This window comes from Heteronotia binoei, chromosome 10, assembly GCF_032191835.1.
Source record: "Heteronotia binoei isolate CCM8104 ecotype False Entrance Well chromosome 10, APGP_CSIRO_Hbin_v1, whole genome shotgun sequence".
Lineage (NCBI taxonomy): Eukaryota > Metazoa > Chordata > Lepidosauria > Squamata > Gekkonidae > Heteronotia > Heteronotia binoei.
In genome coordinates, this window is record NC_083232.1 from 29,082,026 (window position 1) to 29,154,114 (window position 72,089).

Here is a 72,089-nt window from a genome sequence, read left to right on the forward strand (position 1 = left end):
TCCCATGCAAAATGCATATGCACTTAATTTTGTATTGCAAATATTTCCATATGTCTTATCAATTGAGCTAATTCTGATGCATTAATTAATTAATCCTGATGCCTTTGTGCAATGTTGGTGTCTGGACACAAAGTGTTCTTGCTTGGTTAAAAGTCATTATCTTCCCTCACTCTTTAGCTGAAGCTGAAATCTGTATGTAAAAAGGCAAATGCTTGTTCATAACTCTTGTATGGTCCAGTTATTAAATAAATTGCATATAACCTTTCCCAAGGATTGCTGCACCAGTTTGTAATTTGTTCGGATTGTGTATACTGACTATTATAGAAGCAATTCACAAGGCGAGATGTTATACCAATGCTGAAGGGCTTTACCTCAAATTTGCACATAACATTATGATCAGGACATGGCAACCAAAGCTGTGCACAGTATTCCAAATGAGGCAGCAACATACCTCTATACAGGAGCATTACAATTTTAGTTGTTATATATTCAGTACCTGTCTGAATAACTCCAGCACAGAGTTTGCCTTTTTTCACTGCTGCTGCACATTGAGTCATTGTTTTCAGTTAGCTACTGGTTGCAAACATGCACGGAAATGTCTTGCACATTCAGGGAGTCCAGAGACACACAGCCCAGTCTCTTCTCTGCTCCAACTTGCAAAGAGGTTCACAAACCCCACCCTGATTTGTAGCACAATTTGTCAAAACCAAAATGTGGATCTGGAAGAAGTTACAAACTTTGCTAGGGGCAGGTGGGAGAAACGGCAGCATTCAAGAAGTGTGCACAATACAACATAGAACCCTCTTTGGCATGCAAAATGCTGAGCAACAGCAACCAAACGAAACCACATTCCCACATTTGAACCAAAGAATCCATCACAGATTTTACCTGCCAGGATCACTTTGCCCAGATGGGTCAGTTTCACTTTGCTTGCTGGACCAGCAGTGGCTAAGCAGTGAGGTCTGAAGAAAGGGTTAAGGTAAGAAAGGGACGCTGAATTCACAGCTGCAAAGAAAAAAGCCACACAAAGAGAGAGCACCTACTCCAGAGAGCAGAGAAGAAATGGGGCTCCAGCTCCCAGCCCCACCTCAACCCAAACTTGCCCACCATTGAGCGCCTAGCACAATTTGTGCAGGGAGACTCCACTTAAAGGGGCGGAGTGCCTGACTGCCATTTCAGGTAGCAATGCAACTTGGTTCTCCTGCATGCTGCGTATGTTTACAAGACACACACAGTCAGTAGTGCCTGCCCACAGGTGCCAGCTGAGCAAGAGGACAGGGTACCCGTAAGGAAGCACCCCTGCATTCAGGATGAAATGCTGTGCATCTAGGGGAAGAAATCCATGTGTGTTTACTCACAAACTCACATTAGAGGGAACTATGGCCAAAATATTCTTAAATATGACAGAATAAATGAAGGTTAGAGAACAAATGACAAAGAGGAAAAATTCTCTTTTTTTCATTATAAAGCACAAATTTTCTACTGAAGCTTTTTCTTAAAGTCTAATAACATCGCACAACATATTGGATCTCAAATCATCTTATTTATTGAGCAGCAAGACCCGACATCCTTGTTTTGGTTTTATTTCACTCCTCGTGGAAGTATGGAAACCATTCTTCAGAGATTTTCAGGAATTCTTTTAAGACCTAAAGAGTAAGCCGGGATTAATTTTAATAGGCTTTCTCTCAGTGGACAACAATTATTTATATTTTCTATAAACTGTGTTAAAATTAGGGGAAAATTGAATGCACACTTAGCATATGTAACAGCCTGTTTCCTCTCTGCATTTCTGCATATGTAACAGCCTCAGTTTCCTCTCTCAATTTTTCTTAGATGTTTTAGAAAAACCTTCACTGTGGCCAGAGAACATTCAGCTCCCTCTTCTATATGCTAGTCCATGATGTCATTGTCCCCCCTGCTAAATCAGCTATACATCTGCTTTTACTGTTCAGTTCTATAAAACAACAGAAATCTAAGTTCATCTCTGGGCACACTGGCCTGGTTGATGTGCACTGTTAGACCTCAGAACACTCTTAAAAGCAATATCCACTGAGAACATGTCTGCCCTATTCTGTTGTCCCTTCTGCATAAATTCATATATAAAGATATTTAAAGAGCACCCATCATTTCAGTTTTATCTAAACCCTATCTCAAATCCAGCACACTTCAAACTAGAATACCACTATACAAAAAGCTGTGGAACATGCATGATAGAACCAGAAGTCTTCTCAAAGAACCCTCATTAACAGACCATTAACTTCCCTTTTTTTCTTTTCATGGCCTACATGTTGCACATTTCAATAAAGTATTTACAAAATACTTTCCTCCATTTTAGTATGTAGAGCATGTGGGGGGAAACTCTCTTTGTTTAATTAGACATTTTAGTAAATTTGTACAAAACAGTACACGTTTCCTGCTGACATCTTTTACTGTGTAACAGCCTGCTTAGCTACCTGTATACAATACTGGCTATTTAAACACAAGAAAATCAACATTCTAAAAGCAATTTGGTCTGGTAGAAATGGCAAAATTCACTAAGGGAAATGTGAAAGTGAAACTGTCACTAGGTAGCAGATCAAGAAGAATAAAGAACTGTGCTTGTTTCTGAAAGATTATGCTACAGGGGTGGTCAAACCTGGCACATTTGGCCAAAAAGTCACATAGAATAAATGTCAGATATTTGAGAGCCACAAGATATAAACATCAGATGTTTGAAAGCCACAAGAAAGGAAGGAAGGAAAATAGGGGGAGGCAGGAGGGAGGGGTAGAAAGAATGCAACTTTAACTGTAAATGCGTTTCCCAAACTGCTAGCTGGCTTGGCTTGGAGAAGTGATTTAAAGAGACAAATGCCTTCTCCAAGCCAGCTCAGGCCAGTGAGGGCTTCAAGAGTCACACAATATGTGTGAAAGAGTCACATGTGACTCCCGAGCCATAGTTTGGCCATTCAAACAAGCACTCTTTCAACAAAATTCTAAAAGAGAATAACATCAAGATTTGTGTAATACAATATGTAGTACAAATAACATCAGAAACCAGTAAGCAAATTTCAAGATTATACTATACAATATCAATAATGTATCCTGGCCACTAATACCATACAACAATCCAAGAGCAGCAGCCGACATAGGCAACAAAAGTCTCAAAAGCTGTAATGAATTCACAGCAAAAATCAATCTAGAAATCAAAAATACCAAGCGTAAGAGCAATATTAACATAGGACCAGTATTGAATAGTGTTCTTATCTCAAACACAAGACTAATTATGAGCAGTCTTATAACCTCTACAGTGGTTCATATGTAATTCCTCTACATCATTTTGGATAAACTCAAAGAGATATGATTTGGTCTTCAAGAACTTCTACTAATAATCATGGTGGTACAATAACCATTGGACCAAATATTAATAGAAACCATTATCAAGGACAGAATGAGTAGGCACATTGATGAACACGGGTTATTGAGGAAGACTCAGCATGGGATTCTGCAAGGGAAGATCTTGCCTCACTAACCTGTTACATTTCTTTGAGGGGGTGAACAAACATGTGGACAAAGGGGACCCAATAGATGTTGTTTACCTTGACTTCCAGAAAGCTTTTGATAAAGTTCCTCATCAAAGGCTCCTTAGAAAGCTCGAGAGTCATGAAGTAAAAGGACAGGTCCTCTTGAGGATCAAAAACTGGCTGAGTAATAGGAAGCAGAGAGTGAGTATAAATGGGCAGTCTTCGCAGTGGAGGACGGTAAGCAGTGGGGGTGCCGCAGGGCTCAGTACTGGGTCCCATGCTCGTTAACTTGTTCATAAATGATTTAGAGTTGGGAGTGAGTAGTGAAGTGGCCAAGTTTGCTGATGACACTAAATTGTTCAGGGTGGTGAGAACCAGAGAGGATTGTGAGGAACTCCATAGGGATCTGTTGAGGCTGGGTGAGTGGGCGTCAACGTGGCAGATGCAGTTCAATGTGGCCAAGTGCAAAGTAATGCACATTGGGGCCAAGAATCCCAGCTACAAATACAAGTTGATGGGGTGTGAACTGGCAGAGATTGACCAAGAGAGAGATCTTGGGGTCGTGGTAGATAACTCACTGAAAATGTCAAGACAGTGTGCATTTGCAATAAAAAAGGCCAACGCCATGCTGGGAATTATTAGGAAGGGAATTGAAAACAAATCAGCCAGTATCATAATGCCCCTGTATAAATCGATGGTGCGGTCTCATTTGGAGTACTGTGTGCAGTTCTGGTCGCCGCACCTCAAAAAGGATATTATAGCATTGGAGAAAGTCCAGAAAAAGGCAACTAGAATGATTAAAGGGCTGGAGCACTTTCGCTATGAAGAAAGGTTGAAACGCTTGGGACTCTTTAGCTTGGAGAAACGTCGACTGCAGGGTGACATGATAGAGGTTTACAAAATAATGCATGGGATGGAGAAAGTAGAGAAAGAAGTACTTTTCTCCCTTTCTCACAATACAAGAACTCGTGGGCATTCGATGAAATTGCTGAGCAGACAAGTTAAAACAGATAAAAGGAAGTACTTCTTCACCCAAAGGGTGATTAACATGTGGAATTCACTGCCACAGGAGGTGGTGGCGGCCACAAGTATAGCCACCTTCAAGTGGGGTTTAGATAAAAATATGGAGCACAGGTCCATCAGTGGCTATTAGCCACAGTGTGTGTGTATATATAAATTTTTTTGCCACTGTGTGACACAGAGTGTTGGACTGGATGGGCCGTTGGCCTGATCCAACATGGCTTCTCTTATGTTCTTATGTTCTTAATAGAGTGGAGTCCAAAAGCCTTGGAAAATTTGGAGCCCAAAAGCCTCTGGAAAATTGTGTGGAGCCCAAAAGCCTCTGGAAAATTTACAAACCAATGCAGAACAGTACATCAGGCGTAATGTGAGTTGTGAAGATTTGAATTTGCATCACTTGCTTCACACTAAAACTTCTTCCTCATTGTTTCTCTTGTGTCCAACCTGCTGATTGAGTTCCACAATGAATTTGAATGGGGGCAAAGTTGCCTCTCGTCATGCAGCATGTCTGTGACATGACCTATTTCACCCCCTCACAGCCATTTGGGGTCATCAATCATACATGCTGACCCTGCCTACCACCCTCCGTCTGTCTCATTTAGAAGCTGCATATTTTTGCTGCATTTTTTCCATCATTTACTTAGCTTGTGCTTCTCTGTGTGTGTTTGTGTGTGTGCACGAGCATGCTTCAAACACAGAACATCTGCCATGGTATTGTTAAAAAAATCCAAAACATTGAAGATATGAGATTATTTCTTCAGGGTTCTGAGGCATAGGCATAGACTTGTAGGAGTTAACTAGTCTGAGAATATACTCTATCTCTGCAAGGGACACAAAATGTTGCAGGTATGATACAAAAAGAATCTCAGCCATAAGTTTAGTCAAGGTACAGGCTTAGAAAAGGCAATGGAGCACACTGATTTCCTTGGATTCCAAAGAACCAGATAATGCTCTGGACTTGATGAGTGGGTCAGAATACTCTCCCCAAGAGTTTTGTTGGCCTCTCAATATTATTATCCCTGGAATCAGCCCAGAGTCAGACAAGTTACATAGTAAGCAAAAGTTCCATCCATGGCTCTTTCTTCAATGTGTAGAGGAATGCCTTGGAACTCAGGGAGAACAGGTGTGCTGCTGCAATTGTCATTGGAAGGGAAGAATCTGAGGGGACCAAGCAGCCCCTTTCAGCTGGGGCTGCCTGAAAAACAATTGAAGAGGAACTAGGAGTTATGCCTCTATAAAAACTTAGAGACTCAAAGAATGAATACTAACACCTTATCCTTTGGCAAGTGATATTGTTCCACTATACTGCAATGAGACTTCCTCAGTCTCTTGGAATTGTTTAGATCATGCCCTACTATCAGTGGTTGTGTTTTTAATAATAATAATAATAATAATACCTTTTATTTATATCCCGCCCTCCCCGCCGAGGCAGGCTCAGGGCGGCTATTTTACTTCATTAGTGGTCTCTAACTTTTCTCCATAATTCTCTTAGATTTTTTGGCCATGGACTTAGGAGATCCCATCTTGATATGCATGGAGAAGAAAATGTCACTAGAGTTAACGTGTGGCCCATCTTAGCTGACCTAGAATTCCAGGTAGCTGAAGAAAAAAAGAACAGAAAGAGGTTGTACAATAAGAAGTAGCTTTCACCCTCCTTCCCTACTATGTGACAAGAAGGCTGCATTTGGATCCCTTTCAACTGAGCCTTGGGGCTTTGTAAGTCCATTAAAGCAGGTCTAAGTTTCTCATTATAGACCTATCAAACAGGCACTGATTAGATCCAATGGGGTTGGTATCAGCATACCCTAAGGTGAGGCAGCTGCTAGGGTCCAAAGCTTCTGCCAGGGCCCACTGACTTCCACCTCCACATTCTTCCCCTGCCATCCTGCCACATGCCCTTCTCCCCCTCCTTTCACAAGCTGTCCTCCAGTGGCATCTGTGTTCCTGCCTGAATATGCTGCCTTGTGCCTCTAGGATAGGTAGTATACCGTGGTGGGAGCATTTTGCCAGTGGGGAAGAACAGGTGGGGAGAAACACTGTAGGTGGAGAAGTACAGGCCTGGTGAGCATGCAAATTAGTAGGCAGGAAGAGAAGTGTAAGCAGAGAGCCTGAAGGCAGGCAAAGGAGGACTCCCCAAATGATCTCTGCCCAGGCCCCCCAAAGCCTGGAAATCGCCCTGAGATCCAAGTGTGCAGAGACAAAAAGAGAGTGACTGCTGAGCCAAGAGACTATTCCCCAGTAACCAATTAGGTAATCTATGGAGGAAAAGCCTGCAAAAAACTCCAGCAATCCTAACCCACCCCTCACCAGAAGCTCAGAGAAGAGAACAATGATCCAGATAACAAAGGGGAAGGACCAGAAACAGAGCAGATCCACCCACATGCCTTTCACTTTGCACATGATTAGCTATTCATCAATACTCAGTGATTAGCTATTCACCAATAATTCCTGCACTGGCTGGAAGATACTACTACTGCTTAGCAACTACAAGGGCACTGAGCAATGCATACAAAGGACTATCCTGACCATGATCCATACAACCATAAGATAGATGGGTCAGAGAAAAGGAGCTCTAGTGAAGATTGCAAGGCTGTCCCAAGCTCTAGAGTTGTAAGCTACAGAAGCAGGAGAGGAATGAAAGAAAAAAAAAAGCAATTGAGATGTGCACTGCCAAATGCTCTTTACCACATATGAACAAACCATTCAGTGCTTCCAAAGCATCTCCACCACCCAACCCTATCCCTTCACTGAAAAGCAGATAACTATGGCAAAAGGGAGACAAACAGTAGATGAGAGATACAGGAAGTTCAAGCATAGGATCCAACGCAAATGACTCAGGAACATACAAAAGCAACACAGATGCACAACAACTGTATGAACACACTAAATGCTAGTTCCAGCAGCCATCAAAACCGGGCAGAACCAGAACTGACTCTCCATATGATGAGGTGCTTTCAAATATAATAGCCAGTGCCACTGCAAAGAAAAATGTATTTGGAAATAACTGGGAGCCTATAACACTGGGATCAACTCTCAATCTAGTCAAACTATAGCTTGCTGAAAGTCATTACATATTTGTACCATAACGCTACTGGAAAAAAACAGATGTATTGAGTGCTCTGTCTTTCATGTAGACCCATTATGAACCATAATAAAGTGGTTTAAGAATAGAATATAGATTTATCCTCAGCATACACTGCTTTGAAAAGATTTGACCATGTACACACTTCCATTTATTAGGTGATTCAAAACTTTAAAGCATCCATTTATCCTATGTTAAAGAACTCCTTATGCTAGTCAAGCAGAAAAGAAGTTTAATGCTGTTGCAAAAGAGAAAGCGTATTTACAGGCAAAGTTTTACAGAATCAGAGTCTGAAGAAAATATGATATACCTACATGAACTCTCCTGCAGGCATAATATGTGCCTAAATCTAAAATACAGCCGCATTATATATGTATTTCTTGAAAACTACTGGTGGATATTCTATTAAGAGGCAAATTGTTTCACTGCTAAATTATCTTACAAGCAAAATATTAATGCTTAACCTACATCTACTATCCTGCAATGCTTTTTTTCTGAGTTCTAGATTCTATAAAATTTTCATATTTTAAAAAAACATAGGAAGACATGTGTTAGTTTTTGGGTACAGTTCAAATCCTGCTCAATTCAGCAAACGTCATCCTATCCATTTAAAAGGCTTTCAATCAGATCCTGAACAGCAGGGTGTTTACAGAAAGTAATCATTAAATATATCTTAGATATACCCTTATATACCCTTCCTTTTACCTGCTGGCATGCATCATCCTCACAATGTGACTCAGGGAGGGGAGGTATTTAAATACCACCCCTCACCCTCAAGTTGCACTGCAATAGCAGAATGCCCCAGTATTTAAAGAGACATATGCTGATGCATGCCACCTCTGCAGCACAACTTATGGAGGGAAGGGTAGGTATTCAAGCATAATTAGATTACTACCACTAAACAAACTCAGTAATCTGATTAGTGGTAATCTAATTAAGACCACTGTTCCCAGTGTTTGCTGAAAATTTTCTGGCTATGGGGGATTTATATCTACATACCACACTATATAAAGAACTGATAAACATTAAGGATACTGCAAATTCAGCAGCAAATAAAAACTATGAGTACATTTACGAATGTCCAAATCCTCAGATAAATTATAGTTAGGCCACTTATCAGTAACCATGCAATTCTGCTATAGCAAGCAAATGACAAACTAAACATGCAACTGCTCTTAGAATTTTCTGTTCTATTTTTTCAGTGGCCTGTAGTCACAGCTCTGCCATGTTCTATTCCATTTTGGCCAATTTTCACCCAGCCATTTGCACTGTATTGCTTCACCTGTGGCTACTACACTAAAGATTCATGTAGCAGATGCCATCAATTGTTTTAGTAATGGTTAGGTTATGTTTATACTGGAATTTTATATTACAAATTATTATATTTACATTTTAATTATGTTTTATATTTCAACTATATATTATTTTAATTGTGTTGTAACCCACCCTGCCTGAGCCTGCTTGAGGGAAGGGCAGGCTAAAAAAATTGGACAAATATAATAAATAAATGAATAAATAGGCATTAGGAGTGTGCAAAAAAAAACCCTGTCTTTTTTCGGTTCAGGTCGATTGGGCTAAAAAAAGGTATTTCCAAAAACTCCCAAGTCTCAATACCAGTATGGTAATATGAATCTGGGATTTTTTGAAAATCCCAATTTTTTTCAGGTCCAATAGACCTGAGAAGAAAAATACCAATTTCAAAGAAGCCAGTCCACCCCTGGGACTCGCTTGGCTTCTCCTGAGGCACTGGCTTGGCTTTTCCCCACTGCATGCAGATGTGGCTGGGAGGGCTTCTCCTGCAGACCGCACTTTAAACCATGCTGGAGAAGCTGACCCCAGGATCTGCATGCAGCAGGGAGATCTCTCCCTAGTGCATGCAGACCTGGCTGGGAGGGCTTTTCCTGCAGCACAGTTTAAACTGCACCACAGAAGTTAGACCCAGGATCTGTGTGCAGAGAGGAGGCAAGAGAGGATCAGCTGGGACAGTGGGAGCTGAGAGCTCCATGCCAGCTTGGCTGGGGCTGGTTCCTGTTGCCAAGCTGCAAGAGGAGTCTGCTCCAGCTGAGGTGGTGTAGAGCTTTCAGTTCCTGCTGCACCAGCCAATTCTGGATTGGCTCCTCTTGCAGCTTGGTTTAAACTGACCTGCAAGAAGAGCCTACTAGTCATTCAATATAGCTGAATATATCCAAATAAAAGCCAGAAAAAATTGCTTTATTCAGACTCAGATATACTGGCAGCCAATCAGATTGTCTAATCTGCATTTGGGTTAAATAATACCCAGAAAATACCAGTAAAGTATTTTTTTCAGGAATTTTTTGGCTCAGTTTATGCCGAATGTACACTACTAGTAGATATGCATCTCTCTGGTACATTTTTATCCTGCCTTTTCTTCATGGAACTCAGAAGAACTATACATTGTTCTCACTTGCCCTTCTGAGGTTGGTTAGGCTGAAAGTGAGTGACTGGTTCAAAGTCACTCATGAATGAGTCACATGGCGGTATAGGTGGATTTGAATCCAAGTCTCCCAGATCCTAATCCAATACATTTACTCCACATCAGCAGAGTTTCCCATACTTCTAACAATACTATTTGTGTATCACTCCCATATTAACAATATTCATAAGTGATGGTTGACATTTTACCTACATAAAAATATGAATAGCATTACAATGTAGCATAAATTTTGAAATTTACTTACCCTTTCACCACTGAACGTTGTTTTTTCAATTCTGCAGACTCTTTGGGTTTTATAACACCTTTGGCATCAGTCTTTGAGGGCTGCAGGAATAATATAATACAATTACACAGAAAAGTAAGACAGAATAAATAATAGGAAAAAAATATTCTATTTATTCCATGTATCACACCCTCTTTCATACAAGGCACCCATATTCTTTAGCAATATTTCTCAACTGATAGATGTTATTTCAGAAAACTATTTGCAAGTTGAAGGAATGCATCTACATTCTAGTAAAAACTGTTTCTTCACCACTCCCTTTGCAGAATATGATGCTTAAAAGCTCATAAATATGTGCTGAGATCATGGCCCTACTTGTTCATTTGTGGCTGTTCTGTTGTCACTTAGATTGTGACTCCCTGCAGAAAGCCTGAAAGGCTGAAAGAAAGTAATAGACTTCCTTGAGTTCTAAGATGTTGATGTTTTAAATCAGGGATTCTATGGGAGTCTAAAGACCACTGGATGTTTGATGCATGCAGTGATCCCATCATCCCATGAAGGAGACATTTATTGTTACTACAAGATCTGTGAACAAGATCCCAAAAGGAGTTCCTTCTAGTAAATAGAAGCAGATAGAAAATGGCATTTGATACGTTTGAGAATGAATGGCTTGTAACTAATGGATGGAAGAATGCCAATCTGGCAACATTTGTGATTTGAGCCATAGATAACAAGGTATCCAATGTCACACCCAAACTTGCTCCATCAAGAGCTGGAAGTTGGACCCCCTCTTCCACCACCCCCTGAGTCCTGGCATAGGACCTCCAACTTTGATGTATTTAGTTTCAGCCAACTCTGTTTCAACCACCCAACCACAGCCTCTAGAGTCATATATCTGGGACAGCCATCCATTAGCTAAGTGTCATTAGCATATTGATGGTAACTCAGCCTAAAGCTTTGTACCAACTGGGAAGAATCGCCCCTTGTGGGACACCACATACCAAAGGGTAATGAGGTGAGACTCTTTCCCCAAGTGCCACCCTCTGCCCCCAACAGTGGAAAAAACAGAAAAGCCACTGTAAGACTGTCCTATGAATCCCCACCAGTGAAGCAGTGGTCATAAAATCGTAATCAACCATCTCAAATTCTGCTAACAAATCAAGTAATAACAGTAGTGCTAATCCACCTCCAGTGCCTCCAGAGGTCATCTGTAAGGACAAACAATGCCATCTCTGTCCCATAGCCAGGGCAGAAGCCAGAATGAAATGGATCCAGGATCAAAGAGTCATTCAGGAAAGCCTGGAGCTGTTCAGCTACTGCTCTTTCAACTACCTTACCCAGAATAGATAGGTTCAGAACTGGGCGGCAGTTAATGGGATCAATGGGATCCAATGATGGTTGCTTTTAAGAGTGGTCTCACCACACCATCCATTAAGGCTCTTGGGAAAGTCTGTGATCACAGGGACATGTTGATAATATCTACCATCTTCCCAAGTAAGTATTGTCACCACCACCCCACCTTGTCCTTTCAACCTGGACTGGTGGAGGACCAAGAACCCCAAGCGAGCCAGTACTTTCAGGGCAACCATCTCACCCTCTCTCACACAGGACTCAGCCATGTATGCTGGGTCCATGTTCTGTGTTGCAAAATAATTTTGCAAAGTTGAAGTCTTATTTTTAATAGATCTGGTGTTACACAGCATCAGTGCAGAAAAAATGTATGTTTTCCTAGCCCCACTACTAAGCATATCACAGGATGGGACAAAGGTTGGAATGGGATCAAGCATAACTGTATCTCCACCTTCTTCCATTATAATGCCTTGTCCTATCACCATACCTCCTATGTTCCCATATTACTGGGATTCCCGACTATAGTGGCATCTCTCCAATCAGCTTCACCCACTGCACCATACACACAAACACCAATCCACTAACCCACTAGATCTAGCCAAAACAACTGCCTAACACAACTAATTAATTAACAATACCTATTCTACCTATTAATCACTGGCTTGGTCCAGAATGGTTGACTCAATGGCTTCTTCCCTCCCACTCCCCTTGCCCCGTCCTCTGTTTCAGCTGCCTGCCTGCTGCATGTATTTTCAGCAGTTAACTACCCAGCTTCAAAAGAAAAGATGAGTGAAATTATCTAGGGAAAAACTATGACTATAGATAGCAAAGTTTCAAATGTTGCTTTCTAAAAAGTAACCTATATTTAATATTTAAAATAATAATAAAGATTTCTTACGGTCTCTGATTTTCCAGGTTGTTTTGGAAGTTTTTCTGAACCAGTAGAGGGTATTTTATGAACAGAGGTACGTTCAATTTCAGACAAATCTGTCCCTATTTTCTTGCCTTTACCGTCTTTTGCTTGCAGTGCTGCGGAAATTTCTTGACTTTTTCCAGGTAATGTTTCACTTGCTTTTACAGTGTCAAGCTTCGATACTTTCTGAACTGTTCCATCAATAACAGATACTTTGCCTTTAAGCTTTGTTCCTTTCTTGCTTTTCTTAGGTAACTCTTTTTCAGTTTCTTCAAGAGCTTTATAAGTGAACTCCCAATCTGGAATATCTGGGGGTATTTCAGTAAATTGACCCCTAGCTATATTAGCTTCCTATTTTAAAAAAGTTAAACACAAAAGGTACTTTAATTTGTAATTTACAACTACGTACAGCAACCACATCTGATTTCAAAGTCTTTAACTTCTTGCCATATAAGAGCAGATGTCTAAAGTTTTGTGAATGTCAGTATTTTCCTTTAAATGTTGACAAAAACACATTTTGTTATTCTCAAAATACCACTATTCAGTCATGTAAATGTAACTGTTAATATACGGGTATGTCTGAAAAGCAGAGAAATTAATTTAAATAGAGATATTCATCTTACTTTGGATATTGAGTTGGATCCAATTGAGGGGGTTGCTGGTGAAAAATGGAGGGGTGTGTGTGTTTCTTTGACTACCAAAAGGCTATATTAGGGGTGGCCAAACTTGCTTAATGTAAGAGCCACATAGAATACACATCAGATGTCTGAGAGCTGCAAGACAGGGAGGGAGGGAGGGAAGAAAGCAAATAGATGGGGAAGGGAAAGGTGGAAAGAAAGCAACTTTAACTTTAAATGCATTCTCCAAGCCACCAACTGGCTTGGCTTGGAGAAGGATTTTAAAGAGAGAAATACCTTCTCCAAACTGGCTGACAGGATGGTGGGGGCTTTGAGAGCCACACAATATGTGTGAAAGAGCCGCATGTGGCTCCTGAGCCACAGTTTGGCCACCTTTGAGCTATATGCAGGATAATGGAATCCATATTAACAAAACCCATGTGCGACAGGAGTTGTAATTAGAAGGGGAATGGACCAAGACCAAGTGCCCGAGTGTGGCAGTGACTAAGTGTAACAATGTGTCCTGTACTGAGGTGTGTATGGGACCTGCAAAATCCCATACATATGGTATACAAGCATATTTTGGGGACAGAACCAAGTTTGAAATAAAATGCAACAAAGCGGAGGAAGGACACATTAGTGGATGAAATCTTACAGATGCTCCAAAATGATGTGTCAGTTCCCACAATGTCAACTGTTACACAGAAAAGGAGGAACATATATTCCTTCTATAAACTCAGCCAGGACCATGGCTTACAAACAACCAAACACAGACCAATACCAATGAGAACTGGTGGCCCGAAGAGGAGGGATTTGGATTACACGGATAAAGTACATGTTCTAGTCTCCATAGACACCAGAAAAAAATGAGAAAAGAACAAACATGAATCCTCTCTAAACTGCTTATCAGAGTCTCCTCAATAGGATTTTGCTCTGAAGAGCAATATGAGGGGGAGGGGAAACAATCATGAAATCCAGCATAATATGATTTTGCAATTATCACTCGCTCCTCGGTCTGAAGTCTAGGGCCTCACAGGGGAACTCTGAAAGTTGTAGAATCTATTCTCAGTGCAGTCCTATAACTTGGCATCCTGTGGAAGCAAAAAGGAGCCAAGAAGCAGTAAGACATGTAGATGAAATTCAAATTAATGATTTGCACTACCATTCAAATTCTTTGGATACAGATTTCTAATAATAATAACTTCACATTTTTTAACACCGTCCTAAAGGTATCAAAAACTGCTGGGAGCAATACCTCTAAAACTTTCTTAAGTTTCTCTTCAAGCATTTTCTTCTCTCTTTCAAGAGACTGAATATTTGCCTACAATATAAAAAAAAATGATTAAATATTTCAATATATATTTAAGCTTTTTTTATAGCCAATATGCCATGCTCAACAAATGTACTTTCCACTCATCCCAAAGAAGTACACCAATGCATTCAGCTTTCCCATTCTAAGTCAGAAAATGTACTCCAACTGAAATTTATTGCAACCACTTAATTGGCCTTTTAAAAAGGAAGGTGCTAAAGAATGAAATAAAATGAAGTGGGATGTTTCTGTTTACATGGGGAAATGGAGACTAACAAGCATAGTTTCAGTGTGAACAAACAAAGAAATCTGCCTTGCTTGGTCATGCAACCCTGTATGATAAAGAAAGAATAACACCATCATAACAGAATAATGAGTGCTTCATACTCTATTTGGTATAAAATGATGCAGACAATGTTAAAGGACGAAGCCCTATGAGGAAAGGATGAGGGCCTTGGGAATGTTCAGTCTGGAGAAGAGCGGGTTGAGGGGGAACATGATTGCGGTATTTGAAGGACTGTCACTTGTCAAGAGATGTCTAAGCTGATCCTGCATTGAGCAAGGGGTTGGACTAGATGGCCTATATGGCCCCTTCCAATTCTGATTCTGTGATTCTATAAATGTACACATAATTAACAGTGCAATCTTAAACAGACTTATATCCTTCTAAGCCCATTGACCTCAATTAACTGAGAAAGGTATGACTCTGCATAAGGCTGCACTTCAAGTCCTCCCTGTTTTTATTCATAAATCTTTCTTTATCACTCTCTGTCAGTTCCCCCTATTTCCCAGTCTTAAATGTTATACTGCTTTCCTCCCCTCCCAACTTTAAAATCATAGATTTAGTCATTCTACCCTTGAAAAACTACTGAGAATGATCAGAACTTTAAAAACCTATTAAAATGTTTAACTCACAAATCAATACCAAGGTGGGTAAAACTTTGGAAATCTACACTCAGGTCAGGGGCATTCAGAGCAGAGGTTTTTTAAAAAAGGAAAAAAGCAACTGGAGGAAGCCTATTTAAAACAGGAAAAAGGTGCAGGAGAGGAAGGGTTCAACCTCCAGCATCAGGGTCCCAATCCAAACTGGGGATACCACAGCTACTGTTTATAAAAGTTTAATAAAATAGGAGATCCAGTATGTCTTCTCCAATGCAGGAAATAAAAGGGGAGGTGACATTTGAAGGGAAGAAAGTGGTATGCAGACAGCGAAAGATTGAGGGACTGAAATGTTATTTGGCAATAAAAACATACTGGAGATCAATTTATAATGTTTAAGTGTTTCCTCTAGTTTATTCCTAACACTATCTGGAACACTGACATATATCAAGTTCAGCTATAGCATTACAACCTTGAAATCTCCAGAATATTTGAAATCCCAGCTTCAATTCTGAAATTATACAGTGAAGAGGGACCCCTGAATAATTAATGAATACACCTATAATAAATGAAATATGCTCTTGCCTTTAAAAGCAAAAAGAATGACTGATGCAACATTTAGAGTGACTGCTGGAGGCCACATAGCCCAAAATGGGTGTGAATTCAAGGTTGTAAAAATAGATAAGAGAGGCCCTAAGAAGCTTCTGCTAAACTGATAAGGCATGGAGACAGCGGAGTGGAAAATACTAGAAATTACAGGAAGGAGGGACATGTTAAGTAGATAAGGGGGGAGGCTTGCCTGCTTGTTTCGGGGTTGAATAAAAATGGCTTGCATGAGGAAAATTTAACTTAGTCATTTTGGGGGCTATGCCCGACTAAATTCTGCTTTGATGTCAAATTAAATCGTTTCATACCAAGCAATGTGTGGGTCTCCGTTATTTACCTGCTACAACAGCACATACCACTGACAATGCTCTACATATAATATAGGCTTATTATAGCTCTGGAGCACCTTTAAAATTAGCAACTTTTTGACATTTACAACTATATACATTGTATCTAATCCTCAAACCTCTGTGCAGACATGGAAGAAGTTAAGAGATCTGTCCTGTTAAAGTAAATATTCATCCTTGCCAACCCTTTTTCTGGAGAAAGCTTATATTTTAAAAGCTCAGTCAAATACAGCTGCAGGACACTTTGTCTTTTCAGGAATCTCTCTGATCTTATGCATTTATTACCTGTGCTATAGCTAAATCTTCTTTCACTTTCACAGCTTCAGAGTCTTTTACCTTCTGAGGCTTTTTCCCCCTGTAATTTGGAACATATAGAATAACAAATTAACAATTAGGTCAAGAAGTTATGCAAAACATTTGGATTATGAAACTGGCCTTCCCAATCAGCAGATATAAACACCAACTCTTTGTTCCTCTGGACAGACATGTCAGAAAATATAATGCTAACTAGCACAGTAACTAACCTAAAAAATGAGCAACCAGTTATACAGTAAATCAGTAAAGAGAAAAATGTTTTTAAATTACTCTGTTGCCATATTTGGTGAGTGTGATCTAAAATTAAGTAGATTATGTATGTAATATTTTTTCTATAGCTGGACCTTACTTTTCTCCCTGTGCACTAGTTCTCTCTTCAATTTTTGCTTTCTCCTTTTCCAGTCTCGCTAATAATTTTTTCCTGGTATCTGCTGATCCTTTTTCTTGCTGCAATAGAGGATATAAATTTGCTTTATCTGTCAATCTGCACAGTCATATATTTGAAAGTGTGTACAAGCAGGCAAGAGCACACACAGATCATTTGAAAGAGCTCTGACAGAACAAGGGACTGAGATCCACTATGTGGAATCAATTCTCTGTTGTTCAATGAACAGAAAAATTCTATATTACAAAAGTTCAGATGGCTAAATGCCCCACCGCCACTTCTGAACAGCTCATGCAGAACTGCCTGGAGAACCATATTGCAGAGCACTTTCTAGTACTAGAAGCTTTTGAGAGAGGTGGGTACACCCATGTCAATAATACTTTAGATATCAGAACTCCTAACAGAAGATTGGAACACCGTTTTGAAACCTTCCTTTCCAGTAAAGTCTATTTTCCATATTTTGTTCTCAAAACATTCAATTATTACGCTCACAATTATATCTGAAGCTTTCATCTTTTGAAGTTCATCCTCCATTATCTGTTTCTCTTCTGCTAGCTTTCGGAAGTCCTGTTGTATCTTCTGTAATTTCTAAATACACACCAAGAAAAGTTTGAGAGGAATTAATAGTGTTGTGTGTGTGTCCCCAAACACTTTTTTTTTTTGGCTTGCAGCCATTTTAGCCTAATAGCAGGGCATCTACTGTTAGGTTTTGGCAGCCATTTCAATGGTCCCTGCTTCCAAGAAGTGGAAGTGAAACTTCTGAAAAGGCTTCCAGCTATTTAAACCTAATTTTGCTGGAATTCTAAACATAAAAGATCATCTCTTTGCTTGACTCCAATAATGGAAAACATGCTTAAGGTCTGGGATAAGTTACGGTTGAAATTATTATTGGACATCTCTGCACATGCCACTTTTCTTAACCAATGTTCGTTTAAACCTGGACAGGATCCTGGGATTTACTTGATTTGGAGATCAGTTAATCTGACTAGATTGAGTCCAGAAAGATAAACTGTTATCTAAAGATCAAACTGAAGCACAAATAAACTGTGCTATCTCATGGTTTAAATATTATCAACTATATTATTTATTGACCTCCACACCAATAAAAGCAGCATTGTCATGCACATTATAACTATTTGAACAAACCCATAAAGCACAATCTGGTTCATTAACAGGTCTTCTGCCTCATATATATCATTTATTCAATTCAATTCCAACACTTTCCCCTGCTTCTTCCCACATGCAAAATAAATGGACTCAAGATTGTCAATCTAGATTGAATCCAGATGATTGGCCTAGTGCTTGGAGGGCTCCTAGTAATTTATCTCCTATTTTCTCTATACATTATCAATATTTTAAATTGGCTCATAGATGGTACTTATCATTGCGTCTTCTTCAGAAAATATATAAAACTAGTTCTGATAAATGTAGTTATGTCGATGTTCTTCTGACTTTTTGCATAATTGGCGGGTGTGTTCTAAAATTTATGCTTTTTGGGACCTACTTATTTCCCAAATAGAACAGAATTCAGGGGTGCATCAAGATAATATACCTGAAATGGGTTTTTTTTTAGAATATTGGCCTGCCCTACAACTAGATAAAATAGATTCTGAAAAGCTGGCACTACCTGGCTCTCTATTATTTTATCCATAGGGGGGTGTCTCTTTACATTGTATATATTGACCACTGAGGAAGCCACTAGGGACTGAAACACATATGGTCCTTGTGTTGATTGTAAATCATCAAATGTATATGAGTAACTATGGTTTACATATTTTATGCAGTCTGACATTCAAACAATGTTTTAAAATTCATTTGTGGTATGTAATTTTATATTAAATGTTATTCATTTTATGAATGGTATATAGGCAGAATGACCTTCTTTTCCACTGTTTAGATTTGGGTTGAGTTTTTTTCCCCTTCCCTCTTTCTTTGTTCTTTGTTAAATGGCTGCAAGCCATTTCAGTGGTCCATTTCATTTGCTCCTTGACTCCAAGCAGGGGAAAGCAAACCCACCACTGAACATAAGAGAAGCCATCTTGGATCAGGCCAATGGCCCATGCAGTCCAACACTCTGTGTCACACAGTGGCCTATATACACACACACACACACATATTGTGGCTAATAGCCACTGATAGACCTCCCCTATTGAAGCTGTCTATGCTTGTAGCCACCACCACCTCCTGTGGCAGTGAATTCCACATGTTAATCACCCTTTGAGTGAAGAAGTACTTCCTTTTATCCGTTTTAACCTGACTGCTCAGCAATTTCATTGAATGCCCACGAGTTCTTATATTGTGAGAAAGGGAGAAAAGGACTTCTTTCTCTACTTTCTCCATCCCATGCATTATCTTGTAAACCTCTATCATGTCACCCCACAGTCGACGTTTCTCCAAGCTAAAGAGCCCCAAGCGTTTTAACCTTTCTTCATAGGGAAAGTTTTCCAACCCTTTAATCATTCTAGTTGCCCTTTTCTGGACTTTTTCGAATGCTATAATATCCTTTTTGAGGTGCGGTGACTAGAATTGCACACAGTATTCCAAATGAGACCGCACCATCAATTTATACAGGGGCATTATGATACTGGCTGATTTGTTTTCAATTCCCTTCCTAATAATTCCCAGCATGGCGTTGGCCTTTTTTATCGCAATCGCACACTGTCTTGACATTTTCAGTGAGTTATTTACCACAACCCCAAGATCTCTTTCTCTTGGTAAGTCTCTGCCAGTTCACACCCCATCAACTTGTATTTGTAGCTGGGATTCTTGGCCCCAATGTGCATTACTTTGCACTCGACCACACTGAACCTCATCTGCCACGCTGACGCCCACTCACCCAGCCTCAACAGATCCCTTTGGAGTTGCCTCACAATCCTCTCTGGTTCTCACCACCCTGAACAATTTAGAGTCATCTGCAAACTTGGCCACTTCACTGCTCACTCCCAACTCCAAATCATTTATGAATAAGTTAAAGAGCATGAGACCCAGTACTGAGCCCTGCGGCACCCCCCCTGCTTACCGTCCTCCACTGCAAAGACTGCCCATTTATACTCACTCTTTGCTTCCTATTAATTAGCCAGTTTTTGATCCACAAGAGGACCTGTCCTTTTACTTCATGACTCTCGAGCTTTCTAAGGAGCCTTTGATGAGGAACTTTATCAAAAGCTTTCTGGAAGTCAAGGTAAACAACATCTATTGGGTCCCCTTTGTCCACATGTTTGTTCACCCCCTCAAAGAAATGTAACTGGTTAGTGAGGCAAGATCTTCCCTTACAGAACCCATGCTGAGTCTTCCTCAATAACCCGTGTTCATCAATGTGCCTACTCATTCTGTCCTTGATAATGGTTTCTACCAACTTTCCCGGTATTGAAGTCAGACTGACTGGCCTGTAATTTCCCGGATCTCCTCTGGAACCCTTTTTAAAGATGGGGGCGACATTTGCTACTTTCCAGTCCTCAGGAACGAAGGCAGATTTCAATAAAAGATTACATATTTTTGTCAGAAGAGCAACAAGTTCAACTTTGAGTTCTTTCGGAACTCTTGGATGTATGCCATCCGGACCTGGTGACTTATTAATTTTTAATTTGTCTATCAGTTGTAGGACCTCCTCTCTTGTCACCTCAATCTGACTCAGGTCATTCAACACCCCTTCCAAAATTAGTGGTTCTGGAGCAGGCAAACACTTCTCATCTTCCACAGTGAAGACGGAGGCAAAAAATGCATTCAGCTTCTCAGCCATTTTCCTGTCCTCCTTCAGTAATCCTTTTACCCCTTGGTCATCCAAGGGCCCCACTGCCTCCCTGGCTGGTTTCCTGCTTCTAATATATTTGAAGAAATGGCTTGCAGCCATTTCAGCCTAACAGCAGGGCAGATGCAACCATCAGCTGCTATGTTTAAATGGCTGCAAGCCATTTCAGTGATCTGTTTCACTTCCTCCTCCATGGCTTGCAGTCTTCTCACTCTAACAGTGGGCCAGGTGCACCCACCCACTGTTAGGTTTATCACTTGCATGATATAATACCCTGTTGGAATGCAGCACGCACACACAGTGCAAAGATCCTTAATGCACTGTGCTATGGATAGGGCTTCATAGGTCAGTGTTCACCATGGCCCACACATGTGCTCATGCGTACACCATTCCAAAGTTTGTTCTGAATTTTTATTTGGACTTTGGGGGAATACCTAGAATGCCATTCAGAGCAGAGCAAGGAGTAGCAATAGTGGGAGAAACAAATCAGCATCCCTACTGAATGCATAGAAGTGCTTTCCACACATGACCAAGGCTTGAAAGAGAGTCTGTGGCTCATGCGCTTTGCATGTAAAAGCTTCCCTCCATCTCCAGTTAAAAGAATCATATAGTAAGTTATATGAAAACCCTTTTCTTTTGAGATCCTAGATAGCCACTGCCATTGAATACGCCTGAACCTGATAGATCAATCAATCTGGTTCAGTAGAAGGCAGCTTCATGTGTGTTAATGTAATTTTCAAAAACCACCCCTGCATAGAAAGCATAATTCCAACAGTGGACTTATACAATTATTTGGTCTTATACAAGCAGACCAAATTACATGCAAGGGTATGCTGCATTCGCTGAGGCTAACAGTGTAAACAGTCAATGATTAACAAAACATATCTCAATACCCAGGGCCAGCACACCCAGTAGGTGACCTTAGGCCGTTACCTACGGCGGCAGCCTGCGGAGGTGCCAAATTGGGCATCTCCACGTGACTTGTGGCGGTGAGGGCAGGGTAGTACAGCACCACCCAGCCCCATTTGGCTCCCTCACTGGCATGGCAGCAGCAGCCAAGGGAGGAGGCTCCAGGAGCCACCACACAGGAGGAGGGGGCAGCAGCAGCAAGGCCTCAGCCTGACTTTGCCCATGGGTGGGGGGGGGGAGGAAGGAAGGAAGGAAATCGGGGTGGGGGGCTGTCAGCAAAGGGGGAGGCTGATGGGGTGGGGGGGCCTTGCTTAAGGCACCAAAAAGCCTGGCACTGGCCCTGTCAATACCATAAAGCAGATCAGGAAAATGTTTGTAAAGCAGAAAAGGGCTCACATCATAGCGGAAACAAATATATTACAAATTGAATTTTTAATTTCAGATTATAACAAAGCAGGGTATACACACTTGAACATTGTGTAGAAAAATACGAAATCTCTACCATCTCTTCCTGACCGAAATAGCCTGGTGGGTATTACTTTCCATTTGGGGGGCTTGATGTGCAAAATGAAGCAAAATTAACCCTCCTCATTGGGGAAAACAGTCCTAATCCAAATCAGATCTCTGAAAAACTTTTAAATTGAGTTTCCACAGAGAACTTGCAGCTGTTATACAACCTCAAATTCTTGTGGCAATCACACTGTAAATATAATATGTTGTTTGGACCTTACTCTGGAGGAAGGCTTTGCACTTAGCTGGTCAGAATGGTAGGATATAGCCATTATTTCCTTCGAACACCCTTTAAAAACTCCCCACACAAAAAAAAAAAACAAAAAAAACAAGAAACAACAAGGTTACTGTCTTCTTTCTACCATTGTACCCTAGCAGCACAAGGGTACAATGCAAGGAAGTATAGCTGCAAGGAAGTAAGTAGGTTCAACTTTGAGAAGACAACTGTTGAGATGTCTCAGCATTTTCACATTACTTCTCCTTTCCAAGGAAAAGTTTCATGGGATATCCTTCACAGCGCTGAGCTTTGGAGAAGCTGACAGAAGAACAAATGGGACTCCTTTCCCTAATGCTTTCTCTGGGACTCCATATGCTAGATGGCAACTTTCTCAGTGTCACTCCTGCACAAAGAAAAGTGTCAAGAAATTTCCCTTATAGAAGTACTGATTCATGGAGGTACCGGTAGAGGAAGGATCAGAGTTCCTTCTCCTGTTACTCTAATAAGCCAGTCTGGACAGAAACAAAGAGGATCATGGTACATCAAGTTCTAATTAATAACTTTAAAATATAAATGTATGTTTTAAAGTTAATAATTAGAATATGAAGTGCTTTCATCCTAGTTAATTAACTCCAAAGGGGGCGTAAATCCTTAAAGAAATGTGGCTGGAATAGAAATCAGGATCAGGGAATAGGTGCACAACAGTTCCAATCATCCACTCCAAACTGCCCTCCCCATTAAAATCTTTAATAAAGTCCTTTCAACTGCAAAGCCAGATAAATGCAAAGGATGAAGGAAAAGGGGATCTCTCTCCATCACCCAACAGCTCTTTGAGGATTACTCAATTGTTCAGATCTATTTCAGAAACAGAGAGCTATAGGACAAAGGGCATTCATATATAATTACTCATGTGAATTGGGGAGGGGGGTTAAACACAAAATGGAATATGTGGGTGAAGAGAGCCAAACTCTGTTCTCTTCCCCCACTTTTTTGTATTCTCTACCCCTCAGTAATTTTAAACACATTTTCTCTCTAGACCTCCCAATTTGGTATCACAGCTGGAAAACTGGGTTTATCTTCCCTCATCCACATGCTCTAGTCTGAGTTAAAAGACAGATATACCACCATCACCAGGTACAGATAAATAAGAAAATGCACACATATACACACATCAAGTCTTGTTTGGAGGACTACAGTATACTGAGGAGCTTTGTAAAAATTTTCAGTTTTATTGTAGCTCTTTCAAACTCCCCTTTATTATATTAAAAATAAAACATTTTAGCCATATTTTCTATTATTGGTTTTTGTATCAAATGCCTGTTCTGAACATTTGCAAAAGCTTAAATAATTAAACCATACTTACACCTTCAAGGACATCTTGTTCATTTGTAACTCTAAAAAAAAAAGATTTTAAAAAGAATTCGTAGTTTGCATTTTATAACTTATTTAAAATTTTAAACAAAAGGAAAGCTGCATGAAAAGCAAACTATTATAAATTTATATCATGTGAAATGAGAGAAAAGCATGTTCACACTGATTTCTGTGTGCACATCAGAGATTCATGTCACAATTATAAGTTCTGAGATGTGGTCCTAAGGACACTGCAGAGATCTTGTGTGGTGTAGTGGTTAGAGCATCAGACTAGAATCTCAAAGGTCCAGATCCAAATCCCCATTCTGCCATGGGAGCTGGCTGGGTGGTCCTGGTGGTTTCCAATGGGGACAGGAGTGTATAATCCCTGTTGCTGGTGCTATTGCCATCACCACAGAGTAGCAATGAGCCTTCCACATGGCAGATTTCCTCACAATTTTCCTGCTCTCAGTTTTCCAGCAGCAGCTATGTCCCCTCATTCAGGCAACAGGGGCTTTTTCAGTTAAAAAAGAATTGGTAAGTGAATATATAGCAATATAACATTATAACAGAATGTATGACATGTTCTCTGAATCTGTTACAGAACAATGCTCTTCCTGATATACCTTCCCAAAAGAAGGGCCTAAGCACTTTTTTCTTAATGGAAGCTGAGAATTCAGAAAACCTGTTATACATATTGTTATAATATTTAATCAATATAACAATGTGCAATTGCTGGGGGATAAATTGCTGCCATTTGGGTAGAAAAACCTGAACTTTCAGTCTCAAATGTCAGCCATTCAAGTTTTATTGCAATCTTTCCAAAAACCTTTCAGCAAAACAGGATGAGAGAGATCAAAGAAAAGCTGGTGAAAGTCTAGAAAGCGGGGGAAGGGGAACCTGTTTCCCAACAGCATTGAATCCAAAGCAGATAAGCAGTATGGAACTGGTCTTTGGCCTAGTCACAACTCTCAGCCTAACCTACCACACAGAACTGTTGCAAGAGTAAAGGACAGCAATGCAAACTGCTTTTGATCCCCAATGAGGAGAAAGAGAGAATAAATTTAGTAAATAAATATACTTTTCTGGGAGTAAGTCCTATTGAATAATCTATTTAAGACTGCTTTCCCTGTTGTTCAGAGACAGCTCAACAGAGAATGACAGAACTAAAGAACTAAAAGCCTCAGTAAACAACATATAAAAATTCTAAGCTAATACCAAAAACTTAATCAGCTTGGAGCTGACTGGATAACTATGGGGAGGATGTCCATAAGCAAGATCCCACCACCAAACAGACCCCGCTCTTGTTGCCACTGTTTTTAAACCCAGACAGCAGTAGCACATGGGACAAAGCCTAACTTCATGATACATGTGATGCAGAGTCAGGTAAAAAGATAAAGGTAGTCCCCTGTGCAAGCACCAGTCATTACCAACTCTGGGGTGACGTCGCATCATGTTTTCATGGCAGACTTTTTATGGGGTGGTTTGCCATTGCCTTCCCCAGTCAGGTAAGAGCCCCCTAACCTGCAGTCATACATGTGGCAAGGGGACTCAAATGATCCCAGGTCAAGTGAACCAGATAGCAAGGCAAACAGACCCCTTACAGCAGCTTTTTCTGCTCAAGTAAATCACACAGGACTGAGGACTAAAGTCCCTCCTCCCTCTGCACCATGCTCCAAAGCAAGGTCAGGCCCCAGATTGCTATTGTATTATTATTTATTTTGCATTTATCTTGTAGGCTTATATTCCGCCCTTTCCCGTAAACAGGCTCAAGGCGGATCACAGCATATAATAATAACAATAAAAACCTACAGATAAAAGTTAAAACACCATATTAAAATTAAACAGTAAAAACAATAAATAAAATGTACCATCAGTGGAAAGGATACAGCAGATCAAGTAACCAGTTATAGGCCCACATTAAATGATGGTAAGATGAGACCCCTGTCATTACAAAGGATGATCTTAATAGCCAAGCAAGTTCATATTGGACAGAAAAACTTCAGGGAATAAAAAAAGCCTTCTGCCTTCCCACAAAACTATGTAATTCACTCATTAGTCCCTGGGCTACTAGAGCAGAGAGTTTTGCAAGGTGACAGGAATCAACTGGCCTCTGTTTGAGTCCCTTCAACTAAGCTAATGACTTCTAATTATTGGCTTAAGGGTCTAGCATACTCATACAGGCTGATCTCCCAAATCAATCAACTTTGGTCAGTTAATCAGTGAAAGTATTCTTTGTGGTGTCCTCTCTCTGGGTCCGATTTTTTTTACAAGCATTTTGGGGACAGAGGCATTGAGTACCACCAACAATAAAGTAATCTCAAGGAAAATAGAGAATAAGGTTTAGAGGAAACTTTGAGTTCAATGCCTCCACCCCCAACAAATAGTTCATTGCAGGGTGGGTTGTAGCAGGAACTCCTTTGCATATTGAGCCACACACCCATGATGTAGCCAATCCTCCAAGGCCCTGTACTAAGAGCCTTGTAAGCTCTTGGAGGATTGGCTACATCAGGAGATGGGTCCTAATATGCAAAGGAGTTCCTGCTACAAAAAAAGCCCTGGTTCATTGGAAAATGAAGGAGAGCAAAGTAATAAAAATGTAGTCGTCTTCTGTTTTTCAACAAATGCTTGTGAGGTTCTATTTGTAAGGTTACTTACTGCCTGGAGAAGAATGTCCTGTACCTTTAACAGAGGCCCTTTTTGCAATCACAACTTACTGCAAAGAATCCAAACAATCAAGCATTTAAACTTGTCTTCAGATTTCTGTCCCTGCCATCCGAACCAGTCTTACACCATCTGTTGTATTTAATCTGCAGTTACCAAAAACCCCCACACACACTTTTCTAAATCGGGGTGGAATGTCACTTGTGACATTCGGTGGGCACTGTCCAATTTTTTTAAATTTATGCAGCTGCCCCATCACATCTGCGTAGTAATGTCCAGCAAGCAGCTTCCATTTAAATCCTCATTGTTCATGGTTTGCACATGCCTTTTAGCATTAGTACACTGAATGATAGGGAACAGAAAGGAACAGGCAAAGAAGGAAAACTCACTGTTGAAACTGACCAGACTGGCCCAGAAATTGACAAGGAGTTGAGAAACCTAGTTTTCCGTATTGTGGAGCACTAGGGGAGAGGACAGCTCTGCTATGTGTGTGTGTGCATGTTGAGTGTCTCTGCCTTTGGAGAGGCAAAGGTGCTACTTGATTGTCAGAAACTTCCAATTACCAGAAACCAGCCCCCCTTCCTGTACACACAACTACTTTCTCCCTCCTTGGTCTCTCACTTCCTCCTCCTTTTTAAGCACCCTGCCTATTCTCTCAACTCTTCCCTGATCTGAAAAGCAGAAGCATGAAAGCCAGGCTAAAGATTTCTCCTTTAAGGTTCAGAGGATGGTGTCATCCTGACTTATAATGAGTGTCTGCAGAGGGGGAGGTTTGGATTCCTCCCCCTTTCCGCAGGGCAGAGGGAGAAGGCAGTACAGAGCTGAACAGCCTCCCAACGGCACAGTGATGCCAATGGCTACCTGCAAGTTCAGGTGTGTGCTGCCTTTTCCTGCTGGCTGGTTTAACTTGGTGGGCTCCTTGGCAGGCTCTGTTGAGCTGTTGGATTTAAAGTGGGCTGCCTAGCAGAGCCCTAACCAATCCTGCATGGAGAAATTACAGCTTGGTGAGAGCAAGTTTGGTGTACTAGTTAAGAGCACAGACTCTAATCTGGGAGAACTGGGTTTGATTCCCCACTCCCTCACATGCTGCTGCTGATGCAGCCTTGGGTAAATCACAATTCTCTCAGAGCTGTTCCCTCAAGAGCAGTTTTTGGGAGAGCTCTCTCAACCTCAGCTACCTCACAGGGTGTCTGTTGTGGAGAAGGGAAGAGATTGTAAGCCACTCTGAGTGAAGATTGGGGGGGGGGGTATAAATCCATTCTCTTTTCTTCTTCTAAAGCATATTTTCTGTTTCTTATATTTCACACTGGGAGCCAGTGTGGTGCTGTGGTTAGTGTCAAACAAGGACTTGTATAGTCTGGGTTCAAATACCCAATATGCCATGAACATGGAGCAGTCACTCTCTTCAGCATCATCTGTTTTACAGGACTGTTGTGCAGATATAGTGTGGAAGAATGAACTACTTGTGCTTTCTTTAGATTCTTAGCAGAAGGAAGGCATAAAAACGTCAGATAGTTATGGCTCATAAAACCATCTCCACATGCATACTCTTCCCATGTGTGAATTGATTTGTAGGGTGCACAGCGGATCATTGTTGTCCTCTGCAAGCCCCACCCAACACAAATGTACAGGCACTCAGCATACCATACCATTACATGGAATGGGTCTATGCACACATCCATTGTCCCCATCCAGCCCTCCCTAATCTGTGCAGTGAAGAATCATGAACTTGGTGGGAACAAATTGGAGAGGGATATGGGAGGCATCCATAATGGCCTGGTTTTATACTCATGAGCAAATGGACTGAAGGGAAGAGAAAGTAACTGTTACGCCCTAGGAAAACCCTCCAGGTGTAAGCACTGTGTCCATGTGAGAATAGATAATATAACTAATACATGTTATAATTTATAACAGTACATTTGTCTGTGTAAAAACCCAACATACAGAATTTTACCTGTGCAGCTTATTTGTTTGCCTTTCAAATATTTTCATTATTTCTACTATGCGGTTGTTCATTGATTCAATGGTTTCTGAACAATAACAAAAAGATAAATTAATTATCAAATAAGTTTTGTTAAGACACCCAGAAATGGACCCCTACCCAGGGAACAGAAAACAATAACAGTTTAAAACATGGTATGGCTTGTATAGGATAAATTTCCACCCCAGCTGCACTTTTTTTGGCAAAATGCATGCAGAATTGACCCTACAACTTTTAGGACAATTTCACCAAAATAAGACACTTAAAATATAAAGATTCAAAAAATAGTTTTCTTATTTCAAATGTCAAATAAAATTATAGTTTTATATGAGAACAGAATGGTATGAATTAGTTTATATGCAGAAAGGGAAGGGGAAACTATTCCAAAGAAACATTACAGCTCATGTTTTCATGTTCCAGGTGTTTGGGTACTGTGAAACACAATTACTCTTGCCACCACAAAAAAAAAGTAGGACATTTTTTACCTGAAGAAACATTTATAATTTGGCTTGGTTTATAAATATATCACCCAGAACAGAAATATATTTTTCAATACCAAGCTTGTACAAATGTTTGTTTTATCTTCTAATTCAGTTTAAAACGAGTGAATGAAAACTAAACATAATCTGGTAACACAAGATAAATGGTTTATAAATCATTTTAGATGCTGAAAAAGTAGATAACAGTGAAGGAGAGCCAGTTTGGTGTAGTGGTTAAGTGTGCGGACTCTTATCTGGGAGAACCGGGTTTGATTCCCCACTCCTCCACTTGCACCTGCTGGCATGGCCTTGGGTCAGCCATAGCTCTGGCAGAGGTAGTCCTTAAAAGGGCAGCTGCTGTGAGAGTCCTCTCAGCCCCACCCACCTCACAGGGTGTCTGTTGTGGGGGAGGAAGGTAAAGGAGATTGTGAGTCACTCTGAGACTCTTCAGAGTGGAGGGCGGGATATAAATCCAATATCATCTTCTTTTATTTCAGATTTTGGAGGCATTCTGCTTTGGCGTAGAGGTTGGGGCATCCATTATCACCCCAAATATTCGTGATAGCATTAGAACAGCTGGCAATAATGATAAAAGAAAACAAAAAGTCTTGTTTTTTAACAATTTATTGATAACATATGGTTACAAATCTTAGGTATAAATTTTTCAATACTAACCCATATGGCATTTCAATCCCCCCTCCCTCCAATGTTGACTTCCCCGAAGCTATAGATTCAAGTTCAATACTAAAGGTACTACTAACTGATCAAAGTTCAATATATTTTTTTCCCCATTAATGCTAAAAAATTGTCCAATGTCTTTTTACATTCCACTCTTTCTCCATATATCCTTTAAATTTTTTCCACTCCTTTTTGAGTATCTCTAAATCATAGTCTCCTGGGGAGAGAACACACAAGGAGTCAACAAGGTACATGACCAGGATATCTCCAAGATACATCAGCATATCTCACTGGGTGCTGGCATGGCAATGGCATGGAACAATACAGGACATGCCAGTGCACCAGGGGCAGACCCAGGGTTATGTCACATTAGCTCCCTAAGCTCCCCCAACCCAGGAACCCTCTCCAAAACCAGATGAAATTTGCACCATGGTGTAGCCCAGACAATGTTGTTGTTCAATCACACAGTCGATTTGGACTCTTTGTGACCTCATGGACCAAGTCACACCAGGCCCTCCTGTCTTCCACCATCCTCCGAAGTCTACTCAAATTTGTGTAAGCTACATCAGTAATGCTGTCCAGCCATCTCATCTTTTGCCATCCCCTTCTTCTTTTGCCTTCTGTCTTTCCCGCATCAGGATCTTCTCCAATGAATGCTCCCTTCTCATTTGGTGGTCAAAGTATTTGAGCTTCAGCAACTGACCTTCCAGGGAACAGTCAGGGTTGATTTCCCTTAGGACTGACTGATTTGATCTTCTTGCACTCAAAGGGACTCTCAAGATTCTTCTCCAGTACCAAAGCTCGAAAGCATCTATTCTTCTGCACTCAGCCTTCCTTATGGTCCAACTCTCACAGCCATATATTACTACTGGGAATATCATAGCTTTGACTATACGTTCTTTTGTTGGCAGGGTGATGTCTCTACTTTTTATTATATATATATATCCCAGACAATAGGACAGGCCAAACACACTTTCACCCAGGGAAGGTCCCAACTTAAAGCACAGCAGAGCACAAGATGCCAGCTACAGCTACAGCCAGTCACTCCCTCCCCAGCAGAGGCCAAAGCCCCATCCCCACATCCAATCTCATCCCCCCAGCACTATATAAACCCCAGCCAGACCACCCTATAGTTCAGTAGGTAGAGTGTGCAGCACAGGACTCTGTCTCAGAAGTTTCTGCCAAGCACACTTAAAATGCACAGAATTACACTTTGACAGTGGAAGAGGTAGAGAGAGGGAACTTAGTACCACTGAGGGAGCACACAGCATTAACATCCAAGGGGAAGAAAGTCCAGACCTTGTGGCTAACATGTCTCATTTTAGAACTCTAACAATCACGCCATCTCTGGGCTCAACCTGAAGGGGCAGCCATGCACTGACAGGTAAGCAGGGGCAGAAATCCAGCTGCCCTATCACAGGAGTCTACGCATGCTTCCCCCATCCCACTCATAAGAACCTGGATGCCACCTCAACAATTCTGGCTCCCACACCAAAGGCTAGCAGTGTGTGTGTATGGCAGCAATACAAGCCAGGCCCACCCAGAACTATGCCCCATGTCATGTAACTGTTGGTGTATGAGTCCTCAGTCCACAGCATGGATGCAGCATGGAGCAGCAGGTGGATCTACAGTGACAGCTTCTGACAGCTCAGGTCAGAGCAACCTTGGAAGAAGGCCGGTTGAAGCTGGACTGTATCTGGTGAAAGCACCTGCTGGAGTCAGCATTTGTGTGGACTGCCGTGATTGGCTGACCATTGTATATATGGACTGCAGTGCCAGATAGTATTTCTCTCTGGTGAGAGTGAGTTCCTGGCGAAGCACTTTGTCTCTCAGTTTAGTATATGTTATTCACCGCACCAAGTTGTTTGTATATAATTGTAAATACACTATTTTATACTAGGTGCTGGTGTGAGGCTCAAATTCTTTCCTCGCGTCGACCTGGTGGCAGTTCCCTGTTTTTGCACTCTGCACATGAACCACTGACAAGGTTATGGGCCCAGCCGGGTTCCGCTGCACAGGGGCTGTCTGAGGTCTGTCGGGACGCTGAGGTGGAGCCGGAGGCGAGAGAAGCCGTGGAGGACGGTGCTGAGGAACTCCAGCTATCTCTTTCTGAGAGCGACGAGGGGGAGGACGACAGCCAGCTGTCCGCTAGGGCCGGAGTGATGGCTCAACAGCAGCTTGCCGAGCTGGTGGAGAAGTTCACGTTTACAAACTATGCTGTGTGGAGTCTGAGGATGGAATTCTTCCTGAAGCGTGAAGGTCTGTGGACTTATGTGAGTAACCCCCCCCCCCCCCCGCTGTGTTAACTCCTAACGAGATCGTCCTGGCAGAAAAGGCACTTGCCAACATCGTGCTGAGCGTCGGAGACGACCAGCTAATCTATGTTCGGGGCAAGGACTCTGCCAAAGAAGTGTGGGACGCTCTGAGAGGAGTTTACGTGCAAACAACTGCGGGCTCATTAATGGCCTTGACTCGCAGAATGTATCGCACTTTGATGCCAGCCGGTGGGTGTGTGAGGAAGCACATCAAAGAGCTGACGAACTGCTTTGTCAAGCTGGAAACTCGTGGCAAAGTGATTGCAGAGGACGACAGAGGCTTCATCCTGTTATCTTCCCTCCCTGAGGCGTTTTCCCCGCTCATTACTGCCCTGGAGACTGTGAATGCAGCTATCCTGACTATGGAGTATGTCTGCGCTCATCTGTATGATTTCCAGGAGAGAGCGGCAGCTGTTGCCTGTCCAGGAATGTCATCTGGGGAGCGTCTGTCTGGAGGAGTGCCTCTTTGTGCAGCTGCTGCCAAGCAGCCGAAGGCGGAGGCTGAGCCGAGAGCTTTGGCAGTGAGGAGGTGTTACCAGTGTGGATCTGCATCTCATCTCCTGCGTGTCTGCTCAGACGTTGGACAACAGAAAAGGCAGGGGAAGAGGAGCCAGCATTCCAGGAGCGGCTGTGAAGAGCAAGCTCAGCTGGTGACATCTGCAGTGTGTGCTGAGTTGCCGTGGCTACTCGACTCAGGAGCGACGAGCCATATCTGTAACTCAAGAGGTTTGTTGCGAGACTCTCAAGCTTCCAAACTCTCCCATGTGCAGCTGGCTGATAGCTCGACAGCTACTGTGGAGTGTGAAGGAACTGTTAGCTTTCCTTCTCTGGGCTGCCAGTTAAAGAATGTACTGTGTGTACCCTCTCTAAAATCTAATCTACTGAGTGTCAGTGCTCTTGATGACCAAGGGTTTGATGTTCTGTTCACTTGCAAATGTTGTAAAGTGCTGAGAGGGGGGAAGGTACTGGCTACTGGCCACAGGGTGGATAAGGTTTATGTGCTGGGGAGTGAGTCTGTGGGAGTTGATCAGGTATCTAATGTTCCTGAACATGATAAATGTGTGCACTTGCTCCATCGCAGACTAGGGCACTGTGGTTTTCATGCACTAAACAAGACCCTGTCTCTCTTGCCTGACCTGAAGGTTAAGCCCTGTAAATGTTTTCTTGACTGCCAAGTGTGCAAGAAAGTAAAGAGTAAAGCATGCACAGTGGCAAGGCAGAGCTCCAGAGTGTCTAAGCAAGCTCTGGAATTGCTACATTTGGATGTTATGGGCTTTTTTCCAAGGAGCCATTCAGGGAATAGGTTCTGCCTGGCCGTGATCAACGACTATCCCCGGTTTTGCTGGGTGTTCACTATGAAACACAAAGCAGAGGCGTTTCAGTGTTTCTCCCAGTGGGCAAAGACTATAGAGCAGCAGCTAGGCTTGCAAATCAAGGCTCTACAGTTTGATAGAGGAGGGGAGTTTACCTCCAGAGTTTTGAAACCTGGGTGAAGGACTGTGGGGTTGTGCACAGGCTGGCAAACCCAGCTACTCCCTCGGAGAACGGTCTGGCGGAACGTAAAGGGGCCATCCTACAAGGGGTAATGTACGCCATGATAGAGGATGCATATCTCCCTTTTTCCTATTGGGCGGAGGCTATGCAGTCAGCTGCCTACGTCTTTAACAGGTTGTGGACAAAAGCCACAAATAATATCCCCTACAGAGTGCTGTTTGGGAAGCTGCCCAATCTGAGGTTTCTCAAAGTGTTCAGTACTAAAGCCTGGGTGAATATACCTTTGAAGCACCGCAGGAAAGGAGGTGACCAAGCCAAGAGTCTAACGTTTCTGGGCTACGAGCCAAGTACCAAGTCTTATCGGTTCTGTAATGAGACAGCCAAGATAACGTACAGCCGGTCTGCTAGTATCAATGAACACAGTAATTGGAATAGACTACATGGCTCCGAGGATAGAAGTGCAGCTTTACTGCCGTTTTCAGAGAGCAGCTCTGAGACAGAGCAGCCGGAGGTAAAACAGGAGTGTGAATCACCCAGTAAGGAGGTGTCTCTGGAAGAGAGTGAGCCCGGTACCAGCCAGGGGCCACACGTGTCCTCCAGAGTGACCAAGGGTGTTCCCCCTGAGAGGTATGGGTTTCTTGAGGTTAACCATGTGTTCGTGCCTGAGCCTGACTCCTACCAGGAGGTGTTAGCGCTGAAAAGCGAGGAGAGGCAGGCCTGGTTCTCAGCCATGGAGCGAGAGTACGACTCTCTGCCAAAGAACAAGGTGTTCTCAAAGGTGCCAAGGCCAGCCGATAGGAATGTGATATCTTGCCGGTGGACCTACAAGGTCAAGAGAGCCACTGACGGAGTAGTGCAGCGGAAGGCTAGGCCAGACAGTATTTCTCTCTGGTGAGAGTGAGTTCCTGGCGAAGCACTTTGTCTCTCAGTTTAGTATGTTATTCACTGCACCAAGTTGTTTGTATATAGTTGTAAATACACTATTTTATACTAGGTGCTGGTGTGAGGCTCAAATTCTTTCCTCGCGTCGACCTGGTGGCAGTTCCCTATTTTTGCACTCTGCACATGAACCACTGACACTTCCCAAGGAAGTATATCTTGGAAAGCTGCCAATAATGCAAGGGGGAGAAAGGAATGCTTGCAGCCCCATACGGTGTTGTTAGCATACTCCTTTGCCAGGTCATTCTTTCTACTTAGGCATTCAATGCTGCAACTGCACTGCTGCAAGGCATTCAATGCTGCAATTGCAGCAAAGGATGGAGCAGTTGCAGTTGTAGAGCACTTCATCACAGGACTAAGATGATTACAGTATGAAGCTCAAGGGGATTCCCTGGCAAATGTTGTCCCCATGGGAGTTGAACTGTAGACCCTACTGGGGTCCCAAATGTGTGGCTGTGGCCAGTCTGCCATCTGTGCTGTTTGCCATCAGAATATACTTCTGTATAGGTGGTATTCATAAGGAAGACCTTGGAGCATGACCATTGCAGTTCCTGCCATTCTGCTCAATCAACAATTCAAGCCTGGCTCCTGGAACATCCTGCCTTAGACAACCTTACTATCTGAAAGTCTGAGACTTCCGGGTTATGCTGCCTTGAGCTCAGTGGGGGTTCATGGATCTTGTCTCTAGCAGCCCCCCTGAATCAGGCGGTTGGAGAGGTGCCACAGACGTGGCATCTCCTGGGAGACCCTGTAAGGGGTTTCCTTTCGGCATGGGGCTCTGCAAGAAGCCAGGGGCATAGCGGCAGCTGTTCCTGTCCTTCTTGTATGCCCCAAAGCTCCGCCACCATGATCGCCATCACGGCAGTAAGAGGTGAACACCTGATCGCTTGCTCTTTTTTTCTCTTAACAAGCTTCTGAGGCATCGCTTTCCTACCTCAAGCACGGCAATTCTACTTGCAAGTTTTGTTTTCAATACCACTGGCTAATCGGTCGTTTTACATAACAACAAATGGGACAGTCCAAAGGAAGGGAAAGAGGCGAATTCCCTCCCCCCACTTTCCTGTGAATGAGGCTTCGAAAAGACAAAAAACAACTTTGAGCATTGGCAACAATTTGAATTAGACTAAATATAGATACTCAAATCGACCCGGATTATAATTGAATATGTGTTGATGAGACTATTATCTGGCTATAATATAGTTTGAACAAAAACAAGATATATTTTAGAGAGATTTGTCTTTGCCGCCTGAGCGCAACTGAAATGGCAACAATCAAAACACACTGTTGGACAGACTAACTGGGTCTCTGAGTTACTTTTCAGCTTTGATTAATAGACTGAGTTATTTGGTAGAGAAAAATGGCATTACCAAGCGAAATGTTTTATTCAAAAGATATAATGGATACCATAACTTCTCTAAAGCAAGACCTTAGTTCATTAACAGAGTTGATAAAAAAGCAAATGGGAGATTTTATGTTGAAAGCTAGCAAAATCTCAAATCTACACGAGCAGAGTGTTAAAGAGATCTCAGTGACATCTGTGGAATTGGAAATGGAGAGTGATTCTCTGGGAAACGAACAGAAGAAAACCAAAATGGAACCTTATGGCGCAGTTAAAAAGAAGGACCGGAAATCGAGACTGATTGAAGTTTATTTGAGAGGAACAAGTGGCGTGGGATCTTTACTATTTTTATTGAGAGGGATGACTGCACTAAGGAGACAGAAGGTATATCTCAGCAAAAAAATCAAGATGTGGAAAACTTTTAGGAAGAAGGGTTTTTAAACTGTTTCTCTTTCTGTGGGTAATTGGATATGGAACTCTAAACAAGAACCGATGTGATTTTAAAAGGCCAAGTGAGATTTTTGGGACATATTAAGTTGTTCCTCCTAGAGCAATGTGGATATAAAAGGATTGAAAAGTTTTGAAAATAATTTTATATAAATAAATAGTTAACTTGGATTAATTTTTAAGAAGGCAGACAACACAATTATTCTGTAATCTGGTAGATCTGCTCTTAATATGTTTGTTTGGAGAAATTGTTTATACTGAGACAGATAAATTACTATGTTCTTCTTCTGCTCATCACTTTTTTATCTCTCTACGTTTTATGATATTTTAAATCTGATTTCTTTTTTTTTCCATTTGAAATAAGTAAGGTAGAAGGATAAAGATATTTGTTTCTTATGCTCATTTTAATGACGACATAGTTAAAATAACAAGTTAGTCTGTATTTTAAATATGGTTAAGCTTAGCCAGTTAGTTCTGTGTTGAGACTTCTCTGACTTTCCTATACTTAAATGTGCTGAAGAAGAATAGTCTAGACTTGTATTTTAAGTAATGGTTTAGTAAAAAGTGTATAATGAAAGATAAAGATGGTAAAATATAAGGGGAAAATGTAATACTTGCAGGGAAAAAGAAAGACAGGTTGCTTACCTGTAATTGTAGATCTTCAAGTGGTCATCTGTGCATTCACACTCATGGGATAGAGCGCCTGTGCCGATCCCCGAATTGGTACCTAAAAAGCCCGGGATTTTTTCGTGCTCTGCACCAACGGACATGCGCAGGCATCCCAGTGCATGCTCATAGGCACCAGCGCAAGGATCCTGCCAGTTCCTTCCTGACCGCTGGAAGCCCCTATTGGAGGGAGACCATCAGCAGTGGGAAAGAAGGGCGGGTAGTGGGAATGCACACATCACCACTCGAAGATCTACAGTTACAGGTAAGCAACCTGTCTATCTTCTTCGTGGTCTCTGTGCTTCACTCATGGGAAGCAAGACATACCTGGAGGTGGGAAGATGGTCAACCAGAAGAAACAGCTTGCAGCACCGCAGCTCCCAGACGAGTCCTCTGTTGAGCATGCACGTCCAGCGCGTAGTGCTTCATAAAGGCATGCGGAGAGGACCAGGTGGCAGCCTTGCAAACGTCCGTCAGGGAAACGCCTTTCAGGAATGCCACCGACATTGACATCGCTCTTGTAGAGTGTCCGCAAATAGGCCCAGGTAACGGCTTCTTAGCCAATAAATAACACAGTTTAATAGTCTCAGTGAGCCATTTTGAAAGCCGCTGAGACGAGATCCTGTAACCTAACTTAGGAGCAGCATAAGAAACAAAAAGATGCTGGTCCTTACGAAAACTCTTGGAGCGACTCAAATAAAACAATAAGGCACGCTTAACATCTAAAGCATGCAACCTACGTTCCTCATCCGAGGAAGGTGTAGGATAAAATGTGGGCAACCAAACTTCTAAGTTAAGGTGGAACTGAGAAACCACCTTGGGGAGAAAGGAAATATCAGGAGCTAAGTACACTCCAGACTCCTGAAAAGCTAAATATGGGTAGTCACAACCCATAGCCGTGAGCTCCCCTGCACTGCGTGCTGATGTGATGGCTACCAAAAAGGCAGTCTTCCAAGATAGCAGCTGTAACGAGCATGTGGCCATCGGCTCAAAAGGACGCCAAGTCAGCCTGTCCAGCACTAGAGTCAAATCCCACAATTGTGGGGGTGATCTTGAAGAAGGATGAAGCCTAAGCAAACCCTTCAAAAATCTCTAAGAATGAGGGTGTGCAAAAACTGAATGCCCCTCCACTACTTCATGGAATACAGATATTGCCACCAGATAAACTTTAATGGAGGAAAAAACAAGGCCAGCATCCACCAGAGACAACAAAAACTCAAAAATAACCAGCAGCCCCACCCTCTGGGGCGAAACTGTAGGATCAACTAAAAACGGAGAAACTTCCGCCACTTCCTATCATAAGAAGCGCGGGTAGACAGCTTCCTGCTATACAGGAAAATGTGTTGGACTCTGCTGGAAAACTCACAGGGTCGATGAACCACACTGTCAACTTCAGGTGGGGCACGTTGTGATGGAATACATGACTGTCCTGAAGATCCGGTTCCGCCGGAAACTGGTAGAAGACCCCCCTCACCAGGTGGAGCAAGATCGGGAACCAGTTCTGCCGAGGCCACCACGGAGTCACCAGGATGCAGCATGGTCTCTCTCTTGCGATCTTGTTGACCACCCTTGTCAATAGTGGCAGAGGTGGGAACAGATATAGGAACCGACCTTCCCACAGGAATAGCAGACCATCTCCCAACGACTCTGGATCCGAGCCTCCTCTGGAGCAGAACAGAGGACACTTCCAGTTCTCAGCAGTGGCAAAGACGTCCACCTGAGGATATCCCCAGAGCTGAAACATGGGTTGAAGGAAGCGCCACTGTATTTCCAACTCATGCAGGGAAGCCGCACCCCTGCTGAGGGAATCTGCTTGCAGATTGAGCACCCCTGGGAGATGCGTAGCCTTCACAAAGATGTCGTGGTCCAGGCACTCCAACCACAGTTCCAGCGCCAGCACACAGAGCCATCAAGAAACTGTCCCTCCCTGTCTGTTGATGTAACACAGGGCAGTGGTATTGTCTGTAAGCAGAGCAACAACCTTCCCCACCACCATGGGGCGGAAAGATCAAAGAGCAAAATGAACTGCCAGCAGTTCCAGGTAATTTATATGGCAATGTGTCAATTTCAAAGGCCAAGGGCCCCCCACACACAGCACGTCCATGTGGGCCCCCCAAGCCCATAAAGACGTATCTGTTGTGATCGTCACTGTTGGTACAGGTAGGTGGAAGGGAGCTCCCTGACAAATGTTGTCCTTTGATTTCCACCACTGCAGTGTTTGAAGTGTCACAGGTGGAATTACAAACCTCTTTCGAGGTGAGTCCCTTAACAGTCGAAACTGACGAAGAAACCAAAGTTGTAGGCCTCTCATCCTCAGCTTCGCAAAGATCAGCATGCTTGTAGTCGCCGCCATCAGCCCCAGCATCCGCTGCAGCTGCTGCGCCGTGCCCCACTTTCAACTCTGCAGAAGTTCGACAAGGTTGATAATGTCCATCGCTCTCTGCTGAGGCAGGAAAGCGCGATGAAAATTTGTATCCAGCAAAGCCCCTATGAACTAAACTGTCCATGATGGAGTAAGGTGTGATTTCTCCAAATTGACCTGAGACCCAAGGTGTGAAGACGAAGAGTGGTGGCAATATGGTTTGACAAACTTTCCTTCGACTCCGCCACAAGGAGCCAATCGTCGATGTATAGAAAGACAACTATCCCTTAAAGCCGGAGGTGGGCAGCCACAACACTCATCATCTTCGTGAACACCCGAGGTGCAGTGGACAGGCCGAACGGAAGGGCCTTGAACTGGAAGTTTTGAGAACCTACTGCAAACCAAAGAAAACGTCTGAACGCAGGATGGATGCTGACATGGAAGTAGGCATCCTTGAGGTCCAGCGTTGCCATCCAGTCCCCTTGGTTGATGAGGGGCAGAATTGTTTGCAGAGTGGACAATCTGAACTTCTGGAACAGAATAAACTTGTTCAGATTCCGAAGGTCCATGATTGGTCTCAAACCCCCGTCCCGCTTGGGAACCAGGAAGTAACAAGAGTAGAAGCCTCCCGTCCTGGCCTCCACCAGGACCCGTTCTATGGCGTGTTTCTGTAGGAGGTTGCTCACCTCCACCAGCAGAGGTGCCTTCGGCAACGATGGAAAGCGCTCACCTGTCCGTAGAGATGGACTCCCAGGCCGACAGGAATGGGCGGAGGCAGATAGACAAAGAAGAAGTGGGGATGGTGACACGTGCTACCAGAAAGCCAAAGGCCCTGCTTTAGAGGGCGAGCGCCCTTGGATTTGCCGGTGGTCTGTGCAGAAGCGTAGCGGTTTCGATTGTTCCCCCTGTATGGGACCTACTCTCAGGTTGGGCAGAGTGAGGTCTCCATTGCTGTTCCGGGGAAAACTTTTGATATTGTTTCTTGGCCAAGGGTTTGTGCCACTGTTTTGGTTTAGCAGCTCTGGAAGATGCCGGGACACCCAGGTTCCTGGAGGTCTTTATGTTCTTATCCATTTCCTGAAGAGCATTGTCGGTGGTCGAGCTGAAGAGGCCTTCACCCTCAAAGGGCAGATCTTCAACGAAGGCCCTGGTGTCTTGCTAGAGGGCCGTTGACCTGAGCCAGGAGTGGCGGCGGAGGCAGGCAGCAGAAGTAATGGTTCTTGCTGAGACGTCCACCATATGCTTTTCTGCAGCCAGTTGCTGTTTGGCTACAAAGCCTTCCTTCTGCAACTTCTTTGCAGCAGTCCTCTTCTCCTCACTCAGGAAAGACAAGAGGGGGATAAGTTGTTCCCACACTGAGTATTGGTATCTAGCCATGCACGCAGCATAGTTAGATACCTTTACTCCCAGCGCCCCCGCAGAGTAAAACTTCCTCCCGACATTGTTCAGCTTCTTTCCCTCCTTGTCTGGTGGAGAGGAGTGCATCTTGCGGGCCTTTGACAAGAAGGATACGACCACCGAATTGGGCTTTGGATGCGTGAAGAGAAATTCCACACCGGACTCTTGGAAGCGGTACATGTGGTCCAACCTTTTTGATGACACAGGTGTAGAAGCAGGCTTCGCCCAGGGCTCCTTCACCGCCTGTAAGATGACCTTCGTAACAGGCAGGACAACCGCTGTAGACGTATCCTGCTGCATGATGTCGAATACGGTGTCGTCTACAATGGGTTGCGGTTGTGTCACCGGGAGAGAGAGGGAGAGTGCCATCCTCTTCACCAGGTCCCCATACGACTTTAGATCCTCCGATGGTGAAATGGGAAGATCCTCAACAGTATGAGCCACTGGCGAAGGTTCCAAAGCCCTGTCCAGATCGTCAGTACCGACCTCGGAGTCCGACATGAAGACTCCCTCCTCAAAGAATGTTCTGAGAGCACCGGCACTGACTCTCTGACGGGTGACCAGATCAACACCGACGACCTATGCCGGACTTCCTCCATCACCACGCCGCATCTTTCAGGCAGGACGGACATCAATGCCGAGGGGCGCCGTCTAGAATGTTGGGAAAGGCTCAACATATGGGATGCCTCGGATTGCTGGTCCCAGTCTGCAAACTCCCGAGGGGGGTACCACTGGTACGGCGGGTATGGATAGGCGAAGGGAGGCCACTGGCGCTGCTCCCACGGTGGAAGCGGTGGGAAGTGGCGAGCTACGGTGGTCGGTTCCAGCTCTCTCCGACCTCTTGCCTGATCCAGCAGTGCCAATGGCTCCATCGGTGCTGACACCTCCACCTCCGAGACAGAGTCGCTTTCACTGCGACGCCTCGAACCCGAAGAATGGGAGCGCTGAGTGAGGTGGATCTCTTGCTCCGATGCCAATAGACGCAACTGCTGCGAAGCACTGCCTCTCGACACTGAAGGGCTGCGATGTGGGGACGCCAAGATCTTCCTCGGTGGAGCCATGTTAGAATGTTGTTTGTAGATTTTAGTTCTGCTTTTAATACAATATCACCCCATAGATTGTTGTTTAAGCTTAAAGATTTGAAGCTGTCGGACTCTATATGTGAGTGGATTTTGAATTTTTTGTCAGGTCGTTCACAAAGGGTTAAAATGGATGGATATATTTCCTCCGTGAAGATCTTAAATACTGGCACCCCTCAGGGATGTGTCTTGAGTCCACTTCTTTTCACTATTTACACGTCTGATTGTGTTTCTAGCAGTCTGAGTAACAAAATCATTAAGTATGCAGATGATACAACATTGGTAGGGCTCATCTCTGAGGATGATGAGTCTGCGTATAGGAGGGAAGTTCAACAGCTGTCCCTTTGGTGTAAAGTAAATAATCTTATTTTTAATATAAATAAGACGAAGGAAATTATAGTGGATTACAGGAAGAATAGTTTGGACATCCAGCCGTTGTTTATTGATGGTGTTATGGTAGAACAGGTGACAGAATGGAAGTTTCTGGGAATTACCATGAAACAGGATCTAACATGGGGGGCAAATACTTTAGCTCTAGAGAAAAAGGCCCAGCAACGACTATACTACTTAAGACTCTTAAGATCACTACAACTGTCAGGGAGTCTGCTGGTTGCCTTTTATCGTAGTTCCATTGAGAGCATTTTATCTTATTGCCTCTGGGCGTGGTTTGGGAGCTGCACGGAAGCAGAGAGAAGGGTGCTCCAAAGAGTGACGAGAAGGGCACAAAAGATTTGTGGATGTTCTCTCCCCTCATTGGTGGATCTGTATAATATGGGATGTAAAAGGAAGATACAAATGATCCTAAGGGACCCTTCACATCTGGGCCATTTGCTATTTGAGATCTTACCGTCAGGTAGACGATATAGAGTGTTGAAGGCTAGGACAAACAGATTTAAGGACAGTTTCTATCCAAGTGCTGTGGTTAGGCTAAATGCAGGGTTATGAAGGATTATCTGTTTTAGATATATTTAAATGGTTTAAATGGTTTTAATGATTTTATGAATGTTTATCTGTTTTAGATGTATTTAAATGGTTTTAATGGTTTAAATGGTTTTAGATGTATTTAAATGGTATGAATATGAATATGTGTGTTTGATGTGTTGGTATGTTTTGTGGAAGAGCACCTCATTTCGTTGCTCTCTTTTTGTTGAGAACAATGACAATAAATTTATCTATCTATCTATCTATCTATCTATCTATCTATCTATCTATCTATCTATCTATCTATCTATCTATCTATCTATCTATCTGTCTGTCTCTATCAAACAAGACTCAAACTCAAAGGACTTGACGGTGTCCCACACCAACCTAGAGGAGCCTGTCCTATAATCGACAATCCCCGTTACACCTCACTCCCCCTTGCAACCCTCAGCCTATATACCACCGTCGCCAGCTTACCTTGTGACAGAACCAAAGTTAGCAAAATAGCACCCACAATCACGTCAGGTCAAGGTGTAGCCCATGGGCGGAGCAGCGATGGGCTACATTTTCTAACAACAGAACAAACCCACAACAACATGAAACTTTGTCCCCAGGTGGATTTAGCAGTAAACTGAACAAGAACATTCAATTGAAGCCTGCTCTGGGACGCGTACACACCGCCCGTCACCCTCCTCAGCTAACAACACACAACTACATAAACCAAACCACCAAACAAGATGAGGCAAGTCGTAACATGGTAAGCGTACTGGAAAGTGCGCTTGGCTAAACAAGAAGTAGCTTAAACTAAAAGCATCTGGCTTACAACCAGAACATGTTCACCGGAACCTTCCTGAGCCAAAACCCTAGCTAAAATATCACCAAATAACTGCCAAAACAAACCAAACCATTTGCCACGCCTAGTATCCGCGACAGAAAAGCACCCACACGCAATAGTAAATAGTACCGCAAGGAAACAGTGAAAGAAAACTCCAAACTAGCGCACCAAAAAGCAGGCTTCAACCCCCGTACCTTTTGTCTCATGGTTTAGCAAGCAAATATCAGATAAAATGAACTAAAACCTGCTTCCCCGAACCCAGACGAGCTACCTAAGAGCAATCATATGGATACACCCATCTCTGTGGCAAAAGAGTGGGAAGACTTCTAGGTAGAGGTGAAACGCCTATCGAGCCTGGCGATAGCTGGTTGCTCACTTAAATGAATCTAAGTTCAACTCTAGCCCCACCACCATGAACACTAACCGCACTCTGCCCCTGCTAGAAGATATGCAATAAAGGAACAGCTTTATTGTTATCGAGTACAACCGAAACTAGAGGAAAACCGAACATCATCCACGTAGGCCCTCAAGCAGCCATCAAACAAAACCACGTCAAAGCGACATAATCCAAAAATACCAAACCAAACCAAAACCCCCTACAACAAATCGAGCCACTTTAATCAAACTTAAAGGAGACACTGCTAAAACTAGTAATAAGACAAACCGCCTCTATCGCACCCCTATACATCATACCGGATCAACCAATGACAATTAACAGCCTAAAAAAAGAACTATAAACTAACTCAAGCCCCCTTACCAAAGCCACTGTTACCCCAACACAGGCGTGCATACAGACAGCTTTAAAGCTGCAAAAGGAACTCAGCTAATCCTGCTCCACCTGTTTACCAAAAACACCGCCTTTAGCTAACCAAGTATTAAAGGTCACACCTGCCCAGTGAATCTTTTAAACGGCCGCGGTATCCTAACCGTGCAAAGGTAGTGTAATCACTTGTCTCTTAATTAGGGACTAGTATGAACGGTCTCCTGAGAGCAGCCCTGTCTCCTTCAGCTAATCAATGAAACTGATCTCCTAGTAAAAAAGCTAGCATTACACCACAAGACGAGAAGACCCTATGGAGCTTTAAATAACACCACTAACAACAAATTAACCCATCTACTGACCACACCATAAAAAATAGTGACACTTTTAAGTTGGGGCGACTATGGAGTAAAACAAAACCTCCACGACCTTAGAATTAACTCATTCTAGACAGACATGTCAAACGTACCCACCACAGACCCAGTACACACTGATCACCGAACCAAGTTACCCTAGGGATAACAGCGCCATCCCCTTCAAGAGTCCTTATCGCCAAACGGGGCTTACGACCTCAGGGCATCCAAGTGGGGCAGCCCCTAATAAAGGTACGACTAACGCCCTACGTGATCTGAGTTCAGACCGGAGAAAACCAGGTCGGTTTCTATCTGTGCTCCTTCTTCTTCAGTACGAAAGGACCAAGAAGAAAGCGCCTATGCCACTAGTACGCGCCCTCCAATACACTGACCACAAAACTAAAGAAAACAGGCCCTAAAACAGCCCTAAACCAGGGCCAAGCTGGGGTGGCAGAGCCAGGTAAAATTGCATGAGACCTAAGCCCTCATCCGCAGAAGTTCAAATCTTCTCCCCAACTATGCCCCTACTAATAACCTACCTACTAAACCCTGCTACACTAATAATCCCAGTATTACTAGCTGTTGCATTCCTAACCCTACTAGAACGCAAACTGCTCGGATACGCACAACACCGAAAAGGCCCAAACATCATCGGCCCATACGGCATTATCCAACCAGTAGCAGACGGACTAAAACTCTTTACTAAAGAACCCCTTCGTCCAACTTTTTCCTCCCCACTACTATTTATCCTAACGCCCACTCTAGCCTTACTACTCGCCTTAACCATGTGAGCCCCCATAGCCATGCCAAAACCACTACTAGACATCAACCTCAGCCTACTACTAATCCTTGCCCTATCCAGCTTAATAGTCTACTCAATTCTATGATCAGGCTGAGCCTTCAACTCAAAATACGCCCTAATTGGGGCACTACGAGCAATCGCACAGACCATTTCATACGAAGTCACACTAGGAATCATCCTCCTTTCAACAATCATACTATCTGGGGGATTCACAATACAAATTTTACTAACCACACAAGAACCAGCCTGACTACTAACCTGCACCTGACCCCTAACAATAATATGATACATCTCAACAATTGCCGAAACCAACCGAGCCCCATTCGACCTAACAGAGGGGGAATCAGAACTAGTATCAGGATTCAATGTAGAATATGCAGCCGGCCCTTTCGCACTTTTCTTCCTCGCAGAATACGCTAACATCCTAATAATAAACACACTATCATGCATTCTATTTTTCTCCCCAAACCCCCTACTAACCCCAAATCTCTTTACCCTAAACATCATACTAAAAACAACCCTACTCAGCCTGGGCTTCCTCTGAGCACGAGCCTCTTACCCACAATTCCGATACGACCAACTAATGCACCTCCTATGAAAAACCTTCCTCCCACTCACCCTAGCCGCATGCCTACTCTACATCTCCACCCCAATCTCCCTAGCAGGGCTCCCCCCCATAAACTAACCACGAAAGCATGCCCGAACAACCCAAGGACTACTTTGATAGAGTACACAATAGAGGTTAAAATCCTCTCACTTCCTAGGCGACGGCGAGCATGCACACTGGGACGCCTGCACATGCCCGTTGGTGCCGAGCGCGAAAAAATCCCAGGCTTTTTAGGTACCAATTCAGGGATCGGCGCAGGCGCTCTATCCCATGAGTGTCAAGCACAGAGACCACGAAGAAGATTTGGGTATTTCATTTGGAGGTAGAAATGTAACTGATATATTTGCATTTTTCTTTGTTTCTGGTCTCCTATTCTGTATCCACCCCTCCCCCTCTTTAATGCTTCTGTATCTATGCTTATGCTTTTTCTTTTTATAGTTAAAATCAATAAAAATTATAAAATCGAAAGTCTGCCTCACTTTACATGCATGCTGTGCTAGGGACAGCTCACTCTTCTTCCCTGTGGCCCCTGGCAGCAGCTTGTAAAGGCATAGGTGCCATACTGGGCAGAGGCAGTTGGCAACACCATTCATTGGACCTCATTACAATTTGCTGTTCAATAGAATTCTGTCCCTGTTGGTTTGTGAGCGGGAGAGGCTAGTTCCAAATCCCTCCTGTCTCTTCAAGTTTTGCCATAGGGAAACCAAAATAATAGAGCATACCAGCCTATTCACACCTCTGGTAAGTAGAAAGGATGTTTTTAAACTCTTCACATTTAAATCACTTTTTTCAAGCTGACATCTTATACCAGACTTCTAGAAAACATAAAACCCAGTATAAAATATATGTCATATTAGTGGAAAAGAATTATCCAAATTGGAAAAAAGGAAAAGGAAATTAAGTCAAGGAAAGATGAAACAGGGCTCATTACAGAATAAAAAAATTACAAATTTGTGCATCCCTACTATTGTAAGGAAGTGCAGACTATACAAATGTCCACTGGCTAAGGAATGGCTCAATGGAATTATGCATGAGTGGCATAACTAACTAACCAGATATGAATTAAAGAAGAAATATTTTTCTAAAAACCAGGAAGTTCTTTATTAAATTCTGTAACAATTAAGACATAAGGACGAGAACTCAACTAAGAAAAAAGGAACTGACTATTATTAATGTATTAATCATGGCTCATTAAGGAATATGAGTAGGAATATTATTAAGTGTCTTGCAGCTTTTAAACTTTCTATTAAAGCGTTATTTTCAGCTAAAAGTCCCGAAATTGATGCTTTACTAATTTATTACTAGGTATTAATTAATCTCAAGGGCTACTAATTTAAGACATAAAAGTGTTAAAATAAATAAGACTTAAAAGAGCTCAGTTAACTGAATCACACCCTAAAATTTTAGTCACAACATTTTTTAAAATTTTATAGGGACATTTTAACTTCTGAAGATCTTACGTGGTGCTCCTGACTCATCCTGGAAAACCCGTACCATATTCATCACATCTTCAGTTGCATGTTTCGTAGCAAGTTCTGAAATAAATCAAAGCAATGACATATTGGTTAAATGAGTTAAAATTATTAAAATAAGTTAAAATAGGAATAGTGTAAGGGAGAAGTGTGAGATATGCATTGGAAGGAGGGAATTAGCAAAAATTTCCATTCCATTAGTAGACCTTTACCACATAATCCAACTTCATAATTAGTTCTAAATAAAATTATAATTCTTACCTTCTAGAATATTTTTGGGGTCCCTGACAACACCTGGTGTTGCTGCTAATGGTCTTCTCTTTTCCCTGTAAAAATTTACAGAATTGGATATGTTAAATCGAATCCTCCAAAATGCATGTCAGTTATCAATGTTCTGAAAATGGTTCTTACCAATGCATAATTCTTCTGATTGTTAAAACTTTTATCCTACATCAAGACAACCTATTGTAACGATTTATTAAGGTATTTTATAGTAAAATTGTACAGTAAGACAAGTAACGTGGAAATTATACACAAGAGAGGGAAGAGGGAATTGAAAACAAATCAGCCAGTATCATAATGCTCCTGTATAAATCAATGGTATGGCCTCATTTGGAATACTGTGTACAATTCTGGTCACCACACCTCAAAAAGGTATTTCACCATTGGAAAAAGTCCAGAAAACGGCAACTAGAAAGATTAAAGGGTTGAAACACTTTCCTTATGAAGAAAGGTTAAAGCACCTGGGGCTCTTTAGCTTGGAGAAATTATGATTGAAGGGTAACATGATAGAGGTTTACAAGATTATGCATGGGATAGAAAAGGTAGAGAAAGCTGTACTTTTCTCTCTTTCTCACAATACAAGAACTCATGGACACTCAATGAAATTGCTGAGCAGTCAGGTTAGAATGGATAAAAGGAAGTACTCCTTCACCCAAAGAGTGATTAACACATGGAATTCACTGCCACAGGAGGTGGTGGCAGCTACAAGCAAAGACAGCTTCAAGAGGGGACTGGATATGGAGCAGAGGCTCATCAGTGGCTATTAGCCACAAGGTATAGATGGAATTCTCTGTCTGGGGTAAGTAATGATCTGTATTCTTGGTGCTTTGTGGCGGGGCAACAGTGGGATGGCTTCTAGTGTCCAGTCCCCACTGGTAGACCTCCCGATGGCACCTGGTTTTTTGGACACTATATGACAGAGTGTTGGACTGGATGGGCCAATGGCCTGACCCAACAAAGCTTCTCTTATGTTCTTATGAGCCACATACCATTTTCAGCCCCAAAGACCTACTTCTCCTCCCAGTGAAAGGCTTCATCAACATCAAAGTGAACTGTTGAAGACTGCTACAATTTCCCTCCATTGACAACTTCACTCTCCAATACCATCTTCCAGCCTGGGAGGTCATAACATTTGACCACCAGATCTTTGTGAAACAGAAGTTCACTTCTTCACCCCCATCATCTCTGTTTCTGTCTACCATACCCTAGTTCTCCTGCAGAAAAACGCAATACAGCCTGTAGCTTGCAACAGATTGTTACATCTCATCATGTTGCAGAAAACTGGGCTAAGACTACAGCCTTCATAAAAGCTCTTTGTCAACATATCTATCCAAGGATGATCTTTGCAAGACCAAGATGTTTTGAACTGTGAACCTGATTTCCCTCCTATGCTTCATTCAACTGGCAGTTTGGTTCATTTCTCATCTATTTTCATGTCTCCATCTGACCTCAACATTGTTTGTATTGTCAGATCCACTACCAATACAAAAACACTTAACTACTACACTGAGTGTTCCAGTGATGGGCTTCGTTGAGGTTGACCTGTTCCTTAGGGGCATATCACTATCAGAACTGTCTCAATTAGCTACCTGGGCTCAACCAATGACTTTTATAAAGCATTATGCCCAGGGCGTTTTTTGAGCAGGAATGCACAGGAACGTAATTCTGGCTAGCTTTGTGTCAGGAGGTGTGGCCTAATATGAAATGAGTTCCTGCTGGGCTTTTTCTACAAAAAGTCATGATGGAGAAATGATGTACCACTCAGGCATGCTATGCTTTGCTCCCTTTTCCAGTGACGCGCCTGCACCCACTGTCAGGTAGCTCAGCTTGCCTGTCCCCACCCATCAATGTCATGCACAAAAACCATAAAGAAAGAGGTATGTTTCTGGTCACAAAGCAGCAGCTATAGAAGAATTATTTATTCAGGATTTTCTATTCCAAAACAATATTCAAGAAAGTTAGCAAAGGTAACAATAAGCTACCATAAAATACCACATCAATCATACAACATGAACTTATCAGTCATACCACTACCACTAGCGTTATCAGCGCTTTAAAAAAATCAGGCAGACAAACTAGAAAATCAATTAATTTCAAAAGCCTTCTGGAACAGATATGTTTCCAAGTTACATTGGAAGGCCTGCGAAGATGTTGCCGACTGTCTATCATACTTCCAGAAGAAGAAAGTTCTTCAGCTTAGGAAAGGCAACTGACATGTGGTTATTGCCACCCTACATTCCTCCCAGCACATCTCAGTAACTTCTAGTAATTGAAAGATATGATCTAGTATTTATTTATCTACATTATCTATAGTCTACCATTCTCCCTTGGTCTCAAAGCAGATTATACAATATCTAAGGCAGGGATGTCAAACTTGTGGCTGGGGGGGCTAGATTAGGCCCCCAGCGGGGTCCTATCAGGCCCACCAGCAAATCAAAAGTAGGTTTGCAACTTACAGATACACACTTGAACTACACCTGAACAGCATACTCAAGATTGCTATAGTACAGAATTGTCTCCAGTTTTTGATGCAGTAATTCAGAGCAAGAGGTGTCAGTTATCAATAAACAAAATATTGCAAGAGTGTTAATGTTTTAAGCATGTTTTATTTTAAGTTTTTTAAAAAAATATTTGTGTGTGTCTGTGTCTGCTACCTGGCATTACACTTTATGACATACTTAGCCAGGCCCGACAAGGTCTCATTTATGTCAGATCTGGCATAACAAATGAGTTTGACACCCCTTATCTAAGGCCCCTTTCTGTTTGAAATCCCCTAGTATTTATGATTAAGTAAATGAAACTGCAAAATTCCTCAGTCAGAAAGGCATGATAACTTGCAATTTTCTAATACCCTTTAAAAAAAATTAATTTTAACCTTATTTTACAATACTCTTACTACCTAGGCGTAGGAACTCGGATATATTTGGGCAATTCTTGCACACGACCCTTCAAGTCTTCAAGCCTCTGGATGCGGTTCATTAATTTATTTATGTTTTCAGTTATGTTTTTATCTGCCACTGGAATTTGCCAATCTGGAATAATTTCTTCCTCGCCTAGCTGAAAAATAGTTGAGTAACAAAGTATTAAATTATCACTTACAGATATCAACTGAACTTTTCACAAAATGGAAGGTGACGTCAAACACCTTTTATTGCACTTTGCAGATATTATTGTTAAAACTGCACATTTCTGTACATTAGTATATTTGACATAAGAAGCATACAACTTTAAAGTACTCATATTTTACAGCTGTATAGCCAGGAGATATGTGCAACCTAACATGCACTAATGTAACCATCCTATTCAAACTTACTTCAAACTCACTGGACCTTATTTCCAAGTAAACATGTATAGGTAGATTCAGCTATAAGATTTATGTGTATAGATTCAGCTATAAGATTTATCTATCTGAGAATCTAAGAGAGTGATATTAAGAAGGACTACTCAGAATCCTAGACAGATCTATTCAGTGGAGATTACTCCCAGAGAAGTGTTCTTAGGATTGCACTGTAACAATGTCATCCTAAACAGACTAACACCCGTCAAAATCTTATGACTTCAGTGGAAATAGAAGGATGAAACTCTGCTGGATGAACACCTGGAGGCCAAGAAGCCAAATCAACACCAACCCCTTTCTCTCAAGCTAACAGAAAGCGCATCACTCTTCTTCCATCCACACTGAGAACAATGTCAAAGGCTAAGCCATATTCTCCCTATGTGCCTGAGCTATGTACCAGGATACAAGCAAATAACAAGGAGCAATTGACATGCATAAAGGGAGAACTCAGGCAGAGACACTTTGCTGTTGACACTGTTGTGAATGTTTAAAAACAACATTTTTGAGAACAAAATGTTTAAGAACAAAGTTGCAGAACTCCCATTCCTAGTCCTCAACTACTTCAATAATTCATCATAAAAAGGAACAACAATATATATAGAAAGAAATATTTCACACTGTTACCACATATTAAAATATTTTCTATTAACCATTATCACTCAAGATGTCAGATTTCATTTTACCTCCTCGAACATCTGGACCTCCTTTTCAAACCACTAGAAGGGAAAATAATAACAGCAATCAGTCACTGACTAATTAAACTTTTTTCAGAAGAAAAATGTTTTTTAATGGTTCTGAATAACTGTTTTTCTTACCTTAAACAATGATTCTAATATCTAGGAAAGAAAATATTTTATTTAGTATTTAACATTAACAAATTTACTTTTATGAATATTACATGAGACTTCCACAGTGAATAAAGATTCACACCTGTAACTTTAAATGGAAACTGCAACATGTGAATAAGATATCCCAGATCAAACAAACAAGGCTTTATTACACTGAGGGCAAAATAGGCATTACATGCAACAACGTTCTAATGCCATCTTTCTTTAAAGAAAATTGCTTTGGGAAGCTGAAATTCTGAGGAGGGGAGGGGAGAAAGTGGGTGTTTAATTCTTTTCTTGTAACCATTTTTCCACTCCAAATCAGCCCACCATCTCAGATACACATTTACTCTTACCCCCCCACACATACTTCTCTACTCAAAAAAACACCTTCCCAAAGGCAGCTTAAAAAAGAAAAGAAAAGGGGGCTTCATTATTTGTGTGTAGCATATAGTTTCCAGGTTTATATACGCTTTTTCAATGTAGTTGGTAAATTCAGCTATAAATTATCATGTTATTAGTAATCATGTTATGATAAAGCAAGCAACGTACTTCTGGATGAGCAGATATCGACCACAGCCAAGGTAAACTACCAAGTAACTTCTAGTGGACCACAGTACCATCCACTGAGAAACTGGACTTCACTATAACAACAGCACTTGTACCATATTCCTTGGGGCAGGCCCAGAATACCCTCCTCATCCCTCAAGGTTCTGCCACATTCCCATTTGGACTCTTTGCAATTATAAGTGACTATGGCTTGTTGATGCTAGTCTTTCTATATATGCTTGGCATGTAGAACTAATTCCACTAATCCACTATCACCTCATTCAACAAATTACCCTAAATACTACAGCAACTCATTCATAAACTTTTAGTTTACCTATAAATGATACAAATCAAATTAAGGAGCACTGTAAAATAAGACAATGGTTTCCATTCAGTATTCAACTGCTTTGATACAACACTTAACAGTTGGCCAATAGAAAAAAATCTGGTTAGGATGGTTTTATAAATATACATAAAAGTATAACCTGATATGTTAATGAAAAGTATAACCTGGTATGTGTTAACAAAGTAAGCACTGTCAAGTAGCTCTCGAGACTGTATTCTGGTCCAGAGACTATACACATGAGCCACCATACAGAAGGGAGAAGATTATTGGGAGGGAGGATCTTTCCAGTCCACTGAACCATGGGGTATGGCAGAAAAGATGGTAAAGAAGTACAGGGTGAAAGCCTAAAATTTGCTTTCCTTTAGTATATATGTATTTGTTAACAGGCTATCTTGTTCAAATAAGCTGATATAAGGTGTTTCAAAGTACAAAGAGAGAAAATTTAAAAGCAAAAGTTCTTTATGTTTTGTTTAACATTACTTACTTGTTTTTCTTCACGAAGTGAAATCTCTAATTGATTACTAAGTTGTGAGCAAAATATCAGGAAACAGACCATATCTTCACGTTCATGCTTTTTAATGAGAAAATTATTTTATTATTTATTTTATTTATTTATTTTAGTAAATTTCTATTCCGCCCATTCCCCGTAGGGCTCAGGGCGGAGTACAACATATAATAAAACAATAAAAAACAATACAAACATTTTAAAACAGACAACAGCACTCAGATTACCATAACATCACATATTGTCCAGCCTAGCCATCTCACATCATGATATCTCATAGGGATGGCAGTTTTTATTCCAATTCCTAGCACAGATGACAGTGCTGGCTGGGGAGGCAAACCAGATCCAAAAATAGACACCTGTACATATATACCTCCCAGCCAGCACTGATATAGATTTGCTACCATATGTTACCAATAAAATTGTTTGTACTCAAAAAAAAAATAGACACCTGCAGCCTCAGCTAAAAGCCTGGTGGAACAGCTCCGTTTTACAGGCCCCACGGAAGGCTAGTAAGCCAGGTAGGGCCCGGATCTCAATAGGGAGCTGATTCCACCAGTTTGGGGCCAGGACTGAAAAAGCCCTGACCCTAGTTGAGGCGAGGCAGGCATCTCTTGGGCCAGGGACGGACAATAGATGTTGGGAGGCCGAATGTAACAACCTCCTGGGCATATATGGAAAGAGACGGTCCCGCAGATATGTTGGTCCCAGGCTACGTAAGGCTTTAAATGTTAGCACTAGAACCTTGAATACATTATTACATTATCATTAACTTTATTTATACCCTGCCTTTCTCACTGAGACTTCAGTGATTAAATTTGAAAACAAAATTTAAATTCAAAAACAAATTTAATCAAACAATAAAACTGTCTACAATTTGACATATCATACTGAAGAAAGGGTTACAAAGGTAGAAGACTGAACTGATACTGAATTGCAGGGTTTTTAAAATATGCTTTTTATATAGCATATAGCATTTTTTAAAATCCCAATATTGTTGAAAATATTAATGAACTCTACAGTAATTTTAGCACAACTCTCGTTTATTTTTTCAGTTTCATAATATTTAGAACTATTTTCTTTAATGTAAACAATTTTGATATATAATGTAACGGTAAGGGCTTTTTTTGAGCATAAATATACAGGAACGCAGTTCTGGCTGGCTTGGTGTCAGGGGGTGGGGCCTAATATGTAAATGAGTTACTGCTGGGCTTTTTCTACAACAACAAGAATAGCCTTGCACTCATCTAAATCCATGGTAGTCAATGGGTCAGAAAGCTGTAAGTCTCTTTAAGATTGTACTGCAAATAATGAATAGGCATATCAATTTCCTGGTTAACTGAGTGAATCTTAAAACCTTATAAGCATGCACATTTCTTGTTACTGGGTGCAATCCCCGCAAGTAAAAGGAATGATGTTGCCCTACTCACCATCCAGTTATCAGCTGCCACCACCTTACGCTGTCATGCACTCAAAGAGAGCAATCATAAGCAGATCTACTCAGAATTCTACTCAGGTCTATTCAGTGGGGCTTACTCCCAGGAAACTATTCATAGGACTTGGAGTATACTGAAAATATCCCAATTTCCCAATCATCTTCTTGGGGTGCAAGGATAAGGACTGTGGCATGCCCAAGTTCAGTATAAGTAGGTTGTTTTTTTTTACCCACAGCCCCCATATATCTCTAAAAGCACTGTATTCCTGACTAATTTAATCTATCCCAATGGCCGCCTTTTAAATTTCTCAAAGCTGTGTAGATTTTGAAACCTGCTACAGAAATGCAACCTGACTGAATATACTATCTGGAATTCTAGTCTAAGTAGGTATATGCATTCCTCAGCAATCTGGTTGCTAGCAATTGAGGAAAATGTGTCTAAACAACCCAGAACTGATCAGCTTAACTGACCAAACTTTAGAAGTTCAGCCTATCTGCTGTATTACAAGGGTTAGTATGGATTCAGACTCATTGAAAGAGGTGTTAAATGCTGATAGAGCTGTTGGGTTTTTAGATGGTCACAATGATTCACAGACAACACCTTATTGTGCATGACTCTCTGAATCAAGGCAACAATGTACCAGCAGGGCTTGTTTTGAACAGGAATGCACAGGAATGCAGTTCCGCCTGGCTTGGTGTCAGGGGTATGTGGCCTAATATGCGAATGATTTCCTGCTGGGCTTTTTCTACAAAAAAAGCCCTGAGCACCAGCAACTCTTTGTACCTAGGAACACCTCCAAGATTTCCAGGTTTATTACAGTATCAGTAACTATCTGCTAATAGTAGAAAGTGACTATATATGTCCTAAACTTTTTAATGATTTTTGTATTCAGTTTCAACTCAAACTGTGCATCAGACTATTTGAAATGATCATAGAATCATTCCTGTATTCTCCAAATATGCGTAACAGATGAGGAAGAAACATGTGGCATATTCTTCATCATTACAAGCCACATGCCAATAGAGACCTAAAGCTCTTTAAACAAACTCAGTTTCTTAAAATATAATATTTTAGTGACATAAGCATGCTTAACTCTTGTGCTGGACATAGCTCAAGTAATTAAGGCCTTACATTGGATATTATTAATTATAAATGTTATAAAACACAATAAATCAGAAAAATATCAACTAAAGCAAGCGACTATAACAGGCCGGTGCATAAAAAGAACATGAAACAAACACTGAACAGCCAAAACAAAAAATCCACAAAAGGTTTTCTGCCTAGAAGACCACAGAACAACTGAAAAAAATTAAAACCCTCATTTGAAAGCTTGAGTAAAAAGAAATGTTTTCATCTGGTGCCTGAAAGACCATAAGGTCTAGTTCTGATGTAACAATCAAACAGAATTATTGTTGTACATTGCCTCTACCTAGCAAAATAATTATCTGTTAACTTTTTAGAAAATTTGATGCCCTGCAGCTTTTCCCCCTTAAACAATATTTCCCATCTAATTATAAAATGCCTACTTGTTGGACAATGTACTATAGACTATTTCATATAATTAAACAGTTTATTATTTTAAAAATTACATTTCCATTGCAGACAAGAAGCATTTTTCTTTCTTTATACCAGCACATAATACACAGCCATAACTAGTAGAAATCATGACACCCTCACAAGCAGTATATAAATTAACATACAGGTAACGTTTCTTCTTCCACTACTTTCTCTTCCTTAATTTCATCACCCATTGTATAGACATGTTCCATTGTTCGTACAATCTGCAAAAAAGTTCCAAACCATTTTTGTAAATCTTCGTAGCCATATCACCCACTCATCTACACTGGAATCCTACAGCTGGGACAAAAAGCCACCAAGTTCTATTCAAGGCAGGGATATCTATCCCACAAGGCCACCAGTGGATGAAGCTACTGTATGTAATTCTGGTCCCCAAATAAGCAAAGCAAATAAGCAAAGAGGAGATGTAGTGCAGATAGGTCATTATAGGATAAAAAGCATCTAATCACCCATTTAATATAAAAAGAAGAGGAAATGGTATCTGCCACTAAACTAAGACATCAAAATTTAATGAAGATGGGATAAAAGAATGAATAGCCTACCTGATTTAGATGCACCGTGATATTCTTAAGCATATCCATTTCATCTAGCATTCTATCTTTATTTACTGATGGAATGTCTATGGAATACTGAGCAATATTTTCTGGTGCATCTGAAGCCATTAAAACCATTGGCTCAGTTTCATACTTTTGTTTTGCTTTCTTCTTCAAACTCGGAGAAGAGCGTTTTAACAATGGAGAGTTTTGAAGAGCGGAGGATTTTGCTTGTTTTGCTGACTTCATGGTGGTACTTATCTTTTCAAAAACAGATTACAAAACTTTTATTAATTCACAGTACAAAAAGCTTCAAACTATCACATTAAAACAAAAAAATTGTTTCAATTAAATGTTTCCCCTTAATTGTGAAAAAAGTTTCACTTTTCAGGCAACACAAAGTTCATACCTGTTTAATCTTTCTCACCCAGAAACTGTGCTAAATCTTCTAAATCTCCTAAATCTTCTCTTTATTTGCAGCTTGACTCCAGCCATCAATCAATATCCTTTTAAGGCCCTTTCCAGATTATCAATTCATTGCATAATAAATGGTAGTTCATTTATTTTGTGAAGGGTCTAGATGTCTTCAAGGTTTCACATCTTTTACTGGAATATTTTCCCTTCAATCATATAATTATATATTTTGTTTCTGTTAAACTGTAATCAATCCCATACCCTAACATACTCACGCAGAGGCCAACTACGATAGCAAATAGAATGGAGTATTGGACTTAACTTCCAATATCCTGTCTCTACCAGTGGGATGTTACCCTACTACAGTTCAAAACTTTGTAAGCTATACATTTTCCTTTTAAAATACAAGTGTTGAAAAACATGACTACAAAAAGAACTGCCTCTAAAAAGATTCACCAATTTTAGTCCTAGGCTAGATGTTAGAGAAGCATACAGGAAAAAGGAGACAGAGAGAACAGCTAACTACCAATGACAGTAGCCAGTGTAATCCCTCCACTTTAACTCAGGACAGGGCAGGATACCCTCACCTCTTTGTAGAAGAACATTCATAGCCATATCAATGTTCCATTCTAGCTCAGAGAAGGAGGACATTCTGATTGATAGGATGTTAAAAAGTAGTCTGTCTCATGCAGAATGAAAATGTGTTACATGTATGTTTTCAGTCATTTTGGATATGTTTTTAGTTGTACTGGATGACAGAACTTGGACTAATGGATATAAATAACAGCAAAGGACGCTTTATCTAAAATTGAGGAATAACTTTCTGATAGCGGACTCATCCACTGCACTATTCTATCCGGCAAAAAAAAAAAAGGAATTGTACATGCTGTACCAAAATCTTTAAGACAATCACATACTCTTCTACACAAATGCAGTTTTTTTCATGTGGTGCTTCACATTCTAGAAGCAGATAGAATGTCTCATGATCCTCATAGGTTATTTCAATTTCCCCATTCTCAAGAGTAGCTTTAAGTTTCCACATGGTTAAACGGAACGTTTCTGGATTCAGGTGACAGACTGGTCCTTGCCTCAACATTTCTGGTTCCATCATAATCTTGCATGGCATTTGAACTGAGAGTTCCATCACACTAGAAAAACAAGGACTCCTTGGCTACTTGTCACCTAGGTAAGGTCCCCAAACCCAAGAGTCCAGTATCTTTAGTGATCTGTGTATAAGACTGGATTTGATATCACCTTTGTTTGCATAAGTAAATTCTTCACATCTATCAGAGTTGACTGTGGGAACAAGTCTGGGATTTGGATTACATGTGTCTAGGGTGATGTCATCCTAATAAAGTAGTAAGTAGTGCTCATTGTAACTTCCTGGCATGATGTAATATCCAATGAACCAGTTCAGTACAGGGAGATTTTCCCTGTGCCTAGTCTATGACACCCCGGCCCTATTGTAAGTAGTGGTTTGGAGCTGCAGAGTTCTTGTATTTGCTGATTTGGTTCATGATCTCTCAGACTTAGGCCACAATCACCATCTCATTGCTCGTCCTCCAGGTGAAATCTCAGTAACCAATTGTCCTGCTCGGGTAGATATGTGTACCATGACTCCTCGGGGACATCACCATGCCCACCAAAAGTCTGAACATATGAAGATGTCTCAGGAGTCATTTTGTAGAAAAATAGGTGCTGGAGCTCATCCAGGGATTGTTATGCAGCTGCACCTACTATCTAATGGACAAAGAGGTGGAACTCTCAGGAGAAGGAGGTGGAATTCTCAGAAAGGTTCAGGAGCTGTGCTTCTGTGAGCTCCCACTGAATCCAAGGCCTGAGCTGCCTTATACTGAGTCAGACCATGAGTCTAGCAAAGTCAGTACTGTTGACTCTGACTAGCAACAGTTCTCCAGGATCTTATGATAGCATTCAATTGTCTCTCACTGACTCAGTCAAGAGCTTAGGGGTGATTCTGGATTTTGCTACTGCTAAGAGAAGCAAGCTGATAGAACTGCAAAATGGCATCCTACAAACTCCACTTAGCTTGGAAAATGGCCTTGGACTCAGCTGACTTGGCCATGTGGATCCATGCTACAGGTAACTTGAGGCTAGACTACACAATGTACTCTAAATGGGATTGCCCTTAAAGACAATCTGAAAACTACTCTTGGTGCAGAATACCATGGTTCAGCTACTATCAGAGGCTGCATTTCACTCCCACTCAGCAGACATTCCACTGGTTACCAATCAGGTATCAGTTTCAAGGTCACAGATTAGGCAGGTGACAACCCAGCCTTCTCTGTCATGGCATCAAAGGTCTGGAACTTTCTCCCAAGGAGATTCATCTGTGCCCTTCTGTTGTTCTTCTGCCAGTGGGTGAAGATTTTTTTGCTTTATTTGGCATTCCCCCAATGATTCCTCCTTCCTAACCAATGCTTTAATAGCTTTTTTTCTTTTTCTTATGTGTGTTTTAATTCTGTTTTTAATTATTTTAATAATGCTTACTGGGAGATTGACTTTAATGGTTTTAAAATGTGATGGTATTAAATATGTCTTAAATTGTTAGCCACCTTGGTGGACCTCATATGAGCAGAAAAGGGATGTGGGTGTGTATAGGTTCCATCATACATATGTGCCATCAAGTCTCAACCAAGTTACTGGTGACCCCATTGCAAAGTTGGAAAAGTACCAAGGAGGGCAACTAAGATTATTAGGGGGTTGGAGCATCTTCCCTATGAGGAAAGTCTGGAACTTTTCAGTTTAAAAAAGAAACATTACAGAGTAATTAAAAAGTGGAATTCACTACCAGAGAATGTAGTGATGGCCACAGGGATAAACAGCTTTAAAAGGGGATTAGGTCGATTCATGGAGAAGTTTATCAGTTGCTACTAGCCATTATGACTGAAGAGAACCTCCAAATCCCAGAGCCCGGAGGCAACACCAGGGTAAGGCCTTGGCCTCTATTCCTGTTGTTGGCAATCCAAAGTAACTGGATGGCTGGTGTGTGAGACACTGGACTAGATCTAATCCAGCATGCTGGACTAGATGAACCATTGGTCTAATCCAGGAGGTCTCTCTTTTTTTTTGAGCTTTCAATGCTTTTAAGTGAGAAGCTGAGGTGATTTGTTGTTGACTTCTTCTGCAGAGCCTTCCTTGGTAATCTTCCATTCAAGTACCAACCCTGCTGATGATATTGGGCTACATCATGCCACCTTCCCTCCCACCTATCACCTACAAAACCTGCAGGACTGTGAAAAATACTGAATATTTGCCATATTCTATCTTATTACAGAGGTTTTGTATTATTCTGATAGCTGAAAGCACCATATAACTTCCATTGCCTGGTTATGTTTGTCTGGATTGGCAGGAGTGGGAAAGGCTATGAACCTTGCAGGTGGCATATCCCCTTGTGATGGTTTCCCCTACCCAACTTTCATTGTATGTTAGGAGCCAGTTTTACTGAAAGATCTGAATTGCTATCCCACTACACACATATATTCAGAGGCACTAATCCTCAACCTCTGTTCTTGGCCATCCAGAGGAAATGGCTGGCCACTGTGTGAGACAGGGTGCTGGACTGGATGGAGTATTAGTCTGATCCAGCAGGGCTCTACTTATGTTCTTATTCTGCTGTAAATTATGGTGCTGGTTCTACCCGAGAAGTTTTTTGCTCCTGTGGTTGTGCTCTAGCTGTTTTTGGCACAGAGTAGACAATGAAAAGCTGCAGTTAAGAAGGCAATACTCTTTTAGCTCCAAAGGACTGAAAGAAACAAGTTACTACATCTGTCTTCCATTCAGTTATCTAACAGCATATCCCTTTTCTTGTCTATGTCTTCTAAAAGGACTTTGTTCAAATTGTTTGCAACCAGTTTGCCTCTCAGAAAAGGAGATGTGACCAAATTGGCTTTTGAAGAGGCATGCACCATCCAATTTTTAACTATACATTACAGTGGGTAACCAACCACTGATGTCAGGACATGGCAAAGCATAATGAATGGTAATGTCCTTCCCATTTTGTATATAATCTCTTTGCCTTTTTCTCAATCCAAGCATAATATTTAAATTCTTCCATATTCATATGACTAAAGCTTGTGTAATGATCATTGTAACAGAATCAGATACCTAGAGCTGAGGCTGTAAGTGATCTTCTTAAAGGAAATTCATTCTTATGTTTGATCTCATGATCCTTTTTATCTTTGGGAAGAATCCCCAAGATACTAAGGTGGCAGCTGGTGTATCTACCAGCAGGAACTGTGCTGGGAATAATTTCCAGCACACTTACTACTTTGATTAGATTAGGAAACTCTTCCTTTCAAAAAAATGCTTGAAATGGCTTGGCTTTCCTAGTGTTTTCCCTCTTCTATTATCTGACAATCCCCCTTCCTCTGTCTGAAGGCTCTCTTGAATCCTCATATTATGAAGAACTCTCTAAATCCTCTTCCTCTAACATGGATTTATAGCCTCTGCCAAACATTACAGCCTTTGATTGGCCAAAATATGCTGACTGTGCGCTGGGTGTTCTGGGATGCTACTAATTAACGATAGTTTAAGGATTGTAAAGACTTTGGTAATCTGCCTTTCAGCATCTTTTTAAGGATTATGGGGTGGGGGGAGATGAAGAATAAGGCATATATGTGGTTTGTGTTCACTACTGGCCACTGCTGTGGTTCGGTTATCTAGCTTTGCCTGAACAAATCACTGAAATCAGGTGTTACCTCCTTTGAAGACAGTGATTGATGGCTCATTTACTGGCATGAGAGGTTCTAACCTGTTCAAAGATAATCCTGACCTCCAGTTGTTGCAGCTGGGGATGTCTACCTCCTTTTTGGCAAGGCTGTTGGCCTCATCCAGGCCAGATGCATGACTGTTGTAGCTATAAAAAAATCTGTGGCAAACTGGCTCTCTTTCTTCAGCCCGATTCAGAAGCAGTTATGGTTATTCTCTCCCAGCTAGGAGTCTGCAGTTCTATTGTATTTCTTTTCCTAATTCCCTGTGTCTCATGCAGTGAATAATTATTTTCATCTCCTCCACTGGAGAACAAATACCTCCATCTGAAGTCTTCCTGCTTGGTTCCTACTCCAATATAATTTCAGTTGAGGCAGATAAGTTGACTGTGACAGGTTTTAATTTTTATATACAGTTATAACTATACACAGAGACATACTGGAAAAAGAGAGGAAAAGAAGGATATAAATAGAAGCTTGGAAGTAAGAAAAAAAAGCCTTACTCTAGATCTGGAATACTGGATCTAGAGCTCCCTATATGAGGCAGGAAATAAACTGGAAAAGATAGGCATTTCCAGGGCCCTAGACTGTCTGCTGCCCCCCCACCCCCGCCCCCAGTTTGCCTAGCAGTATTGCCGGCCATGGATATTTCCCACTATAGCTGGAAGGTTTTCCCTTCCTCCACACCTAATGGGAAGAAAAAACCCATCAATCAGTCAAGAGTACCCTCTAAGTAACAACAAAGGTATACATCTAAAAATAAAATCTAGGCTTATAATCAGCAAAGTCCATAATGGAAATGAGGGCCAAAATATGACGTCTGACATGTGATATGCAGTTAGACATACATCAGGTGAACTCACCTTAAATAGCACTCATTTGCTTGGAATGATTCATGGTGCTAGAAAAGGAGCGAGAATCACCCTCCCTCCAACTTTGCTGGAAAAACAAGATGAGAGGGAAACTGGGAGGCTCCTTTTCCCCCCACTCCTCACAGCCATCCTTGCAGCACAAAGAGAACAAGCACTGTTTAACAAAAGTTCCCCCAATGTATGTCTGACTGCAAGTCTGGTCATGCATTTGCAACCAAACATGTGTCATGCATGTATACTGGTCCTCAGTAGCAGACACACTAGGTGCAACAAGTTTCAAACTGAGGACCTTTTGAGAACTGGACCCTTCTTCTCTTAACCATCCCAAACAGCTTCACCAGTCTACTTCCTTGTTCCACACATTTCGTATGGTCCTGTCCTCCTCAAATGAATTATATTAGAAAACGAAAATCTTTGCTCATTGGTACTGCCGAGCTGCCACTGCTTCTTTTCTAACCCATCCTGCCTTACTCAGTTGTCTTCTTAAAACTCACCTTGGGTTGTATTCTTGGTGACATCATGTTTTATCCTCAGTGAGATACCTTACCCAGGCTTCCTCATTTAAGATCTACCCAATCAGTACAGTTTACCCCTCTCTCTGACTTTCAAAAGCCCTAACTGTACAGGGAAGCTGAATTTCCTCAAGACAACACAATATTGTCAATAGTGTAATTTTTTATCTAGAACATTCAGTTCCCAATTATCTGAATGTTATTTCCTCAGCCTTGTTTTGATCTCAAGTTTACCTGTACTTCAGCCTTATCTTGCTTTACCTGACCTCTCTTCCAGAACAGATTTTATCCCCTGATCATAATTTGCCCTGCACGCCCCCTTGTATGTTCTTTCTCACTTTTCTGGCTCTGGTCTTTAATCGTGCCATCTTTCCCTATCAGCATATCACTTCTCTTGTCCTCAAAATTTCAGGCAAGAGTTTCTAAATACAAGGGTTTTCTGCTCACAGCACGGCAGTTGGAATGGAAGTTCTTGATTTTGGAGTTCTGACAAAGCATACATCTGAGTATCCTTTGTAACAGATACAAACCCTTTTTAAAATATTCATGCTGACATTTAATATCACGGATAAGTTGGCTGATGTAGACCTGACTATCATGCTTTAATTCAATTTTATAAATCCCACCCAGCCCCCCCAAATCTTCCTCTTTAAAATTCCATATGCTCTCAGAGGCTTTAGTGGGCTAATGTCTCCTCTCTCCCCTTTATTTTTCCTTTATCTTACACACAACTGCTCTCTACAATCTGTGCTTCTTTTGGTCATATTCACTTTTGGTCAGTAGAGGTTTACTCCCCTTTTTGATTCAATTATAAAGTCATATTTTTCTGCACACCTGGGGAGTCCTCAAGCCAAGCATAAAGAAATCTCTTCCTTGTCTACAGGTGATCTGGTTTGGCTGTGTCATTATTGGCATGGATGCCAACCACTCTTCCTGTGACATGTCCTGCATGTCATCACTGGCATCTAAGGGAACCTCCTAAAACTGATTACTTTTCCATCTAGATAAAACAGATCTGAAAGGATACTGAAAGAGAATTTTGTTCTCTTTTGGGGGGACTTTCAGGGGAGGAGAATGTGGAGGGCAGCTGTAGAGAAAAAAACTTTAATGAAGCAGGATAGAAATGTTTGGAGGAAAGAAGACTAAATAAGGCCTGTAACAAAATGTGGAATCTGCGTTCCTCTTTCTTCACAATCATGGCCAGGGGTGGGGGAGAATAAAGGTTTTCTGCTTTTTAAATTTTCCATATGCTTTTGTAACCCATTACTACTGTATATCCTACTGCGCTGACTCGCTGCACTGTCCAGCTGCACCATCTCTTCAAAATTGTTCTGACAAGCTATTTGTTTATGGAATAATTGTAATTGCTTTTATTAATATATGATTTTAATGTGATTTATGTTGTGCTTCGCACTGAGCCCCCACGAAGGAATGGGCAGAATATAAACTGTTATTATTAATAATAATAAACAAGTACAATCTTTTTTTTCTCTTTCTGAAATTGGTATTATGGTGGGTCTCCACCTGCATAAAAGGGTATTTGGTTCAAGCCAATCCAGAAAGGTGGGAAAACGCCCACCTGGAACTGAATTACTCTACTAAGTCTTCTACTATGATGATTTGATATAGAACGGTAAGGTATCTAACTGAGGATAACAGTAAGCCTGGGTAAGGTATCTAATTGAGGATAAAACATGTCACCAGGAATGCAAGAAGTTTAAAAAAAAAGACAAACAAATACAGTGTTTAGGCACTGATTACTAAAGAAGCATCTCTCCAAGTATTAACCTGCTGATGGCAACAAAATGGAACTGTACACATGTTGTGAGGACAGAACAAAACTGGACCTGATGGAATAAAACTGGAGAGGACAAAATAAAACTGGAGAGGTAAACTCAGGAGCCTAAGCCACCTAGATAAATTCCTCATCTCCTAGGCTAAATTGCTTGTGTGCATTGAGTGTACCCTACTATTCCCACTTAATAAATGTACTTACATCAGGAATGTTTCAGTGTTCAGTGGTGATTTATTGTTCCCAAACTGATATGAAAAGAGAAGCAGAAAAGATTTAACAGATACTTTACTGTTTCTTAAGTATTTAAGCTCCCAATTCCACCTGTGCCAAACATTGCATTACTAACAACTGAAATATTACCCTGGATCCACTGAAATGTTTTCATGCAAATTCCTCAGATCTATGGAATTCCATAAAACTTAAAGAAAACTGTACAGAACATAGATGGTTAATAGTATTTCCATTTTATGAGGTTTATTTTACTAGCTAGCAAGGCTGGGCCTGGCACTGATCAGGGTGAGAGTTATTAAAGGACAAAAGTATCTGATTTATATTATTATTTATTCCTGGGATTTTCTGCACATGCTACCCCAAAATCTTATCTTCTATATGTTTCCAGTGATGCCTCACAAATCGATACAGCATACTAAGAGTGTTATATCTTTCTATGCCTATTAACTGCAATGGACATAGAAGGGTATAACTCTTATGACTGCACTGTGAAATAATTTCTAGGCTGCAAATAACAGCATTATTTCCACAGTACAATTATACGACTTGGAACAGAAGAGAGATTTAGTGGCATGGTGGGAGGGAGAGCTGGGAAGCTTCTTTTTTGGCAGAGCAGCCAGTTTTAAATGTACACCATCCCAAGAACTCACAGAGGAGTCCTTGGCAGAATAACAGTACCCAGACAAATGTCCAAAAGACCACACTCCAGTCTTTTTTTCACCAACAGTCTGTGGTGTTTATGGCATATCAACACAGCTTTTCAAAACTCTGGAGTTGCTGCTGAGCAAGGACAACCTTCATAGGAAAAGATTTTTGTTTGTGAGGCTACCAGCCACCCTGAGCCTGCACTTCGGCGGGGAGGGCAGGATATAAATTGAATAAACTTAAACATTCAAGTCATGATAACATCAGTAGGTAGCCAAAAATGCAGTTTTTCCCATCGAACAGGAAAGGAAAGGTCCCCTGTGCAAGCACCAGTCGTTTCCAACTCTGGGGTGACGTTGCTTTCACATTTTCATGGCAGACTTTTTACAGGGTGGTTTGCCATTGCCTTCCCCAGTCATCTACACTTTCCCCCCAGCAAGCTGGGTACTCTGAGAGCCAGTTTGGTGTAGTGGTTAAGTGTGTGGACTCTTATCTGGGAGAACCGGGTTTGATTCCCCACTCCTCCACTTGCACCTGCTAGCATGGCCTTAGGTCAACCATAGCTCTGGCAAAGGTTGTCCTTGAAAGGGCAGCTGCTGTGAGAGTCCTCTCAGCCCCACCCACCTCACAGGGTGTCTGTTGTGGGAAAGGGAGATAAAGGAGATTGTGAGCCGCTCTGAGACTCTGAGTGGAGGGCGGAATATAAATCCAATGCAATCTTCTACTCCAGTCTACCGACCTCGGAAGAATGGAAGGCTGAGTCAACATCGAGCCGGCTATCTGAAAACCCAGCTTCCAGGGATCAAACTCAGGTAGTGAGCAGAGCTTAGGACTGCAGTACAGCAGCTTAAGCATTTCCATTAATGTAAGAGGGACAGCAATTTCTGCCAATTTCCTGCTGCAGATCCCCTGTGTTTTTCCTATGGGTCCTCTGATTCTCAATAATAAAACTAAGGGGCTACTGGGGCTCAAAAGGCTGCAACAGGTGGGGAAAGTGGGACAGTCCAACTCCACAAAGTCTACAGACAGGTTGAATGCATATCCAGGCCTTGGATTCAGCAGCTCACAGGAGCATAGCTCCTGAACCTTTCTGACGGTTCCCTCTCCTCCTCCCCACCTTGTCCACTGAATAGTAGGTGCAGCTGCATAACAATCCCTGGATGAGCTGCACCACCTGTTTTTCTACAAAGCAACCCCTGTGCATATCAACTTATAAAAACTGTGTCTTGGTGTGCCCTCCTACTCTATTGAATCCCACAGGGGAAAGCTGAGAGGTTTATGGAATTCTGTGAGTTCAGCTGCTAGAGAACTGGAAAAACTGGGGAGACCCAGTTTCAAATCCTCCACAGCCACAAACCTTGAGTGACTGTACCAGTCACAGACTCTCAGCTCAACCTGGGAGAAAAAGGTGGGATCAAAATGTAATAAAATAAAATGCAGATTCCAGTTGGTGTCATCTATCTCATAGAAGGGAACATCTGTTACACCCATGATTGAAGGATGTTATCATTTACTCAGAATTAAGCTATGTTGGTCTTAAAGGTGACACTGAACTCAAAAAGGTTTGTGCTGTTGCTTCAGACCAACACCACTACCCACTTGAATGCACTCATGGAGATGAAGAGGAGGATAACACCACAATAAGCAAGATTAAAAGGGGAGGCAGTGAGATGTCATTGGGTGGCCAGTTCAAACCTCTTCATCTCACATACTTTTTAAAACAAAGCAGCAGACAAGTTGCGCCTTTAAGACCAGCTACGTTTTATTCAGAATGTAAGCTTTCGTATGCTCTAAGCAGACTTCATCAGACAAAAAAATGGAATGGCAAGCAGTCCTAAATATATTTAGGACTGCTTGTCATTCCATTTATGTCTGATGAAGTCTGCTTAGAACATACGAAAGCTTACATTCTGAATAAAACTTAGTTGGTCTTAACAGTAGCACTTGCCTACTGCTTTGTTCTATTGCTTTAGACCAATACGGCTGCCCACTTGGATACTTTTTAAAGGTGTTGCAAAGGGGCCTGAATTATAAGATAAACAGAATTAATATTTATTTTTTTAAAAATTGGGAGGGTGCGATAATTTAGTTCTCTGCTACCGGGGAGGGGGGCGGGTAGCCTGCGTCGGGGGCGTTTTAAAGGCTGAGGTCCTCCGTCTCCAAAAAGGCGGGTTCGGGAACCACGTGACCTATCCCCGCCTCCGGACGCCGCTGCACCACGGAAGTTATCGTTTTGTTTTGAACGGAGTCCGGCTATTCCCCACCCTTCCCTTCTAAGACCCACCTATACTACGCTTGGAGCTGCCCTTTCCCTGCCTGTGCTTCTTGGGTCTCTCAAGGATGTTTTTGTGTTGTTAAACGCCAAGGACGCCTCATCCTCCTCCAGCCCGCGATGTTCACGTCTTGCGGCCGCGCCTGTTGAGGAGGAATGGGCGGAGGGAGGGAGCCTGAGCCGAACGTCTGCGCGCGCTCCTCTTCCATACCGTTAACTGCCAGTTGTCTTTCAAATAGGAGGGGGGCGGTGGCGGCGAGCTTTTATAACGGAGGCGCCAGTCAACGAATGGGTGGTGCAATGTGAAGCTTGGTGGCAGTGCGTGGGAGGGATGGATGGATGGATGGATGGATGGATGGATGGATGGATGGATGGATGGATGGATGGATGGATGGATGGATGGATGGATGGATGGATGGATGGATGGATGGATGGATTTTGCAAGTTCTGTGTTGGAAAGTACCTGTAGACTTTGGAGGTGGATATGGGAGACGGCAGGGTTTGGGGAGGGGATGCGCATCAGCAAGGCACAATGTCCCTAGAGTCCACCCTTCAAAGCAGCCGTTTTCTCCAGAGGAGCTGATCTCTGCCAGCTGGAGATCGGTTGTAAAAGTGGGAGATCTCCAGGACCCGCCTGGAGGTTGGCAACGCTTGAATACACACATACACACTGATCAGTGAGATTCACCTGAAAGGACAGAGGCATGCCACATGCTTAAGATGGAGAATCCACTGACACCTTTAACATTAATCTGTTTGTTAGGGGCTACATGGACTTTAGTGAGCCAGATTCCATGAACTCTTATGCGTCAATAAATGGATTAGTCTTCATAGTTTTGGTTGCTGCAATACAATTATAAGCAAGTCATCTCAAAATCCTCCTCGGTGGGCTTATTCCCAGGAAAGTATTTATGCCTGCACTGTAATATATCCTATACTTGGATGCATTTCATACTAAATTTAGTGAGACTTATTTCCATCTACCTGACCCTCTGGAGTGTTTAGATAATGGTGTACATCCTCGTGCCTTGGGTTTTTAAGAATGATATTATATATCCTGTAGATCATTCAGTCAAGCTTACTCTCAACTAATTGAAGCTGTGAAAAGCAGTTCTGTACATATGTAGTCAGAAATCAGGCTTATCTCCCTAGTAAACATGCTATTGTATCCTTACCTTGTCTCTAAGAATGTGGTGGAATAGCACAAAACCACAAGCAGGGCTGAGCCACCAAAATAACATACTTGTTCTATTACAAAAACAGCAGCCCCGTGATGCAGAGTAGTAAAGCAGCAGTACTACAGTACTATGGTCTGAACTCTCTGCTCATGACCGGAGTTCGATTCCGGCGGAAGCTGGATTTAGGTAGCCAGCCCGAGGTTGACTCAGCCTTCCATCCTTCCGAGGTCTGTAAAATGAGTACCCAGCTTGCTGGGGGGAAAGTGTAAAAGGCTGGGGAAGGCAATGGCAAACCACCCCATAAAAAGTCTGCCGTGAAAACATTGTGAAAGCAACATCACCCCAGAGTCGGAAATGACTGGTGCTTACACAGGGGACCTGTCTCTCTCCTCTATTACAAAACACTATATACCTTCTCAAATGTATCTGTATTTGCATGATAACAAGAAATATAAACTGTAACTCCTGTTTATTAACCTTATTGCTGATACACTAAATGCTTGTATAGAAATTATAGTATTTCATAATTACTCATTAGGGTTGCCAACTCTAAGTTGAGAAATTCCTCAAGATTTGGAGGTGGAGTCTGAGGAGGAACCTCAGCGGGGTCAATCCATGCACTAAGGTTGCCATTTCCTCTAGTGGAACTAACTTCTGTAGTCTTGAGATCAGTTGTAATTCTGGATGGCTGACTGGAGGTTCACAACCTTTAATACCCCATCTGAACGAGTCCTTGAGCAAAGCCTGCAGCCTTATTTCCTGGCACAGCTTTGAACAGTTTTTAAAGTATATGATGAGCCTTTAATAGCAACATAGCAGGCCAGCATTCCAGAAAAGCAGCTATGGCAATGCTATGGTGGGGAAAGCTCTCTTTGGGGAATTTCTTCCTGTTGTTTAGCTTTCAAGGGCTCTGTCATGAAACAAAAGTTTCACACGTGCAGTTACTATAGAGCTGTACTCATATATTACACCCATATATTGCAAGTAGGAGTGCTATGTCTCTCCTGACATAGGCCAATGTTCAGCAGTAGCAGTTTGTCATGAGTTGAAATGTAACAATAGAGAAATAAACTCGCATGCTGACCTTCCCTGTGACATGTTGATTTTGTCATCCTCCACCCCACTTTACAGCCAAAGCAGTTTACATTAATACAATCAATCACATATAAATTACACAGTATAATTAATAGGTAAAAGGGAGGAGGATCTCAGCAAGGGCTCTGTTCAGACACAGTGAATGCTGCCTCTTCTCCCCAGTAGCCCAGAAGAGAGAAGCTCCAGCCAAAGGCACAATCCAGGAACAATGGGTGGGAGCCTCACTTCTTCCTTTTCTTCAGAGACTCTGATCTTAGGACAGGCAGGTGGTACCTTGGAAAAGAGGTCTCTCTCAGCTGGAGCAGGACTGAGCCTTACTGTCAGATAAAGGTGATATTAATGTTTTGATGCTTTCTAATGTCTATGTTAAATCACTATGAAAGCACAGCTATGTAGTATATAAATCTTTTTCAAAAACAGAAGAAATGTGGGGGGAAGTTCATGAAAAATTATCTGCATGCAGGAATAGGTTGGAAACACTACATGAGGGAGCAAGCCTAGGCGAGTCTACTCAGAAATAAGTTCCATGTTGTTCCGTGGGGCTTACTCCCAAGAAAGTATTCTTATAACTGCAGCCTGAATAGTGTCCCAGCTGTTATCTAACAGGTCATTTGTGCACAGCAGAAAGTAGGAAGTGTTGCTTTTGGAACAAACTCCAAAAGGGGCTTGTTGCTTTAGGATAGAAATGAATATCCTTTATCGTTCCTTTATTGTTAAGGAACCACATACTAGTACGTATAAGGAAAGAGAATAAACATTTCAGCTACCTATCTTGACTAGGACAGAGGAAGCATGTTTTGCCCTCATGGAAAGAAAGAGGAGGTTAGCTGGAGGAAGAAAATCCCTTGGTTTGACAATCTGGGTAAACAAAGAACAGCACAGCAAACAAGAGGAAGGCTACAGAAGAAACTGACCTATCTAGCTCACTAGCTATACTATCCCCCCTGGAGTACAGTGTTCTGTGCAAATACACATTGCATAGTCCTTCACTTCCAACATTAGCTGGTTATAGCAGCTAAATGTAACAGACAGAAGATACTCAATAAAAGAACTCAATTCCTTTGAGAGAGAGAGAGAGAGTCCTTTTGGAGAGCCAGAGAATTCTCCAATTCTTTTGGAGAGCCAGTTTGGTGTAGTGGTTAAGTGTGCGGACTCTTATCTGGGAGAACCGGGTTTGATTCCCCACTCCTCCACTTGCACCCGCTAGCATGGCCTTGGGTCAGCCATAGCTCTGGCAGAGGTTGTCCTCGAAAGGGCAGCTGCTGTGAGAGCCCTCTCCAGCCCCACCCACCTCACAGGGTGTCTGTTGTGGGGGAGGAAGGTAAAGGAGATTGTGAGCCGCTCTGAGACTCTTCGGAGTGGAGGGCGGGATATAAATCCAATATAAATCCAATATCTTCAATTCCAAGAAGAATTTTAGATAAGAAACTGGATTTAAACCCTGCCCTTCACTCAGAGTCTCTGAGCGGCTTACGATCTCCTTTCCTCTCCCCTCCCCACAACAGACACCCTGTGAGGTAGCTGGGGCTGAGAAGACTCTCCCAGAGCTGCTCTTGAGAGGAATAGCTGTGAGAGCGTTATGACTGACCCAAGGTCATACCAGCAAGTGCATGTGGAGAATCAAACCTG

At 41.9% G+C, this 72,089-nt stretch overlaps 1 protein-coding gene across 1 annotated transcript; it reads right to left on the reverse strand.

Annotated features, from left to right (window-relative positions):
* Positions 1-1,462: 1,462 nt before the first annotated feature.
* CCDC7 (coiled-coil domain containing 7) lies at positions 1,463-53,232 on the reverse strand. Its single transcript, XM_060248334.1, has 15 exons — positions 53,152-53,232; positions 51,761-51,781; positions 51,629-51,661; positions 50,508-50,665; positions 47,588-47,652; positions 47,315-47,389; positions 28,354-28,429; positions 23,749-23,779; positions 17,494-17,589; positions 16,966-17,063; positions 16,587-16,656; positions 14,416-14,481; positions 12,529-12,894; positions 10,302-10,381; positions 1,463-1,646 (listed from the first exon to the last, which is right to left on the reverse strand). Exons 1-15 carry the CDS (start codon positions 53,221-53,223, stop codon positions 1,640-1,642), a joined length of 1,314 nt encoding a protein of 437 aa, XP_060104317.1. The 5' UTR covers positions 53,224-53,232; the 3' UTR covers positions 1,463-1,639.
* Between the last annotated feature and the right edge of the window lie 18,857 nt (positions 53,233-72,089).

Bases quoted from the DNA above. Each gene is read 5' to 3' on its own strand.
- CCDC7 (XM_060248334.1), bottom strand. From the start codon at position 53,223: ATGGTCTGTTTCCTGATATTTTGCTCACAACTTAGTAATCAATTAGAG. The intron at 51,662-51,760 runs GTAAGAAAAACA...TTTCCCTTCTAG, and splicing joins TATTAGAATCATTGTTTAAG to TGGTTTGAAAAGGAGGTCCA. The intron at 12,895-14,415 runs GTATTGCTCCCA...TTTTTAAAATAG, and splicing joins AACTTAAGAAAGTTTTAGAG to GAAGCTAATATAGCTAGGGG.